We start from the raw sequence: 72089 nt of genomic DNA on the forward strand, positions 1-72089 counted from the left end.
TTCATTTGTGTAATGGGTAGATTAAATTTAACAATGATGAAAGAAGTAAAAAATTTTAAGTACATTGCATTGAAAAAATTGAATGAACTAAGTAAGTCTAATTACACTTATTGGTGCCATTTTGTTTTCTACCACCAAATGGGTGAAAATAGGACACCTTGAATATACACAATATAAATGTATGGGAGAAAGGGAAATATGCATTATATTAACAAGCTTATGCACATCTTAAAGGTTCCAATCTCTACTCTTAAAATTGCTTCTCAAAGCAAAATTTAGAATCTATGGGAATTGTTTTTCTCAATTACTCTGTAGATATTTAAGTAAGTTTCCACTGTGTTAAATGCTAAGGAGCAACTGGAATATTAAATTGAAACATACAGCTGTTGCTCTTTAAAAATTTTTTTAACCTGAAAATGGTTGCTTCATAAAATTTAGCCATATTACCTAGTCGAAGTTTTCTGGTGACATGTTATTATGGCAATATCATCAAAAGGGAAGAAGGTTATTGCTACCAGTAAAGGCAGCTTTGCGTGAAGCATTCTTTGTAATGTGTTACTTCCATTTTAGCATATACCTGTGTCTCACTACCCCTCGGTTTTCAAGTGGGTCTTTATTTTTCTTCCGGGATCGTTTTTGTGTGTCTCTGCAATGGTTGATTATGTTGCATAAATATTCTATGTGTAAATTACTTTTTGCAGTGGAGAAGAATTCTAGGACTGCTTATCTTTAGAACCATGTGCCAGAGGAATGGTATGACACAGATACACAGAATGCTGCATTCGAAGCTCAGGAGAGGAATTAGGTTCTTAACAACAGAATGAACCAGCACACCCCTATCAGATATCGTCATGTCTATGATTGAATCATGACAGTGAATATGTGTAATTCATAATAACACAAAAACATGTAGTCTTTGACCTATAGTCATTCACGATTTGTAGATATGCTGGACCTACCATGGACAACACATAAAATAATTGCCTTAATTCCTAGATGAAATTAGAATGATGTTCTTACTTTTACAGCACCATTGTCCTTACTGAAAGCTTTCCTTATTCTTACTGTAACTGAAAATTCATACGTCAGATGGAATTCATCATTGAGGATGAATACCTATCATAAGATCACATTAGCAAATGAGGAATTATCCCTTTAAAAATTAGAAAATGAAAGTTTAATGACATGGGAAGTGTTTTACACAAAGAATACTGCAAAGCTGAAATTAGAAAGAAATATCTTTGGTTTCCCAAGAAGATTTTTGTTTAATCTAATAAGGACTAGAAAATAAACAGGAAACAGATATTCAGAGGGATATCTAAGATTTTCTAAATGTCTACATATTATTATTGCTATTTGTTGCAGGACTGGCTGTGTTTTGGATGTAGGCATGTAGTGCTATAGACTTTTCTCTTAGGATTGCCTTCTTTGGTTCTCTTATGAATCTTGGAATGTTATGTTTCATTTTCTTTAAAGTTCAGGATTTCAAACATTTTCTTATTGATTTTCACCTTGACTCAATAATCATTCAGTCGTTTTCCATAGTTTTGCATACTTTCTGCCGTTTCTATTTTTGTTGGTATCAGCTTTTGTGGCCAGATAGAATAAAGATATGGTTTCAATTATTAATATTGGCGAATACTTTCTTTGTGTCCTTGTATATAGTCAATTTTGGGCAAAGCTATATTCTCTGGTATTTTGTTGGAATGTCCTCGAAATGTCTATTAGATTCACTTAATGTAAGATGTCCTCTAACTAAAGACAGTGCCTAAGAAAAGACAAGCCATTTCTGGCAGCAGTGGTTTGAGAACAATTGTCCAGTCACTTCTATTGCCACATTATTTCCCTTTGCTTCCTGGTTCTTAGATACTTGATCAGACCACCTTATATACATGAAGATATGGAGCTGCCTTCAACTAGGTCTGCTTGCAGTAATGTTTCCCTATTACTGTGAGCCAAAATGGTATATTTTAATTGTGTCTTATAAGACATTTAAGTACAATGAGAAAAGTAGAGCATAAGAACAGTGAAGCGCACACTCAACACACCTCCCTTAGGTATAGTCATGGCTTTTAAATTTTATTTCATCAAGCTAATTCATATTCTCTCTGTATTTTCATTTCTCCAATATCATTCATTATCTTTTACTGAATAATCCCTAAATCCTATCACACACCTTTGCTACTCTATAAAGTCCTTAATTATTCATATTAAATAAACACTCTTAACTGTACATTAATAGAATACAAGAATAATAGCAGCTGCTGAATTCCATGGGTCATAAACAAAGTTCCTAGAATTCAAGTGAGGTTATAAATATTTGTAATTGGAGTTAACAAATTATTCAGAAATTCACTAGCTTAAAGTCACAAAATTTATTTTAACATTTATTTTACAATGGCTTCTCTGTGCTAAAAGTTCAGTTCAACTTTAATGGGTCTCCATATACCTGTGATTGAAGTACTGAAAAGAGTGGAATTTTCAAGAAAATGTCACCATGGAAAGCCATGTTTTCAACTTCAGAAAAGTCATTGTTGGTGCATGTGGTGGTAAGTTTCAATGGGTGACTTGAGATGTAGAGTCACCAGAGAGAGAGGTCCCTTGGAACACCTGTTGGAGATTGTTGCTTAGGTTACTTGAAATAGGAAGACTAACCCACTTTCACCAGTTCCACCTCATAGACTAGGGTGGAGGACTGCAAACTTTAAATAGTAAGGTGGTCACAGACATCCATTGCTCTCTGCTTCATAATCAATGCAATTCAACCATCTGCCTGAAGAGCCTGTTGTTGTGACTGCCCTGTACTTGGAACAGTGAGATAAAATACAACTGTCCTCTCTAGGTGGCTTTCCCATGGTATTTTATTAAGTGAGAAAAGGAACTCAGCAATAGGAAAAGAGATGGAGACACTGTCTCACTGACATGTGGGCTGTTAGGAGCAGCATGGTTTGGCTTTTGCCTAGAGACGGCCTAAACTTATCTTTTCATATCAGCTTCTTCTGTATCACAACGTTTTTCTTGAAGGCCATTAAGAGGCAGTGCTGCCTGTCTAGGAAAAATTGTGCAGTGACATTTTTTTCTGTGTTATTATAATTGGACTGACAATCTCTGATGCATTCAGTTAGAAGAGAATCAATGTATGAAGCCTGAAAGGGACACAAAAACAAAGTTAAGGCAACTCAGAATATTATAGAACCTGTTTCCTATATTCATGTTCCAAACTCTCTACTTAGAGATTTATTAAGTATATTTTTATACTCCATTTAGTGAAATTAAATAAGAATGGCTCATATTTATTTATTTATTTATTTATTATTTATTTTGTTTATTTTCTATTGCTTATTTTATTTATTTACATTTCAAATGCTATCCCCCTTCCCAGGTTCCCCTCCACAATTCCCTCCCCCTGCCTCTATGAGGGTGCTCCACTATCCACCCACCCACTCCTTCCTCAATGGCCTAGCCTTCCCCTACCCTGGCTCATGAAGCCTCTGCAGGACCAAGGAGCTCTCCTCCCAGTGATGCTAGATAAGGGAATCATTTTTTTACAAATTTAATTTCATTGTTCAAAGAAAGAGTGTAGTCAAAGGAACCTGAACTTAGAAAATTGAAAATCCACTGCCAGAAATTGATAATAAACTATAGAGTTAATTCTATGATTAAAGCTGTAGAAACAATGAGGTACTGAGTATAACTATGTTCCATGTGCTAGCGAAGGTCTAGGTCAGGACCGGTACAGATTTAAGTGAGGTCAACTGACACCTTATGTAATGAACTATGTGTGTTGCTTCCAGTACAGAGAAAGACCTAAAATGCTGTATATCATACCTTTACTGAGTTTTCCAAAATAATCTCAAATTCACCAGCAATGTAAGTCCATATCTGTATTCCTACAGACAAGTAGACAGTGAAAAGAATACTACTTAGAAAGATTGCATGCAATGCAAGCGCGCTGATGCTCCCATGCAAAGGATTGTAATGATTCCATGAGTGAAGCAATGCTGAGCCTGAGCTTCTTAATTCCCACACTGCATAGAAAATTAGCAAAATTCTTAATAGTCAACTCCATCATTTGCTAAGTAGATGAAATCAAATTGTCAATAATATTGACTATTTAAGTGAGGACATTTAACATGTAAGAATGAGGAGTTTATTCATTCACTCTAGGTTACAACCTATTCTTAAGTTTAAGAGCAGGCCAATTCACCTAATCTGGGAAGAGGAACAATTATCCTTGTGCTTATTAAGCTTACATAATAACTTCCAATTTTCAGATGCCTTGTTTTAGCTTACATTGAACTATATTATGCATTTTAACAGGGAGAGAGAATATTCAATGGGATTCCATTTTGGCAGGCTAATTTGTAAGTGCCAAAGGCTCAATTTAATATTTAATTTATTAATCATTAAGTCAGAGAGACCTGGCCCACTATGAAGTATATTTAGCACACTGAGTGTGTAACTCAGGGAAATTGGGGTAATGTGTTGGCTGACATGAGGGATGCTGGCTTTCCCTGTGTTTTATATTGACTACCTCCCTAGAGAAAGGACTATGCTTTAATCTAGTCAGATCCCCAGGTTAGCCATTGCCCTGATACTTACGAGATGAGAGTTTATCAGTGTTGTAATTCAACAGATCCTGGAGCTGACTCAGTATCTTTACCACAGATATTTGAGAGCAAATAATAATTTGGGGGCTGTATAAATGTTTTAATTTTAATACTTTTAATATATATTATCAATATATTCTCTATTAATATACAATTGTATATTAATCTATAATTATACATTATATATTAAATATTTAATCTATCTGCTATATATATAGACAATACATATGTATTACACAATAATTTTATAAATATAATTAAATATATTATACATTAACTAATATGTTAATATATATTTAATATTATATATGGTAAATACATATGTTGGTAAATAAAATATGCTAACATGAGGGTGGGTATATGTGTGTGTTTCCGGGTGTTTGCTTGTTTGTCTGTGTGTGTATGTACGGGTTGGTGTTATTCTAGTTTTCTTTTGAAGACATTTTTTTTTTTACATCATTAGACTTTACAAATTCCTAGTACAGAAAATCTCACAATTGCTTTATTTGTGCTTGCTCATCTCTCCTGGCAGTACATGTGTGTTTTAATTTACTTAGGATAGTTGTGAATTTGCACAGTCACCTTATCAGATGAGTGCTGTTCCCTGTAATTCTGGGGCTTAGGGTCAATCCTCAGTAGAAGTAGCAGAGCCTCTGATGCTGAAATATTCTGAACCTGTGGCTCTAAGGGTGGCAGATGATGAACATTTTCTGCTATAGTTCAAACAGGTGTGAGTACGTAGATGTGTAGTTGTTAGTTTTGGCTTTGATGTTTACATTTTATTTATTTTTTACTTTATCCACTTTACATCCCATTCACTGCCCCCTCCCAGTCAACCCCTCCCACAATCCTTCTTCGACAGCCTCCCTGTGATGATTTGTATATTCTTGGGCCAGAGAGTGGCACCATTTGGAGGTGTGGCCTTGTTGGAGTAGGTGTGTCACTGTGGGTGACGGCATAACATCCTCACCCTAGTTGCCTGGAAGTCAGTCTTCCACTAGCAGCCTTTGGATGACAATGTAGAACTCTCAGCTCTGCCTGCGCCATGCCAGCCTGGATCCTGCCATGCTTCCACCTTGATGATAATGGACTGAACCTCTAGACTTGTAAGCCATCCTCAATTAAATGTGTTTTTTTTTTTTTTAATAAGACTTGTTTGGTCATGGTGTCTGTTCACAGCAGTAAAACCCTAACTAAGACACTCCCCTTCTCCTCTGAGTAGGTGAGTGCCTTTCTGGATATGCACCCCACCCTGGCACTTCAAGTCTCTGGGAGGCTAGACACTCTGCAACTGAAGCATGGCAAGTCAGTCTAGCTAGAACATATCCCTCATTGTAGGTAACAGTTTTTGGGATAGTCCCAGCTCCAGTTGTTCAGGCCCCCCATGAAGACCAAGATGTAGATCTGTTACATATAAGCTGGGATGCCTAGTCCAGCCAGTGTAATTTCTTTGGTTGGTAGTTCAGTTTCTGAGATCCCTAAGAGTCTAAGTTAGTTGACTCTGATGGTTTTCCTGTGGAGTTCCTATCCCATTGGGGGGATACAATCCTTCCTCCTATTCTTCCATAAGAGTTCCCAAGCTGCATCCACTGTTTGGCTGAGTTAGTTGGTATGACAGGCCTCTCAGAAGACAGCCATGCTAGACTCCTGTCTGCAGGCATAATAGAGGATTATTACTAGTGTAAGGGATTGGTGCTTGCTATGGGGATGGGTTTCAATTTGGGCTGGTAATTGGTTGGTCATTCCCTCAGTCTCTGCTCCATCCCCATTCCCTGAATGTCTTGTAGACAGGGTCAAAGTTATATGGATCATTGGTGTCCCTATTGCTCCAATAGGGTTCCTCTCTGGCCACAGGAGACAACTTTCCCAGTCTCCATATCCCCAATGTGTGAGTCATAGCTAAAGGTATCCCCCCATTGATTCTCGGGTGCCTCCACTCTCCCACTCTCCACTCTCCCTTCCTGGAGACCCTACCCCATTGGTTGCAGATTTCCATTCATTCCCATAGCCATCTAGCCATCGCAACTGCCCCCCCACCTGACCCTGAATTCCTCCAATCCTCTATTGATCCTATCTTCCTCCTAGTTCTTTCATTTCCCTTCCATGACCATTCCATCCCCTCTTCCACGTGAGGCTCAAGCATCCTTGCTTGTGTCCCCCTTTTTGTCCGTGTTAGGTTTTAATTTGCACAGTCACCTTGCCAGATAGGTGCTATTCCCTGTAATTCTGGGGCTTAAGGTCAATCCTCATTAAAAGTAAAAGTGACATATATTGGAGGGCACAGGAGAGAAATACAGAGGATCAGGAATAGAGTCATGTAGCAGAGGGGAATGGGAAACTGGGTGTAGCCACTAGAAAATCTCCTCTGTTCTCGTTCTCACTGCCACTCATCATGTGGTCTCTGATCTATTGGGGTTTGCAGAAATATTATGTCTTTTTCAACATTTGAAGTACTGGAGAGGAATTCATTTAGTTACATTGTCAAAACTTGTTCAAAGTGCTGTTTTCCGTTTTATTTTGTATATCAATTATATTAATAATTAAAAAAAAAACTTTGAGAGAAAAACTGTGCATGATATTTATTATTGAATGGGGTGATCAGTTCCTGGAATGTTGTGAAGGGACGTCTCTATATTATATGTTAGACATAGATAAAAGATACAGATTTTCACATTTATGAAAACTTAAAAAAGAGTATGTATTGATAATAATTATATTTTACTTTGAATCATAATAGTCCAGAAAGTGCTATTTTTAAAACTGAGGGAGCAATAGACACACCCTCTGACCCATCTTGTGAGTGCACATCTGTGTCAGTGTCTAAGGGCTGAATCCAGCATTGTTTTTCCTCTCATGAAGAGTAAACTGCTCTCCACATAAAAACAGACAAAAGAAATATCTACCTAGAATTCCATCTTTTCATATGACATTTTCACATTCTTTAAGAGTGATTAATTAGAATATAAACTTAGTTATTTACTTTATTCAGAATTTTAATAAGCTTATTACAATATGCCAAGTACAGTTTCTATACAGTAGAAACAGTAGCAACATCACAAAGACTTTCCTCAGATGCTGCTTATATTCTAAATAGCAAGGAGTATTTATGTAAACAAGTAAATCTGTAGTAGTTATAATTTTATAGTTTTTAACACATAGTTTTACAATTTATAAACATTTATAAATTTTTATTAAATGTTGTTATATTACAGACCAGCAAGAAAAAAAAAAGAGGGAGGAGGTGGCATCTCTTACATTGATATGAACGTGGGGAGTTTGACTATGTAATTACAGAAGGTAATGTTAATGTAAATATTGATGCACACAGTACACAGGACAACTCAGCAGAATTATGCATTAGCAGTAGTAGGCAGTTTTTAGCGATATTATTTGGGTATTTTTGGAAGAGCTCTTATAAAAGATTATCTTCCTTGCTAGTTGCTCCATTTCAGCTACAGGTAACCTGACTGTGATAAACAGCTGTCTCCGTGGAAGAAAGTTCCTTCCAGCCATGAGAAAAGGATTACTCATGAATTTAAAATCATTCAGACACACAAATCTTCCATCTTATGGCCATAGGTTGTTATGGGTCTCAATTAAGGTTTCTCCTATAATAACAAATCAAAGAAACATAGGCATGCCAGTTTAGAGTGCACATGACTCATTGCCTTTAAGTAGTACATTTACATTTCCTTGAGAGGCATGGCATATTCATCATCATAAATTTATATACACTTATATAACATTAAGTTTTTTATAGGGACTTTATTGACTTTAACATTTATGAAACAGTAGGCATTTCAACTCCATGTATTCAATTGTATTGATTTTCCTCAATCAGTACCATTGCTACAACAGCATTCCATTAAAAAATTATAGGCTGAGCAGTTGTCTACTGGCAGTTCCTATTGATCAAGCATAGATCTGAATACATTGTGAATTAAAATACCTTAAGCTTCAGGTTTCTTTATATTTGTTCCATTTTTAAATGCACCTAGGTTTCATTCTATCACTAAGAATCACTCAGCATTTGTAGAAAAAAGTCAAAATATTTTTCTGTATATAAATTCAAAACTTTTGAATAGAGAAAATTATTATTAGAAAGGATAACGCCAATAAGGAGAAACATCTCATGTTAAGTGTGTTACAATTTTTGAAACAAGCCAGAAAACGTACATCAGATTTTAGGTAGCTATATCATTCTATTCTTCTACCAGTCTCTGTCTACTTGACCATGTAATACCTGTATTACATGAAAACATTTCACTATAAAAGGGCATGAATAACAATTTCACGTGAGAAGACACATATGTGACTAATGCTAAACATCAGTGATGGGAAGAGATTGTTGAATGTCAGCATTCTTCTCAAGACTTCTTCTTTGAGCTCCACAGGGATTGGAACTATTAGGAAGTGTGGTCTTGTTGAAGTAGGTGTGGCCTGGTTGGAGGATGAATATGTGATTCAGTCTTTTCCTGCTGCCCATGGATCAAGGTGTGGAACTATTAGCTCATTCATAAGTAGCATGTCAGTCTACCATACTTCCTGCCAAGACGATAATGGCCTAACCCTTTATCATATGAGCCAATCCCAGTTCAAAGTTTTATTTTATAAGTAATAGGAATCCTAACTGAGATATGACCTATCTGAGGCAATTTGACATTAGTTTGCAGATCCATAGGAATAGATATAATACACCAATGAAAGTAACAAAAGAAAATTCAAATAATTGCGTATAAATAAAATATTTAAATGATTATGTTGTTAAAGTAGTAAACTACTGTTGTAGCTATATTAAGCCAAGTTATTCTCAATCTTATTTCACAAGGTTGCTCAGATGTAAAAGTATATAATTTAATGGGAAATTAAATAAGTTATTTTGAGAATGAGATAAAAGTCTATATGAGAAAAGACATGTTCAAATGAAGGGTTAGGAGGCAGGCAAATGGAGATGTCTTATTCACTTAACCATTTAAGATGCCATATTTCCAGGCTATTTGTATTCTTTGAGACAAAGACTTAATGATCTCCACACCTCCCCAGGAAGAAGGCATTCATGAGATTTTTAGTCACCCACAAATAAAGCACTTTGGCAGGAACCAGTTAGCTTCCTTGTATTAGTCTAGACTATCCTCACCCCAAACCCATGATATCACAATCTAATTTCTGAGAGGTAAAGAGACCCAACCTCTATATAAACATTCAGGAAGTCCAGAGCATTTATTTGCTCAGATCTGGAAGCATACATTTCGATTTCCTGTTACTTTGTCTTCCATCTCCTTTTTTCTGCTGTTCATGTCTCTCCCTCACTTCCTCTCCACTCTTTTTGTGTGTATACCTTCACATTGAATATAATCTGGCTGGGTGCTGAGACATTATTTTCTTATACTTTTATTTTTGAAATAGGCAGATAAAAACAATTTGTTCCAACAAACAAAGTTTTCATCACCTTGACTGTCTCACAAAACCCAAATCAAATCACTGAAGAGAACACTATCTTGATACTAAAACAAAGAGAAACAATGTGTCTTCTAAAGTGTTTACTGGAATATGTTATCTTTAACTGCAAATCTACAATAACTGTAACTGATTCATTTAAAGCTATTTGTTATGGAGCTCATTGATACAAGAGTTATATGTAAGTAATGAATCATGTTAAATATGCTCAATATACGATTTCATACTCACTACAGACATAATTTGAATGAATAAATACACACAGTGCATGCTGTTTAGATAAAATGTCTGAAAGTTTAGGAATTATTCTCTTAAAATGAACAAACATTGGTCTTTTTTCTTTGAAAAGAATTCCTACAATACCAAAAATGATTAAATTATTTGTTTGGGGGATTCCACTGAAAACATTGCAAGAGATGAACCTTTATCATCTTAAGGCACCCTGGAATTTCATCTGAAACAAGACAAAACAAAACAATAAGAAACCTTCCACTGGCCAACATGAAGACAATTTCAGGACAAGGAAGATCTAAGAGTATTAAAATGTGCAGCGGAGTTGAATTGCTGTGTTGTATAGAGTATGCTACCCATCTAAATAGAAGACAGGAGTATCAAGAAATTCTGCCCAAGGATATTAGCAAATAAGATATGAGGTAAAGTGACAAGTTGATGCCATTGACAAACATAAAGTGAGCAGGAAAACCTATGGAGAACAGGAAACACAATGAAATGAATATCAATAAAAGAAGGAAACAGTCACTTAGATGTATAATCATAATACTTTTTAGATGTCACCACTGTTCAGAAATTTTGCTTAAGAAGTGGGTAATAAGGAAAGCTTTAAATAATGTCCCTAAGACACTCAACCTAACATTTACCAGATATTTGAATGCCTCTCACTCAGTAAGCCCCAAATAGCTGTCATGAGAATGTTTTTCATAAAGGAGGAAGCAACATGTGCTTATAACTATAGTGAGTCCTTAAAGAATTAAAGTGATTATAGCTACATTCGGAGAAAAGTGTGTTTTCCTCTTACAGCCTCAAACATATTAACTGAGAGTAATGTACCTCAAAACATTTTTTTCAAATACTTCTTGATTAATTCACAAAAATACAGAAAAAGGTGTATAGAATTTAAAACTAAAATTATCTTAATTAGTTACTTTTAAAGTTTAATAACAAGTCTCATTATGCTTGTATAAGAATAATAGATTAGCACTTTTAATTAGGCAACTTATATCTATATATACATATGCACATACACATAAATTCATATATATATGTGAATTATTTTCATCTTTAATAGGAATAATTTAAGAAAAGATATTTACAATTGAGCTGTCTATAAATCATTTATACTGTTTTATTAATATCTTTTAAAATATATTTTTATTATTTATTTATTTACAGTCCAGATTTTATTCCCCTTCCAGTCTACCCTCTGACTGTTTCATATCCCTTATCTCCTTCCCACACCCCTGTCTCCAGGAGGATGTCCCTCCAACCCCCACATCACCAGACCTCTAAATTCCCTAGGGTCTCCAGTCTCTTGAGTGTTAGGTGCATCTTCTCTGACTGAATCCAGAAGAATCCTGAATCCTGGTAGCCCTCTGCTGTATATGTGTTGGGGGTTTCATATCAGCTGGTGTATGCTGCCTGGTTGGTGGTTCTGTGTTTGAGAGCTCTTAAGAATTCAGGTTAATTGAGACTGCTGGTCCTCCTACAGGGTTGTTCCTCAGCTTCTTCCAGCTAATTTTTAAAATTATCTTTAATCTTTCTTTGTCCAGTTGTTATCCCCTTCCCTGTTTACCTTCCCACAGTCTCTCATCACATTCTTCCTCCTCCCCTGTCTCCAAGAGGATCTCTCCACCCCACTGTCCCATACCACCAGACTTCCCCACACCATGAGGCCTCAAGTCTCTGTAGGGTTAGGTGCCTCTTCTCTCACTGAGGCCAGGCCAGGCAGTCTATGCAGTATATATATCAGGGGCCACATACTAGCTCCTATATGATGCCTGGTTGGTGGCTCAGTGACTCAGAGATCTCAGGGGTCCAGGTTAGTTGATACTGCTGGTTTTCCTATAGGGTTGACTTCCCCCACAACTTCTTTCAGCCTTTCCCTAGTTAAACTTATGATGTCCTTGACTTCAGACCATTGGTTGTGTGTAAATATCTGCTTCTGTCTCAGTCAGCTGCTTGTTGGGCCTCTCAGAGGACAGCCATACTAGGATCCTGTCTGTAAACACATCATAGCATCAGTAATAGTTTTAGGCCTTGGAGCCTCCCCTTGAGATGGATCCTAAGTTGGGACAGTCACTGAACCTCCTTTCACTCAGAGTCTTCTCCATATTTGTTACTGCAGTGCTTTTAGACAGAAACAATTCTGGATTAGAATTTTGATTATAGGTGGCAACACCATCCCTCCACTTGATGCCCTGTCTTCTACTGGAAGTGAAATCTACAATTTCCCTCTTCCCACATGTTGGGCATTTTATTCAGGTCCCTACCATTGAGTTCTGAGAGTCTCTCACCTCCCAGGTCTCTGGTTCATTCTAGAGGATCCACCTACCACCTCTCTCCTACCTCCTGAAGTTGCCTGTTTCCAATTTTTTCTGCTGGCCCTCAGGGCTTCAAACCTATGGCCCACTACCACCAGTACCTAATCATGTTCTTCCTTTCCCCTCCCTCTCACCTCTTCCACCCATGTTCCTCCCTCCCTCTGCCCTGTGTGACTGCTTTTCTTTTCCTTCCCAAGTGTGATTGAGACATCCTCACTTTGGTCCTTCAGCTTGTTAACCTTCTTGAGTTCTATGGCTGGTTTCCTGGGTATTCTGTCGTGTTTTACTTTGTTTTTTTGTTTTTGTTTTTGTTTTTGCTTATATACACTTATTAATGACTACATACCATGCATGTAATTTTGGGTCCGAGTTACCTCACTCAGAATAATATTTTCTAGTTCGATCCATTTGCCTGCAAAACTTAGGATGTCCTCATTCTTAATAGCTGAATAATATTCCATTGTGTAAGTGAAACACATTTTCTGTATCGATTCTTCCTTTGTGGGACATCTGAGTTGTTTCCAGCTTCTGCATATCAAAAATAAAGCTACTATGAACATAGTGGAACACGTGCCTCTATGGCATGGTGGGGCAAGCTATACACAAGAGTGGTATAGCTGGGTCTTCAGGTAGATCTACTTCCAATTTTCTGAGGAACCTCCAGATTGTTTTCCAGAGTGGTTGTACCAGTTTGCAATCCTACCAGCAATGGAGGAGTGTTCCTCTTTCTCCACATCCTCACCAACATGAGCTGTCACTTGAGTTTTTGATCTTAGCCATGCTGATTGGTATAAGGTGGAATTTCAGGGTCATTTTGAAGTGCATTTACCTAATGACTAAGGACTTTGAACATTTCTTTAAGTGCTTTTCAGCCATTTGAGATTACTCTGTAGTGAATTCTGTTTAGTTCTATACCTCATTTTTCTGATTGGGTTGTTTGTTTTTTTTTGGGTTAGCTTCTTGAGTTGTTTATGTCTATTGGATATTAGCCCTCTAATGGATGTGGGGTTAGTGAAGACTTTTTTCCAATCTGTAGGTTGCTGATTTTGGCTTATTAACTATGTCCTTTGCCTTAGAGAAGTTTTTCAGTTTCATGAGTTCCCATTTACTATTTCTTGATCTTAGAGCCTGAGCCATTGGCATTCTGTTCATGAAAATTTCTCCCTTGCCAGTGAGTTTGAAGCTCTTTATCACTTTCCCTTCTATTAAACTCAGTGTATCTGGTTTTATGTTGAAGTATTTGATACACTCGGACTTGAGCTTTGAGCAAGGTGACAAATATGGAATATTTTCATTTTTTCTATCAATTGACAGCCAGTTAGACCAGCACCATTTATTGAAGATGCTTTCTTTTGTATATTTTTTTTATATTTCTTTTGTATATTTTTGTATATTTTGTATATTTTTGGCTTCTTTGTCAAAGATCAGGTGCTATCAGGTGTCTTCAATTCTATTCCACTGATCAACTGTTCTGTATCTGTACTAATACCATGCAGTTTTTAATTACTATTGCTGTATAGTATAGTATAGTACAGTACATACAGTACAGCACAGTACAGTACAGTACAGTATAGTATAATATAGTATAGTATAAATGGTGATTTCTCTAGAAGTGTTTTTGTTGTTAAGAATTGTTTTCACTTTCCTTGGTTTCTTGTTTTTCCATATGAAATTGAGAATTGCATTTTCCATTTGAAGAATTATGTTGGAATTTTAGTGGTGATTGTGTTGAATCTGTAGAGTGTTTTTGGTAGGATGGCCATTTTTTACTATGTTAACCCTTCCATTCCATGAGCATGGGAGTTCTGAGGTCTTTGTCAATTTCTTTCTTAAGAAATTTGAAGTTCTTGTCACACAGATCTTTCACTTTTTTGGTTAGAGTTACCCCAAGATATTTTATACTATTTGTGTGATGAATGTGAAGGGTGTTATTTCCCTATTTTGTTTCTTAGCCTGTTTATCATTTGTATAAAGGAAGGCCACTGATTTGTTTGAGTTAATTCTATACCCAGGCACTTTGCTGAAGTTGTTTATCAGGTATAAAAGTTCTCTGGTAGAATTTTTGGGGCTGCTTATGTATTCTATCATCTGAAAATAGAAATATCTAGACCTCTTTGCAAATTTTTATCTAATTGATCTCCTTTTGTTGTGTTACTGCTGTATCTAGCACTTCAAGTACTATATTGAATAGATAAGGGGAGAGCAGGCATCCTTGTCTTATCCCTGATTTTAGTGGAATTGCTTCAATTTTCTCTCCATTTAATTTGATATTGGCTGTTTGTTTGTTGCATATTGCTTTTATTATACTTAGATATGGGCCATATCTTAATAATAAATTTACATATATATGAGGAAAAAGTTAAATTCTACATGATTATCAATTTGGAGGATTCCCAGAACACACACACACAAAAGAAATACCTCAATATCTAGCTGTTCTACTCTTGGATATATATGTAAGCTATGAAAGATGGCATATATTACAGATATAATCACACTTATATCATGTTATTGTGGCACTATTTCCTGTAAATGTCACAGAATCAAAAAATATGGAAAATGTGCATAAATAATTTTCATTTGTCCATAGAGAATAGTATTGTTATTTGAGGGGAACAACTGGAGCTGCGTATCATCATGTTAAGTGAAATAAGTAACACTCACATCAACAAATATTGCATCTTCTTTTTTATATGAGAAATCTTTAAAGCGACTAGAGGAGATGCTAGGGATCAAAAAAATCGTCCAGCAAGGATAAGGATGAAGAGGGTGGAGCTCATGTTGGGAATAGAATTGATGAGTGTATCCTATATACTTGTATGAAAATATCATAATGAAACTTACTTTTTAGTACTAGCTAATGTGCAGCAAAACAAATTAAATTGTATATTGAAAAGAGTCAGGATAAAACCAAAATCAGTAAGCATATGTGTGCAGCCCAGGATGATTGGCTACAAGATTTTAATTGTTGGAAATGAGCTTTTTGTGACTGTCATCCAAAGCACTTCAGAAGACATAGGATTTGTTTTTTAAGATGTTTATCTGGGGCTGTATCTATTCAATTCCTGAAGCATAGATTTAAGTAGAAACTAGAATGTTCCCTGCTGGGTAGAGGAATGTAGAGTTACTTAAGGGCCAAGAGAACTAAGTGGGCTGCATAGGTTGTTTGTTGTTGAAGGTTATGACCTTATCTGTCTCTCTGACCCCTGAGTGTAGCACAGACCAGTTTAGACATTTCTCATCTTAACTCTTCTGCAGAGAGGTCAGTTCATGAGTTGCTTTGTCTGGTCTGTCAGTAATGTTTAGCGCTTTCTGCATAGCACAAAATACACACACATACACAGAAGTTACAGCAGTCAGGTCCCATGGAGAGCAATCTATGCAAGTGATTTCAGAGAGGCATGCTGGTGTCAGGTTTCAGGGCTAGCTTTCAGAGAGAGTAGGAATGAAGGTCCAAGAAACTGAGGTCCAACATAAAGCACAAGTTTCAATCTAACATTTCATCTCCAACCCTACAGAGAGCCCTGTGGAACAGAAAGTACATTCTCAGTGTAAACATGTTCTAATGCTCTTACTCCTGTGTACTCCCCTAGCAACCTTCCCAGGACCTTCCCCTAAGACATGAACATATTTCTCAGCCAGTTACGCCTTAATTTTATTTTGTAGAGTTGCTAATGTTTTCTCTTCAGTAGTAGTACAAAGAGGAGAGAGGATATGGGTTGATCTTGTTTTGCCTCTATTCTCATCAATAGAGAGATTTTAATATGAAAATCCTTTTTTATTTTAAATTGACGTTGACAAATAGATTTATATGATACTCATTGAAGAGAAATACTGCTCCAGGAGAATATTGCTTCTACTCTAAAATACTAGTTCTTCTATAAGACAGTAGGATGATCTGTAGGCACAGTCTTGTCGAATTGGTTTTACCAACAACAAACTGTTATTTTAATGTACTGCACATGTTATTTTACATTAACTTTAATTTATTTTTGATAATATAATTGCAATTCACCCTTCATTTTTCTCCCTTCAAATTCTCCCACACACTCTCCCTGATTACTTTCAAATTCATTTATTTTTAATAATTGTTTTGCATTTCTCTATATATGGATATATGAAAACAGTGTAAACATCGTAGCAAAACTCACTATTTCTTAATAGCAAACCTATAACAAAATAAATTCAAATATACATTGATAAAACAGAATTATGTGTGTGTGTGTCTGTGTGTGTGTGTGTGTGTGTGTGTTTGTTTGTGTGTGTGTTCCTAAATATAATCCATTCTGTGCAATGTTACCTGTGCGTACATTTTCAGGGATGACTATTTTGCACTTGAAAACCAATTCTTGTGATCTTCCCTGGGAAGGAATATTTCTCTCCTTTTCTGCTCTCCGTTATCTTGGGTTACCTATAGTGCTTTGAGTAGAATTAACACCTCACGGACTTTGCTTCTTCCACTTTTGCATGTGCATTAGAATACATATATAATTGTGAGAACCCATTTACTACATTATTGTGAATAGTATTGATACTATTTTATACTTACATATTAACCTTCATAAAATTATTTATTAAAATATGTAATGCATGCATACATATTAATAAAAATTAGCATGTGAAACCCCTCTTTTATAAAATTACATAAGGACTATTATATTGGAGTTATACTATTTTGGGGTCAATCTTATGTTATTTTCCATGTCTCATTACCAATGGCTCACAAGTACAACTTATATTTCATAATAACTTCTGATAGTGCTCTGAAACTGAAAAGAGACATATTTCTTTTTCTGATGTGCTTTTGAGGAAACTACAATATATTATTTCTTCTTGAGAATAGGTGAGACTGAAAATAGCATTTGAATAAAACTTAAGTACTTCCATCAACATAAGTTAATAATAACAATAGTGTATATATATATATACATATATATATACATATATTATACATAGAAATATATTATATATAAATATATACTGTTTATATATAATATATAATAAATATATTTTAAGTATATGTATAATTAAAATAGTACCAACAAACACATTAACATTTTTCAGGAGATTTAGTTCTATTACATAATTTTTTTTTAGAGATTTAGGTTCTATAGAAAAACACCTTCACATAATCATTGGGTCAGTGCCAAACTAGTGTCTCAAACTTGCTTGTAACTTCTCTGTTTTACCACTTACTTTATAATTATTCTCTTTGCTCTGTCTTCTATAAGGATACATTTTATCTTTTAAAATGAACAAGCTAATGAAAACCAATCTAAATATGACCACCAGTGACTTGAATTGAGAATGCTGGAGCTATTACATAATCCATTTTTCCAGTTACAGTGTCTTCTTTCAGTTCTTTAAGAATTGCCATTTATAGGATGGCTAAGGTGAATCACTGGGTGAAGCTACTTGTTCCAAAGTTAACTTGAGCTCAATCTCAGAACCCCTTAAGACTTTATAAACACTAACAATAGAATGTCCCTGAAATTACTGTGGGCTTACATACTGTAGTTCTCACATAGATACCATTATTTAAGGAAAATAAGATAAAAATAGGCTATTCTCTTGAGCCTTCTCATAAAACCAGAGCACAGAAAATGAGAAATGAGACTACAATTTGACCAAGATTGTAACTAGGCATTCCTATCAGTACTTTTCCCAAATGCTCCTTTTTTTTAAACCAAAATCAGTGGCTGAATCAAACAAGCCCAAAAGTACAAGCATTATAAAGTATATCAGCTATTCATATTTTATACAACAGTTTGATTGATTCCTATCTTTCGAGTCATTTTTGAGTTTCACAGAGAATTTTTAATTATTTCCAAAAAAATACTTCATTCACTTATTAGAAAGGACATTTGTAATTGAAGCAGGAAGTGTTCTGTTGCTATGTTACATCTTTATCTATCAGAGTCAATGCAAGAAAAGATGGAAAAGTAAATCATGTCAACGGAAAAAGTTATGGTTACTATGTCTGGTCCTCTATTTTGTGTAGGAAAGAGTAGTGGTATATGTAGGTAGGGGGATTTGTTATTGAATTGGTGAGAGACAAGAGCAACTCAGATAGGTAGACTTTTTTGTGAAGTTATTTGATGGAATAAATTTGGAGTTGAATCTATGTAAATACATGTAAGACATTAGAATGAGGGACTGAGGAGATGCCTCAATGGATCAGAATATTTACTCCTTGTACAGAGGAACCAACTTTAAGTTTTCTGTACCCCTACCAGGTAGGTGCCCATACCTCCAGATCCAGGGGATCTGACACCTTCTATTCTACTATGTAAGTATCATAACACAATTGGCATAATCCACACACAGTCATACACATATAAACATAATATAAAAATAGCCATGTGCAAATCTAAAGACAGGAGGATCATATGATCACAGCCAGTGAGTATCTCTAGGTAGGCTAGGTGAAATGCCTAGTGGATTTCAGCTGATATGATTTCTATCATCAGTATACATTTGAATGAGTCCACAAAAAATAGCATATATAAAAACAGAAATATCGGTTATAAAATGGAAAAGAATTTTCCCCCTCACTATAGGTTTAGTTTTCTAGTTGCAGAGATCAACCTGCAACAGAAATTAATTAATTAATTAATTCTATATTAGTGGAACAGTATAATCTTTTAACAAGACCAGTTAAACATTTGGCTGTAAGTTATCAAGCTGTTCTCCAAAACATTCCCTGAGATGCAGTTTGATGAAAACTGATCATTTAAGACTGAGTTGGTTTTTCCTGTGGATTATACCTCAGCATTATCCCCCATTTTTTTCTTTTTCTTTTTTATTTGATATTTTTTTATTTACCTTTCAAATGCTATCCTTTTTTCTAGTTTCCCCTCCGAAAACCCCCATCCCTGCTCACCAATCCACCCACTCCCCATTCCTGGCCCTGGCATTCCCCTATACTAGCGTATAGAACCTTCACAGGACCAAGGGCCTCTCCTCCCATTGATGACCGATTAGGCCATCCTCTGCTACATATGCAGCTAGAGCCATGAGTCCCACCGTGTTTTCTTAGATTGGTGGTTTAGTCCCACGGAGCTCTGGAGGTACTGGAAGTCATGCATGGCTACAGGAGGTGGACACTTTCGTCTCCATATTCTCCTGCTGTTAGGAATCTCAGCTAGGGTGACTTCTATAGGTACCCTATACAAGATACTTTCATCATCTATAGCCTCCTCTGTCCCAGGTCTCTTCCCAGTGATGGCATCCACCAATTTCTGTTCTCACTTCTAGTGCTCTCCTGTCCTTCCGCCCTATAAATGATCCCCATCCTCTTGCTCATTCTCACCCACTCTTTCACATGGTTCCCTCACTCCATCCAACTCTGATGACTACTTAGTTTCCCCTTCTGGGTGAGATTCGTGCATTCTCCCTTGAGCTCTCCTTATTATTCTTTGGGTCTGTGGATTGTAGCATGGTTATCCTGTACTTTATGGTTAACATCCACTTATAAAAGAGTATGTACCATGCCTGTCTTTCTGGGTCTGGGTTACCTCACTTAGGATTATTCTCTCTAGTTTCGTCCATTTGGCTGCATTGTTCAGTATGTCTGTTTTTAATAGCTGAACAGTATTCCATTGCCTAAATGTATCACATTTTCTTTATCCATTCTTCATTTGAGGAACATCTAGGTTGTTTCTAGTTTCTTGTTGTTACAAATAAAGCTGCTATGAACAAAGTTGAGAAAGTGTCTCTGTGATATAGTGGGACATCTTTTGGGTATATGCCCAGGAATGGTACAAACTTGGTTCTGGGGTAAAACTATTCCCAATTTTCTGAGAAATTGCACATTGATTTCCAAAGTGGTTATATAAGTTTTCATATCTACTAGTAATGGAGGTGTGTTTCCATTGCTCCACATCCTCACCAACATGTGCTGTCACTTGAATTTTTTATCTTAGTCATTCTGATCTGTGTAAGATGGAATCTCAGTCATTCTGATTTGCGTTTCTCTAAGGATTTGGATGTACTAAGGATTCCGAACATTTCTTTAAGTACTTATGGACCATTAGAAATTCCTCTTTTGAGAATTCTCTGTTTAGTTCTGTACCCCAATTTTATAGTTGGGGTATTTTGTTTCATTGGTGTCTAATTTCTTGAATTCTTTACATATTTTAGACATAAGTCCACTGTCAGATGTAGGGTTGGGGAAAATACTTTCCCATTTTATAGGCTAACATTTTATTTTATTGATGGTGTCCTTGGCCTTGCAAAAGCTTTTCAGTTTCAAGAGCTCTCATTTATTAATTGTTGAGTTTAGGCTTGAACTACTGTTGTTCTGTTCATGAATTTGCTTCCTGTGCCAATGTGTTCAAGTAAGTTCTTGATTTTTGTTCTTCTATTAGAAATAATGTGTCTGGTTTTAGGTTGAGGTCGCTGATCTACTTGGACTTGAGTTTTATCCAGGGTGATAGACTTTGGTCTATTTGCATTCTTCTAAATGCAGATATCCAGTAAAACCAGAACCATTTGTTGAAGGTACTTTCATTTATCCATTGTGTGGTTCTGCCTTCTCTGACAAATATAAAGTGCCCATAGTTGTTTGGAATTATTGGTGGGTCTTTGATTCTATTGCATTGATCAATTTGTCTGTCTTTTTGCCAGTAGCATGCAGCTTTATTACTTTTGCTCTATAGTATATCAGGTATGGTGATACCTCTAGTATTTCCATTATTGTATAGCACTGTTTTACTTATCTTGGAATTTTTTGTTTTTCCATATGAAGTCAAAAGTTGTTCTTTCAAGGTCTGTAAGAATCTATAGAATGATTTTTACTATGTTAACATTACAAGTAGATGGGCATGGGATATAGTTCCATCATCTGATATCTTCTTCCATTTCATTCTTCAGAGACTTGAAGTTCTTGTCATAAAGGTCTTATATTTGCTTGGTTATCATTACACCAAAATATTTTATATTATATGTGGTTATTGAAAAGGGTGCTGTTTTCATGATTTATTTCTTATTCCATTTATCTTTTATATAAAGGAAGGCTATTGATTTCTTTGAGTTAATTTTGTAACCAACCACTTTGCTGAAGATATTTGTCATTTGTAAGAGTTCTCTGGTAAAAAATATTGGGGTCAGTCATATATACAGTCATATCATATGTACACATCAATATTTTTGCATTCTTCATTTTGTATTTGTATCTCCTTGATTTAATTTATTCATTTTACTTCTACAGGTAAAGTTTCATGCACTATTTTGAATAGTAGGGTGAGATTGGGTTGCCTTGTATAGTCCCTGATTTTAGTTGAATATTTTTAAGTTTTTCTTCATTTAATTTGATGTTGGTCATTGGCTTGCTTTTATTGTATTTAGGTATTCACATTATATCTGTGATCTCTCCAAGACTTGTAACATGCAGGGGTGTTAGATTTTTATCAAAGGCTTTTTTAACAACTAATGAGATGATCATGTGGCTTCTTTCTTTCAGTTTCTTTATCTGGTGGATTATGTTGATGGATTTTCATATATTAAATCATCTCTGCATCACTGGAAGGAAGCATACTTGATCATAGTGAATGATGTTTTTGATGTGTTCTTAGGTTCTGTTTATTCCATTGTTGTTATAAGTCCAGATTTAATTCTTGGTGATCTGCTGAGATATAAGGAATTATTTCAATTTTCTTGTTTCTGTTGAAGCTTCCTTTGTTACTGACTATAAGGTCAGTTTTGCAGAATGTCCCTTTAGGTGCTGGGAAGAAAGTGTATTCTACTGTGTTTCAGTGGGTAGATATCTGTGAGGTTTATTTGATTCTCATAGTCAGTTAGTTTTCCTATTTGTCTATTTACGTTATGCCTGGATGACCCATCCATTGGTGAGAGTAGGGAGATGAATACCCCATTGCTGTGTAGGGTTAGATGTGTGACATAAGCTTTAGCAATATTTCTTTTACAAATGTGGGTGCCCTTATGTTTGGGGCATAGATGTTCAGAACTGAGATGTCATCTTGGAAGATTTTTGCTTTTGGTGAGTATGAAGTGTCCATCAGCACCTTTTTTTTTATTAATTTGATTATTTTATTAGATATTAGGATAGCAACTCCAGCTTGCTTCTTAGGTCCATTTGCATGGAAATCTTGTCCACCAGCACTTTATGCCAGCACTTTATGCTGAGGTAATGAGTGGTGAATATTTTAGCATCTCTTCTGTTAGTCTGTTTTTTTTTATTGTTGTTGTTTTTGTGTTTTGTTTTGTTTTTCTCTTGTTTTGTGAATTGAGTCCAATCAGGTTGAGAGATATTGATGACTAGCGATTGTTAATTCCTGTTATTTTGTTGTTATTGTTGTTTGTAGTGGTGGTGGGATGTGTGTGTGTGTGTGTGTGTGTGTGTGTGTGTGTGTGTGTGTGTGTTTCACTTCTTTTGTATTTGCTGGTGTTTAATTATTTACTTACTGTGTTTTCTTGGGTATAGTTAACCTCCTTGGGTTAGAGTTTTTTTCTCCTAATATTTTCTGTAGGTCAGGATTTATTGATAGATACGGTTTAAATTTAGTTTTTTCTTGGAAGATGTTGTTTTCTCCATCTGTGTTGATTGAGAGCTTCACTGGGTATAATAATTTAGTTTGGCATCTCTGGCTTCTTAGTGACTACAAGACATCTCTCAAGGCCCTTCTAGCTTTTAGAGTTTCTGTTGAGAATCAGGTGCAATTCTGATTGGTCTGCCTTTATAGGTTACTTGGCATTTTTCCTTGCAGCTATTAATATTCTTTCTTATTTCTCTGTAGGAAGATTTTCTTTTCTCATTCAATTTAATTAGTGTTCTATAAATTCTTTTAAATTTATAGGTATCTCTTTCTTTAGGTTAGGAAAATGTCTTCTTTGATTTTGTTGAAAATATTTTCTGGGCCTTGGAGCTGAGACTCTTCTCCTTCTTCTAGTCCTATTAATCTTCAGGTTAGGTCTTTTTCTGGTATCCCAGATATCTTGGATGCTTTGTGTGACAGGTTTGCTTTTTTGATTATTTGGTTTTGTTTGTTTGTTTGTTTGTTTTGATTTAACATTTTCTTTGACCTTTAAAAAAATGTATGAACTTCTTGTATTGTATCTTCCATGCCTGAGATTTTCTATTCCATATTGAGTATTTTGTTCTGTTGGTGATGCTTATGCCTATTGTTCCTTTACTCTTCCCTAGGTTTTCCGTATCCAGGACTTCCTCGGTTTATGTAAGTGTATGTGTGTGTGTGTGTGTGTGTGTGTGTGTGTGTGTGTGTGTGTGTTTGTATGTATGTATGCTTAATTGCTTCTATTTCCATTTTCTGATCATGAACAGTTTTATTCATTTCCTTTATTTGTTTAGCTGTATTTGCTAATATTTCTTTAAGGAATTTCTTCAATTAATTTTCATATGCCTCTACCTGTTTCATTGTATTTTCCTGAGTTACTGTATGGATTTATTCATTTTATCTTTAAAATCCTATATTTTCTTAATATGATTGGATTTAAGGTCATTTTTTGATACTTTGGTTTTATTGGGATATCCAGGGCTTGTTATAGTAGGATAGTTGTGTTCTAAAGTTGCCATATTAAATTTTGTAAAGAAACCTTTAGCTATCTGTTTGTCCCTAGATGCTCCTGGTGTAGCAGGTATAGGGAAGGCAGACCTAATCTAGATGTTCCTTGTGCAGCAGGTCTCTACCTGGGCAGTCTTAAGCTAAACAATGGAACTCGGGGGGTGGGGGTGGGGCAGTGCATGTGTCAGAACAACTGTGTGTGCCCCAGGGATACAGCTGGGATTAGGGGTACCATAAAGGGTCTAACCTGAATAATTCTGGTGTAGCAGACCTGGTGACTATGGGAGAAGTGGTGGCCAGATAATGAAGCTCAGGGAAACAGCATAAAGTTCAAGACAGCTTGGCTTGCCTCCGAGGACTTGGAAAGCAGGTGAATGGGAAATATTTAATTTCCTTAACAGTAATATTTCTATCCTAGGTAGTTTAAACTAAAGAAGTAATTGTGCAAAGTTTGAATGAAATAAATACACAAATTATTATAGCATGGATTTAATGATAAAATATTTCATTCATTCTATAATGGTTTCAATAAATCCTGACATACTTCTATACAATGCCAGTGATCAGTACTGTGCAATATCATGTATAAGAACAGAAATATGACTAAGGTGTGGAATAAGTCAATCAAAGATCTTAAATGCATGAAAATCAGCAGAAATGAGTTCTGTGTGTATGGTATGTTATTTATCTTATTTATAAATTAGTGTTTTAATAATATAAACATGCAAATAACTTAGCACCTAATTAATTTCAGGTAAATTTGGTCTTCCTTTATTATTATATTTTTTTTCCATTTTTTATTAGGTATTTAGCTCATTTACATTTCCAATGCTATACCAAAAGTCCCCCTTACCCACCCACCCCCACTCCCCTACCCACCCACTCCCCCGCTTTGGCCCTGGCGTTCCCCTGTACCGGGGCACACAAAGTCTGCGTGTCCAATGGGCCTCTCTTTCCAGTGATGGCCGACTAGGCCATCTTTTGATACATATGCAGCTAGAGTCAAGAGCTCAGGGGTACTGGTTAGTTCATAATGTTGTTCCACCTATAGGGTTGAAGATCCCTTTAGCTCCTTGGGTACTTTCTCTAGCTCCTCCATTGGGAGCCCTGTGATCCATCCATTAGCTGACTGTGAGCATCCACTTCTGTGTTTGCTAGGCCCCGGCATAGTCTCACAAGAGATAGCTACATCTGGGTCCTTTCAGTAAAATCTTGCTAGTGTATGCAATGGTGTCAGCATTTGGAAGCTGATTATGGGGTGGATCCCTGGATATGGCAGTCTCTACATGGTCCATCCTTTCATCTCAGCTCCATACTTTGTTTCTGTAACTCCTTCCATGGGTGTTTTGTTCCCACTTCTAAGGAGGGGCATAGTGTCCACACTTCAGTCTTCATTTTTCTTGAGTTTCATGTGTTTAGGAAATTGTATCTTATATCGTGGGTATCCTAGGTTTTGGGCTAGTATCCACTTATCAGTGAGTACATATTGTGTGAGTTCCTTTGTGATTGTGTTACCTCACTCAGGATGATGCCCTCCAGGTCCATCCATTTGGCTAGGAATTTCATAAATTCATTCTTTTTAATAGCTGAGTAGTACTCCATTGTGTAGATGTACCACATTTTCTGTATCCATTCCTCTGTTGAGGGGCATCTGGGTTCTTTCCAGTTTCTGGCTATTATAAATAAGGCTGCTATGAACATAGTGGAGCATGTGTCCTTCTTACCAGTTGGGGCTTCTTCTGGATATATGCCCAGGAGAGGTATTGCTGGATCCTCCGGTAGTACTATGTCCAATTTTCTGAGGAACCGCCAGACTGATTTCCAGAGTGGTTGTACAAGCCTGCAATCCCACCAACAATGGAGGAGTGTTCCTCTTTCTCCACATCCTCGCCAGCATCTGCTGTCACCTGAATTTTTGATCTTAGCCATTCTGACTGGTGTGAGGTGGAATCTCAGGGTTGTTTTGATTTGCATTTCCCTGATGATTAAGGATGTTGAACATTTTTTCAGGTGCTTCTCTGCCATTCGGTATTCCTCAGGTGAGAATTCTTTGTTCAGTTCTGAGCCCCATTTTTTAAGGGGGTTATTTGATTTTCTGAGGTCCACCTTCTTGAGTTCTTTATATATGTTGGATATTAGTCCCCTATCTGATTTAGGATAGGTAAAGATCCTTTCCCAGTCTGTTGGTGGTCTTTTTGTCTTATAGACAGTGTCTTTTGCCTTGCAGAAACTTTGGAGTTTCATTAGGTCCCATTTGTCAATTCTCGATCTTACAGCACAAGCCATTGCTGTTCTGTTCAGGAATTTTTCCCCTGTGCCCATATCTTCAAGGCTTTTCCCCACTTTCTCCTCTATAAGTTTCAGTGTCTCTGGTTTTATGTGAAGATCCTTGATCCACTTAGATTTGACCTTAGTACAAGGAGATAAGTATGGATCGATTCGCATTCTTCTACATGATAACAACCAGTTGTGCCAGCACCAATTGTTGAAAATGCTGTCTTTCTTCCACTGGATGGTTTTGGCTCCCTTGTCGAAGATCAAGTGACCATAGGTGTGTGGGTATTGTTACATAGTAAAGGACTATGATACACAGTATGCTCAGCTGGGTGTAGCACTCATAATAGAAGTACTAATTAAGTAGTAGCTGGGAATTACAGAATGTACCAAAATCAGGGGTACATATCCATAATCCCAGAAGCCATATCAATTTGTGCCTCTTCTGAAATACCTAGCAAGGTTCTGAACTACAAAGTAAGACACATTGTTAGAGAGACGCATGTGGAAGAAAGAGTGAAGAAATGAAGAAATGATAGAAGGAAGGAAGGAAATTCAAAAAATTTCACATTTCTGCAGTTTCTAAGTTTAATTTAAACAAGAAATGGACAGAAACAACCAATGGTAGGATTGTCAAAATGGATTCATTCTACATTAACTTAATGTCAAAATGGAAGGAAGGAATGAAAAAAATGAAGGAAGGGTATTTGTATTTAGCTTTCCTACTCTAGCTTCTCACATCACTAGTGAGCAATAATACATAAATTTGCCACCACTTTAGATCTGAATGCCTTCATCAACAAGAGTGGTGTGATTAAATGTCCTTTGAGGATCTCTATTGGATCTTCTTGGAAAATGTAAGATTTGCACTAATGGATATGAATTGGATGTCAGGAATCACTTGATGATTTATTTGTGTACAAACCTGGGGATGTAGACATAATGTTTCCTTCTTTATTGATGAAGAAAATATAAGAGTAAAACATAAAATAGACAAATAATTTGCTGAGAGTAATTTAGATCAGCCAAGAAAAACCAGTGTTTGTTCCAACTTGCAAAATTTAGAGTTTGAGATTTTTAAGCACTGTGACAAAGCACGCTTGCTGACATGAAGTAAGGACCCTATAAGCAGCTGATATAGCATTGTTACAGTGCACTTCCATGTGTTTCTGTGTACATTCTTCATGAGCACTGGCCTAGGATGACTCTAATCATTGTCACCTCAAATTAATGGAGATAGTCACTTTTTAATGAAAATATTCATCTTCTTTCTAATTTGTATAAGTAGACACTCTTCCGAAGTAACAGTAAAATTAATTTCCTAATTTTAGGAACATTTCTTTAATTGAACCCTAAAAACATTTTAAATAAAGATCAGTTAAGATAACACACCTAGTAATAAAGAGCCAATTACCGTGAACAATTTAGGAATATTGGCTAAGTTGTTTTAAAGTAGAAAGCAAGATATTTCCCCAACATAGTTCACCAGAGGCATTTAAGTTATGTTGGAATAAAAATTATCTGATTTGGAGTCACTAAAGTTGTTTAACTGATCAGTTCTTTCATTAAATTAGGTGTGTAGATCATAGCCTGGCTCCCCATTGGCCATACTTCCTCAAAGATTTCACTACAGCTATAAAACATGGGCATGTTCTCATAGTCCTACAATGTGCACAGAGCAGTGTAGTTTCACAGAGAAATAAAATGCTATTATTTATTTGGGAGCACATAAAGTATTTGACGAAATCTTATTTTTTTTCCAGAAGTTTGGTAAAACGTTGATTCTGCTACTTAGGTTCAGAAATGTACAGACCTAGGCTTCAGGGTCAGACTCCCCTGTATCTTCTATGTCACCTGCTACTTCTGGAGGCTTATAGGTTTCTGGACACATACATTGGTTGGCTTCCAATGCCCTGGCCCAACCTTGGTCTTAGGCTCTACTTTGGAACAAGCAATGCTTTCACTTGGTCAGCCACATCCTTATCTCTGAGCACCTCCACAGTGACACTTGACTGGTGAGGTTTATGCCTTGCCTTTCCACGTGATTCTCAGCAGTGCTGACTATTCATCATTTTGTCCTTAGCCAGAGGCTATGTTGCAACCTTGCTTCCCAAATCTATTTCATGAGCCAAAAGAGCTGTAGGAGCAGCACACATGGCAGCTCTGAGGCCCTTCCTGGTCTTCTGCTCCTATAGGATCTCCTGTACAGTTGAGTCCATGGCTGACTCAGAAAAGGTCTGTGCACTCAGATTTTTTGTAAGAACCACCACATGAATGGTCTGTGAGTGTGTGTGTGTGTATTTATTTATTTGCATCTTTACAACTGACATCCATACAAATCATTACACCACAGTTATACTGCACAGGGTCTTTCCTAGTCAACCCTGCAACAATGACTTTACTCCTACCTCTCTACATGACATCCACAGAATCACTGTCTCCATCTCCTCTGCTCCTTTGTCCAGGATGACTGGAACTCTTTGGAAAGCCATTTTATTTCTAAAAGATTGACCCAGTCACACTGAGAATCTTATTGTTTTTTTGTTCCAAGTCAAACTCATTAAATCATTGTTTTCTAATCACATTTTAAAAGAATGCAAAACACCTGTGTTGCTCTTGTGAAAAGAAGCATTAAACACATAAATAAGGAAAACAGTCTCTAATAAAAAATAGAAAATTCATTTGTATAATATAACATTGCCCAGCAAATGTAACACACCTAATGGATATTGGTTTGGGGTGACTGTAAGAACAAGCCTTTCCAGGACACACTGACTGCTCCTTTCCTAGTAGGTATGTTTTTAACAGTTTAAAATTGGACTCTATTGGATGTTCAAAGAAAGCTCATGCTGTCAAATTTAATAACTGAGTTTTGCTATCACATAGAAACAGAAACTACATAAATTGGAGAACATATATTTAATGTTTGAGGACAGACCATTCCTACAAATCTATTTATTGGGGACTTAGAATGACACAGGGATATTGTAGCTCTTATAGATAACACATTATATTCTGACTTTCTTGAATTAGACTCTTTTATGTATTGAACTGGTTTGTGTAGCCAAATTCTAGCCGATCTAGGGAGTAAAATACAACAAAGTTGTCAAAGAACTAAATCTGTGAAAAATGACAGATTTGGTGCTGAATTATTAAGACAATAGTTATGACATTGTAGCTTATGTGGTTAGAAATTATATAGTATTAACACTATTTTCTTATGACATCCTGCAGAAATCACAACTCAAATGAGAGAAATCAGGCATTCCCAAGGCCCCGTGTTATGGAAAGCAGCTATTAAGGAGAGAGAGAGAGAGAGAGCAGATATGTTTCTGTTTGGCCCTGGAAGAAAATTTTCTTGTCTGCCAATTAGAACAAGAGAGCCATAACTTTTGAGTATCTGAGTTCTAGCTGGAATCAGTGCAGCGATCTGATAGATTTGACCAATGATGTGGATGGTTCCATGTTTTGAATCTGCAAGTGTCTATTCATCCTTTGAAGGAAAACAAAGCACGTTAGAATAATAAACTTCAAAGCAACGCAAAAGCTAATGGCATGAAGATGTCATTTGTTCCCTGGAGAGGGAGACAAAATTCTCCACATAAAGAGAAGTATATTTAAGGCAGCATGCACCTAAACTGACAGAAAAGCAATAGAAATGAAATGACACCTTTTGTCATGGGTCAATACCTTGGTTGGTTGGTTGGTTGGTTGGAAGGGAGACTTTAATATATTGAAATGAGTTAGTTTTCTTTAAAAGGATAATTATCAACTTATTCACTTCCCTACTTTATTTAGGTGGAACTAAAAATGTTTCCAACAGAAGTGCCACTTTATGTTATGACTACCTATTTATTAATTTGACAAATACAAGCTGTGTCCTTTAATAAAAATGCCAAGGTACACATTAGGCCTTGGGAATCGAAAGCTGCTTCTGACAAGATTGTTCTTCTTAGGAAAGTTCATAGTCCAGTGGGAGAAATAGATGTCTGAACAGAGAATTTCAATAAAGGGAAACAGTGAACATTTTCCTAAGAGAAAAATGGTAACAACCAGGGTTCATTTTTTTTAAGATGCTGCAAGTAAATTCCATATCCCCCAAGCAAACAAACAAAATGCAAAACAACTCAAGATCTCCACTAAAGAAAGCATTATACAGTCTGTTTAAACACAATTTCTCTCCTACATGCTTTTCTTACATTACAGATTTTTTATATCAGATATATATATTGCCATTTTATATTTTGTTGGAAGTATCTCATGACTATTTGATTTGTTATTAGTCTTTGCTTTGACTGTCTGGATTCCATCAATGCTCCTTTACTCAATTGAAACACTTCAGTTCAGTTTAGTTCAATTCAGTTCAGTGATGACACTATGCAGTAATCGTTTAAGAGTTCCACTTTAAGACAGACCCTGGCTAAGAAACCAGTCATAAATCCCAGGTAGTCATAGGTGCTGCCTACTGGCCAGCTAGTTCTAAGCCAGGTTTCACATCATTGCCTGCTTGAATTGTTTAAAATTGTGTATATAACTCATAGGATTCAGGGAAACATTTTGCTTTTGTTGCTATTTAAATATTTTGTTATCATCATTACTTAGAATATTTTTAAAAAACTATATAAATGTATCGACAACAGATGGACAGGCCAAAAGTAGAAAGGAATTGGGCAAGCTGTGTAGAAAACATGCAGTTCCCATGACCTTCTCTCCATGCTTTCTCTGCCCCACATCTTTCTAAGGCTTTCACGTATTCTAGGTCTCAGAAATAGCTCATCTAAATGACAATAGGTATGCTGATCACTCACAATATATTGTGGTTTCTGTGACATGAACTGGGGACAAGTATATAATTTGTACAACATAAGGATGGTGACTGCTTTAGTTCACTTAAGTGAACTTAAGTATTGAGCAGTTTACAAACATATATATATATATATATGTTTGTACACACACACATAGAAGTATCAAACAGTGGTCCACATAAATGCCATTATTAATTCATTTTAGAAAAGTGATTCCTATAATGAAGAGAAGATGCTTTTACTCCAGGCAATCTGACTTAATTCTCAGAACCACTTCACTGGAACATCTTTGAATAAGATCAAATATTCCACTGTGTGGAAAACCTCCAAACTGGAACATTAACTAATTAGAGAGAACTTTCTCTGTGCCAGGACTTGTGGCAAGATGAACTTTAGAAAGAACAGTTAGAATACACCATACTAACAGAACAATGAGGCAGAAGAAATGTTTAAAGAAAGAGCAGTAACTGATAATTAATACTGCCAGTTCCATTTTCATCTGCTCATTATTTAGTGTCCAAAACCAAGAGTTGACAGATGATGAGAAGGGGATGAGTATCTTAGCATATAAGAAAAGTTATGTTTACTGCAAATCTTTTGAGAGCGAGAAGGCATAGGGGCTTTGATAGAGAGGCAAATGAGGTGCAGTGAGACAGAGGGAGAGGCATCACATGCCTAGTAAGTGGTTTCCTTGTCAACCAAGATGTCTCTTTGATACTGTTGATATTTTCGCTTGAGCAGTATAGTTGGCTTTGATCTTCTGTGTCCTGAAGCCAATGTACCATTTCTTTTTTTCAGCACCACAATTTACATGCCCATGATAAATGGAAAGAAAGATTAAAATGTCAACACACATCTGGTGTTTCTAAAGGTTACCAAATGATCTGGATTCTATAGTCTAAAGAAAGATTATTAAGCTCATATCCAAAGTATTTAGAGTTGAGAATGCCAGAAAAAGGTAACAGAAAAGTAACTACCCCAATTGCGAAGTCTCAAGGATTAGTCAATCAGCTGCTGAGCTTCAGAGAGGAAGGGAGCAGAGAAATGTTACTGGTAGGTTTTAGGTTAAAAATTATGTGAATATTTTGATATAATGTGAAGTATGAGAGCCAGTAGGAAGAAAATATTAAAGGGATTAAAGCAGTGAATATTTTTGGGACACAGAGTTCATACATATATGTATAGATGTAGACCTGAGCTGTTCTGAACCTTGGTCAGAGGAGCATCTTTATAGTGATTAGTGGTCAATGGAGAGATGCATAACATATGTAGGTACTGAGAATAAGATAACATTAAACAACATACCAAGGCTCAAAAATGATCACAGAAAATAAGGGAGAAAGAATGTAACATTGGGGAATGAGAAGGAAGTTGTGAAACATTATTCTGGCTATGACATGACAGTTGTGCTAATGAGAAATATCAGCTGTAGTTTTCTGCACAAAACCAAGTCAACAAAAATTTCCTTCATCAGGAGGATAGATGTTTGCCAGGTCCCACCCCTTACTGATAAGCTATTCTCAGGACATGGCTTCTTGGCAAGAGATGTTGCCACTGGCAAGTTTTCCATGCTACCAAGGAGAGTCTCAGACTCATAGGCAACACTCCTTATACCTATTGGGTCATCAGAAAATAAAAAAGACAGGATGTTGGCAAGGATGCATATTAGGTAGATATGAGAAAATTAAGATCAGAAAATGGGAGTAGAATTATATAATTTATAAAAGTTTCAAGAATAACAAAAAATGAATGTAGAAAAACAGTGCATAGTAAAAGTGAAACTAAGAAAAAATTTTAAATGCCCCTATCTTAACTGTTAGCTACATGTTTTCAGCAGGCTTATAAAAAAAAAAGAATTTTGGAAGGTAGTCACATATTATTTTCCTCCCACTGGTTATGGTGTGGATAATGTCTCTGTTGTGCTTGTATGTTGGAATTACTAATTAGGTTACTAATCAGGGCCTGGAGGACCACTTTGGCAAAAACACAGACTCTTCACTTAGACTTCTTTGTGTGTCTAGTGACCTTTCTAATACTATATCCCCCCACGCTGGTCTACACCCAGACCCTGTTGCAAATGTATCTAATGAAATATCAGAATATTTGATACATGTGCAAAAAACGGTTTATTTTCAAACCTCTTCCTAATACTTTAGATAAATTGTTTTTTCACCCATGAATGTGTCCACACCTTAGCACCGGGAAGTCAGAGTTGAGCAGCACTCTCCTCACCACAGGCTATTTTCAATTAAGCAACCATTTACAAAATTTGCCATCTCAGGGATTGGCATAATTGGCTTGATTTAATATAACCATGATTTAAGTAACCCCATTTAGTTAAGAATACTAAGTTATACAATGATGCTTAGAAACCTAGATGGCAGAGCTGGTATGTTACATAGTTACAGGTATCCTGGTATACACAGGGGAGGCAGCAGAAGAGAGTGTGTTTTTGAGGCTACAAAAGAAAAAGAAAACCAACCAACCAACCAACCAACCAAACAAACAAACAAACAAAGAAAACTTAGAAAATTTAAAACAAATTTTCTTCTTGAAAATGAATGCAAATTCACAATGATATGAACTCATTTAGTGTGTTCATATGGTAAACACAGAGACACAAAATCATAATAAGAAAACACACTTCAGAATTTACCTACTGAGTATAAATTAGAGAAAACACACATAAATAAACACAAAAGCATTAAAGTAAAGAAATTGTTAATTTCTTTGGCTTACACATGCCTTGGATTTATCCTTGGAGAGAGTCTGTTATGGGAAGAGCTGATGTTAATGGTGGATTGACTTTCTGTAACGTAGATAATTCAAAGTAGGTCTATGAACAGAAAGCTCATTAAAATTGGAAATGGGGAGGTGTCCGCCTGGCTTGGGAGGCGGCCTCAGCCTCAGCAGCAGCGGGTGCCATCTTGGTTCCGGGACTCAGCAGAACTTAGGAAATTAGTCTGAACAGGTTAGAGGGTGCGCCAGAGAACCGGACAGCTTCTGGGACATGCGGAAGCACAGAGCCGCTGAGGCAGCAGCCTGGGCGGGCCGCAGACAACTGGCCACCATCCGGACCAGAGGACAGGTGTCCGCCTGGCTTGGGAGGCAGCCTCAGCCTCAGCAGCAGCGGTCGCCATCTTGGTTCCGGGACTCAGCAGAACTTAGGAAATTAGTCTGAACAGGTTAGAGGGTGCTCCAGAGAACCGGACAGCTTCTGGGACGGGCAGAAGCACAGAGCCGCTGAGGCAGCACTCTTGGCGGGCCGCAGACAGCCGGCCACCGTCCGGACCAGAGGACAGGTGTCCGCCTGGCTCGGGAGAAGGCCTCAGCCTCAGCAGCAGCGGTAGCCATCTTGGTTCCAGGACTCCCTGGAACTTAGGATTTTAGTCTGCACAGGTGAGAGTCTGTGCTTCTGGGAACTGCCAAAGCAACACAGCTTCTGAGAGAGGCCCTGTTTTGGGCCTTCTTCTTCGACCAGGAGGAGGTCCAAAAACAAGATATCTGCGCACCTTCCCTGTAAGAGAGCTTGCCAGCAGAGAGTGCTCTGAGCACTGAAACTCAGAGGAGAGAATCTGTCTCCCAGGTCTGCTGAGAGACGGTAACAGAATCACCAGAAGAACAATCTCTAAACAGAGTCAACTATAACTACTAACTCCAGAGATTACCAGATGGCGAAAGGTAAACGTAGGAATCCTACTAACAGGAACCAAGACCACTCACCATCATCAGAACCCAGCACTCCCACTTCGCCCAGTCCAGGGCACCCCAACACACCCGAAAACCTAGACCTAGATTTAAAAGCATATCTCATGATGATGGTAGAGGACATCAAGAAGGACTTTAATAAATCACTTAAAGAAATACAGGAGAACACTGCTAAAGAGTTACAAGTCCTTAAAGAAAAACAGGAAAACACAATCAAACAGGTAGAAGTCCTTACAGAAAAAGAGGAAAAAACATACAAACAGGTGATGGAAATGAACAAAACCATACTAGACCTAAAAAGGGAAGTAGAAACAATAAAGAAAACTCAAAGTGAGGCAACACTGGAGATAGAAACCCTAGGAAAGAAATTTGGAACCATAGATTTGAGCATCAGCAACAGAATACAAGAGATGGAAGAGAGAATCTCAGGTGCAAAAGATTCCATAGAGAACATCGGCACAACAATCAAAGAAAATGGAAAATGCAAAAAGATCCTAACTCAAAATATCCAGGAAATCCAGGACACAATGAGAAGACCAAACCTACAGATAATAGGAGTGGATGAGAATGAAGATTTTCAACTCAAAGGACCAGCAAACATCTTCAACAAAATTATTGAAGAAAACTTCCCAAATATAAAGAAAGAGATACCTATGAACATATAAGAAGCCTACAGAACTCCAAATAGACTGGACCAGAAAAGAAATTCCTCCCGACACATAATAATCAGAACAACAAATGCACTTAATAAAGATAGAATACTAAAAGCGGTAAGGGGAAAAGGTCAAGTAACATACAAAGGCAAGCCTATCAGAATTACACCAGATTTTTCACCAGAGACTATGAAAGCCAGAAGAGCCTGGACAGATGTTATACAGACACTAAGAGAACACAAATTCCAGCCCAGGCTACTATACCCAGCCAAACTCTCAATTACCATAGATGGAGAAAACAAAGTATTCCACGACAAAACCAAATTCACACATTATCTCTCCACGAATCCAGCCCTTCAAAGGTTAATAACAGAAAAAAACCAATACAAGAATGGGAACAATGCCCTAGAAAAAACAAGAAGGTAATCCCTCAACAAACCTAAAAGAAGACAGCCACAAGAACAGAATGCCAACTTTAACAACAAAAATAACAGGAAGCAACAATTACTTTTCCTTAATATCTCTTAACATCAATGGTCTCAACTCCCCAATAAAAAGACATAGACTAACAAACTGGCTACACAAACAAGACCCAACATTTTGCTGTTTACAGGAGACACATCTCAGAGAAAAAGATAGACACTACCTCAGAATAAAAGGCTGGAAAACAATTTTCCAAGCAAATGGTATGAAGAAACAAGCTGGAGTAGCCATCCTAATATCTGATAAGATTGACTTCCAACCCAAAGTCATCAAAAAAGACAAGGAGGGGCACTTTGTTCTCATCAAAGGTAAAATCCTCCAAGAGGAACTCTCAATTCTGAATATCTGTGCGCCAAATACAAGGGCAGCCACATTCATTAAAGAAACTTTAGTAAAGCTCAAAGCACACATTGCACCTCACACAATAATAGTGGGAGAATTCAACACACCACTTTCACCAATGGACAGATCATGGAAACAGAAACTAAACAGGGACACACTGAAACTAACAGAAGTGATGAAACAAATGGATCTGACAGATATCTACAGAACATTTTATCCTAAAACAAAAGGATATACCTTCTTCTCAGCACCTCATGGTACCTTCTCCAAAATTGACCACATAATAGGTCACAAAACAGGCCTCAACAGATTCAAAAATATTGAAATTGTCCCATGTATCCTATCAGATCACCATGCACTAAGGCTGATCTTCAATAACAAAAAAAAAATAACAGAAAGCCAACACTCACGTGGAAACTGAACAACACTCTTCTCAATGATACCTTGGTCAAGGAAGGAATAAAGAAAGAAATTAAAGACTTTTTAGAGTTTAATGAAAATGAAGCCACAACGTACCCAAACCTTTGGGACACAATGAAAGCATTTCTAAGAGGGAAACTCATAGCTATGAGTGCCTCCATGAAGAAACGGGAGAGAGCACATACTAGCAGCTTGACAACACATCTAAAAGCTCTAGAAAAAAAGGAAGCAAATTCACCCAAGAGGAGTAGACGGCAGGAAATAATCAAACTCAGGGGTGAAATCAACCAAGTGGAAACAAGAAGAACTATTCAAAGAATTAACCAAACGAGGAGTTGGTTCTTTGAGAAAATCAACAAGATAGATAAACCCTTAGCTAGACTCACTAGAGGGCACAGAGACAAAATCCTAATTAACAAAATCAGAACTGAAAAGGGAGACATAACAACAGATCCTGAAGAAATCCAAAACACCATCAGATCCTTCTACAAAAGGCTATACTCAACAAAACTGGAAAACCTGGACGAAATGGACAAATTTCTGGACAGATACCAGGTACCAAAGTTGAATCAGGATCAAGTTGACCTTCTAAACAGTCCCATATCCCCTAAAGAAATAGAAGCAGTTATAAATAGTCTCCCAGCCAAAAAAAGCCCAGGACCAGACGGGTTTACTGCAGAGTTCTATCAGACCTTCAAAGAAGATCTAATTCCAGTTCTGCACAAACTTTTTCACAAGATAGAAGTATAAAGTACTCTACCCAACTCATTTTATGAAGCCACTATTACTCTGATACCTAAACCACAGAAAGATCCAACAAAGATAGAGAACTTCAGACCAATTTCTCTTATGAATATCGATGCAAAAATCCTCAATAAAATTCTCGCTAACCGAATCCAAGAACACATTAAAGCAATCATCCATCCTGACCAAGTAGGTTTTATTCCAGGGATGCAGGGATGGTTTAATATACGAAAATCCATCAATGTAATCCACTATATAAACAAACTCAAAGACAAAAACCACATGATCATCTCGTTGGATGCAGAAAAATCATTTGACAAGATCCAACACCTATTCATGATAAAAGTTCTGGAAAGATCAGGAATTAAAGGCCCATACCTAAACATGATAAAAGCAATCTACAGCAAACCAGTAGCCAACATCAAAGTAAATGGAGAGAAGCTGGAAGCAATCCCACTAAAATCAGGGACTAGACAAGGCTGCCCACTTTCTCCCTACCTTTTCAACATAGTACTTGAAGTATTAGCCAGAGCAATTCGACAACAAAAGGAGATCAAGGGGATACAAATTGGAAAGGAGGAAGTCAAAATATCACTTTTTGCAGATGATATGATAGTATATATAAGTGACCCTAAAAATTCCACCAGAGAACTCCTAAACCTGATAAACAGCTTCGGTGAAGTAGCTGGATATAAAATTAACTCAAACAAGTCAATGGCCTTTCTCTACACAAAGAATAAACAGGCTGAGAAAGAAAATAGGGAAACAACACCCTTCTCAATAGTCACAAATAATATAAAATATCTCGGCGTGACTCTAACTAAGGAAGTGAAAGATCTGTATGATAAAAACTTCAAGTCTCTGAAGAAAGAAATTAAAGACGATCTCAGAAGATGGAAAGATCTCCCATGCTCATGGATTGGCAGGATCAATATTGTAAAAATGGCTATCTTGCCAAAAGCAATCTACAGATTGAATGCAATCCCCATCAAAATTCCAACTCAATTCTTCAACGAATTAGAAGGAGCAATTTGCAAATTCATCTGGAATAACAAAAAACCTAGGATAGCAAAAACTCTTCTCAAGGATAAAAGAACCTCTGGTGGAATCACCAAGCCTGCCCTAAAGCTTTACTACAGAGCAATCGTGGTAAAAACTGCATGGTACTGGTATAGAGACAGACAAGTAGACCAATGGAATAGAATTGAAGACCCAGAAATGAACCCACACACCTATGGTCACTTGATCTTCGACAAGGGAGCTAAAACCATACAGTGGAAGAAAGACAGCATTTTCAATAAATGGTGCTGGCACAACTGGTTGTTATCATGTAGAAGAATGCGAATCGATCCATACTTATCTCCTTGTACTAAGGTCAAATCTAAATGGATCAAAGAACTTCACATAAAACCAGAGACACTGAAACTTATAGAGGAGAAAGTGGGGAAAAGCCTTGAAGATATGGGCACAGGGGAAAAATTCCTGAACAGAACAGCAATGGCTTGTGCTGTAAGATCGAGAATTGACAAATGGGACCTAATGAAACTCCAAAGTTTCTGCAAGGCAAAAGACACCGTCAATAAGACAAAGAGACCACCAACAGATTGGGAAAGGATCTTTACCTATCCTAAATCAGATAGGGGACTAATATCCAACATATATAAAGAACTCAAGAAGGTGGACTTCAGAAAATCAAACAACCCCATTAAAAAATGGGGCTCAGAACTGAACAAAGAATTCTCACCTGAGGAATACCGAATGGCAAAGAAGCACCTGAAAAAATGTTCAACATCCTTAATCATCAGGGAAATGCAAATCAAAACAACCCTGAGATTCCACCTCACACCAGTCAGAATGTCTAAGATCAAAAATTCAGGTGACAGCAGATGCTGGCGAGGATGTGGAGAAAGAGGAACACTCCTCCATTGTTGGTGGGATTGCAGGCTTGTACAACCACTCTGGAAATCCGTCTGGCGGTTCCTCAGAAAATTGGACATAGTACTACCGGAGGATCCAGCAATTCCTCTCCTGGGCATATATCCAGAAGATACACCAACTGGTAAGAAGGACACATGCTCCACTATGTTCATAGCAGCCTTATTTATAATAGCCAGAAGCTGGAAAGAACCCAGATGCCCCTCAACAGAGGAATGGATACAGAAAATGTGGTACATCTACACAATGGAGTACTACTCAGCTATTAAAAAGAATGAATTTATGAAATTCCTAGCCAAATGGATGGACCTGGAGGGCATCATCCTGAGTGAGGTAACACATTCACAAAGGAACTCACACAATATGTACTCACTGATAAGTGGATATTAGCCCAAAACCTAGGATACCCAAGATATAAGATACAATTTCCTAAACACATGAAACTCAAGAAAAATGAAGACTGAAGTGTGGACACTATGCCCCTCCTTAGAAGTGGGAACAAAACACCCTTAGAAGGAGTTACAGAGACAAAGTTTGGAGCTGAGATGAAAGGATGGACCATGTAGAGACTGCCTTATCCAGGGATCTACCCCATAATCAGCATCCAAACGCTGACACCATTGCATACACTAGCAAGATTTTATCGAAAGGACCCATATGTAGCTGTCTCTTGTGAGACTATGCCGGGGCCTAGCAAACACAGAAGTGGATGCCCACAGTCCGCTAATGGATGGATCACAGGGCTCCCAATGGAGGAGCTAGAGAAAGTACCCAAGGAGCTTAAGGGATCTGCAACCCTATAGGTGGATCAACATTATGAACTAACCAGTACCCCGGAGCTCTTGACTCTAGCTGCATATGTATCAAAAGATGGCCTAGTCGGCCATCACTGGAAAGAGAGGCCCATTGGACACACAAACTTTATATGCCCCAGAACAGGGGAACGCCAGGGCCAAAAAGGGGGAGTGGGCGGGTAGGGGAGTGGGGGTGGGTGGGTATGGGGGACTTTTGGTATAGCATTGGAAATGTAAATGAGCTAAATACCTAATAAAAAAATGGAAAGAAAAAAAAATTGGAAATGGGGAAAAAGTGTTTTATTCTAGACAAACATCTTTTAGATTCCCACAAGCACATTTATTACCCTTCTTTAAATGGTGCAAGTGTGTACTTATCATATGAAATTTTACTTCTTCGGGTTATTTTATCGTTGACCTTCAAAATTAAATTGTCTTCAATTTTCTTTCAAAATCTTGGCTAAGATTTTCCACCTGTTTTAATGTCACTTTTTAGAGCACTACAAAAAACACTTGTGCCATTTAATTGGGATCACAAAAAAAATAAACATTATATGAACCTGTTTTTTAGGAAAAGTTTTCACATTGTAAGAAATAAACTATCACTGAGAAGATCAAATATTTGATTTCTAAAGTGTACTAAAAGAATCAAATAGGTCAATTCATTTGAAAATAGTTTCAAGTTATGAACACTCTAATGAGTTATCTGGATTCCCAGTATTGACTTTGCTTGTGGGCTGCCATGTGGATGCTTGGACCTGAATTTGCAAGCTCTGCAATAGCAGAAAGTGTTCTTAACAACTGAGCAATTCCTCCATTATATTCTTTATAATAACTTTTCATCTCTATTTTTCAATAATTGAGTATGATGGTTTGAATAAAATGGCCCCTATATGCTCATAGGATATAGCACTATTAGGAGTTGTAGCCTTTTTGGAAGAAGTGTGTCACAGGGATGGGGTTTGAGGTTCAAGCCAAGTTGAGTGTTATTCTCTCTCTTTCTGCTGCCTATGGATCTAGATATACAACTCTCAGTTTCTTTACCAGCACCATGTCTGCCTACAAGCTGGCATGCTTCCTACCATGAAGACAATAACTAAACCTCTGAACTGTGATCCAGCCCTAAGGCAGTGTTCCCCTTTGTAAGCATTGACATGGTTCCTGTGTCTCTCCACAGCAACAGAAACTCGAACTAAGACCCTGAGCTTTATTTAGTTTCATCCACTCTTCTTTCTGTATCAAAAATGTCATTCATTTTGATAATCTTATTTTTCAAATCCACTCTTTACTTTGTAACTTTATTATTCACTCTGAGTCATTATTTTACTTACTGCTGATGTGTAATCCATAATTTTTAATGCTAACTTTATATAACATTTATTAAAAGTAATATAAAGTTGAGCTGTATTTTCCAATTTATTCAAATACTATTTCCTTTAAGTGGATAAATTTAGTGTATTCATATTCAATGTTATTTATAGAAACACCATAGCATTTATTCAACTTATTTTATAACTTTCTGAGCTATTTTTAATGAAAAATATATACTTTTCCCATAAAATTATTCCAACCATAGTTTCACCTCCATTTACTCCTCCCAGTACTTCCTCATTTTCCCTCCTTCACTCCAGTCCCATTTCCTTCCTGTCCATCATTATCAAGGCACAGGCTTGTAAGTGATAACAATATAACAGGACAAAATAAAATATAGTAAGGTAAAACAAAAAATCAAACATAGCGGGATAAAATCCAATACAATAAGGTATATATATATATATATATGTGTGTGTGTGTGTGTGTGTGTGTGTGTGTGTGTGTGTGTGTGTGTATAACATTAAACCAGGCAAATTAATGGAAGGAAAATAACCAAAAGAGAAGACACAAGAATGAGAGACCAACTTGTCTACAAACTTAGAAGTCCGAAAAACATGAACCTGACAGCACCAAGGCAATGGTGCAGACCGCTGTTGACTCTGTGCTTGCTTCTTCAATCTTTGAGAGTTCATATGAGCTCTGCTTAGCAGACTCAGAGGGCTTTGTGCTCCTGCTGTCCTTGCTTTCACTGGCTCTCTTACTTTTCCCATCTCCTCTTCCATAGGGATCCCTGAGTTATGAGTGGAGGGATAAAAGGCAAGCAGGAGAAAGAGAAGAGGAGATACTAATGAGAAGACTTGGGTAGTACTGTATTCTTCCCATACTTTGAATTTTTGGTATTATATTTCATAACTTCATGTTTTCTATTGCTAACATACTAATCTTTTCTTCTTGTTGCAACTGTTTTGGATTTTAGTCTTCATACTATAAGTGTAGATCATGTATGTTTCATATTTATGATACTAGTACATTTTGAATTGGGATCAGTGTTTTACCAGTGAATTTACACCTTCCCTTTTTTTTATTATTTTTTTCTGTCAGTTTGTAAAACTTCTGATAGTACTCTTAAAAGCCAGAACTGACAAATATATATTTTTCCAAGTTTTGTTTTTCTGGAGTATCTTTATCCCCTCTTCATTTCTAGAGCATAGCTTTGCTGGGCATATTGTTTTCATTTAAAGTAATTTCCCCCATATATTCTGAGACAATCTCATATCACTTCTTTCTGTAATATTTCTGCTGACATTTATGCTGCTATTTAAATTGAGGTATCCCTATATGTAATTTGTTTCTATTTCTTTCATCTTAATAATCTTTTCTATACCATTCACTTGGGTCACCTGAAATGTGTAACGCCCTGACAGAGATGTGAGTTAACTTTGACTACTGACTTTTGACTTTACTATACTATATCTTTCTCTATGTTTAGGAATTTTCATGTTATCATTTCTTTAACAGGCTTTCTAGTTCTTCATTGTTGTATCACTTATTTACCCTGGTCCAGATATTTGTTCCTCAAATATTATCCAAATTGCCTGTAACCTTAACTTTCTTCACTTTATCAATTTTATTTTTCAAATAATTTGTTTTTTTCTCTATATGGCAGTATCCCTATACTGAGTACAGAATGGGACCCTTTTTGTAGTATACATAAGGTCATAATTTTCATACAGCTATTGATATATTATTGGCATTTAATGCCATATTGCCTTTGCAAAGTCCATTATTTATTATATTTTTCTAATGTGGAAGTTTTATGAAAAATGCTTATCTCATCTCATAAACATTTCCTCTCTTTTAAAACTTTGTGGCTTGTTACAGTCAGCTGCTATGTTCTGATTGTGACCATACTTAAAGACAGTTTTGCCTTGGTTTGGTCCATGTACACTTCTATTTGTTAAACTGAAAGAAATGTGATTGTACCTAGAATGTACAGTTTGTCTGACAAACCTCCATCTGGGGCTGGGATAAACCAACATGCCTCAGGGTTAAACCAGAAAGTCTCATTCACACTTACCAGAATGTAGTCACACACTGCAAGATACTGCCTGGTTTTATGCAGAGTCACAGTGGATGGAATAGCCCCAGGGTGCCATGTGCCATCTGGAGCTATGCTTAAAAGAAAATTGTGCTATATTCTGGTCACAATATATACTGTGTAATGATCAATACTTATGCTGTTATGAACTGTTCACTGTTGAAAGGAATTCATGGCTAAAGACCATTGCCCTGAGTCACAGGCTCTATTGGCTGGAACAGAAGTCAGATAGACTGGATCTTCATGTCTAAATCAGCTACTCTATTCACAGGAGGTCCTAGTGTTCTTAGCAGTTGTGAAGGTAGTTACTTATATAAATGAAGATTATCGTTTGTCTGTGAGAAGAGGTCATGAGAGGATCTTACTCAGGTGGCATCTTATTCTAGTTCTCAAAATATCTATAAACTAATATGTTCATAAAAACCATGGGTCAAAACAAATGGGAGGATTTGAAGAAACACAAATTCTTGTATTCTGCTAGTAGGAATGTGAGATGTGTGAAGTATTAAAGAGTAAGTTTTGTCACTTTCTTTAAAAAATTAAATCTACTCTGTGATATTGTCCTCCCACTCCTACATATTTATTCAATAATCTTAAAGCATTTTGTCTATAAAATGACATTTTCTTTTCTAGTAGCCAAAATCTGAATAAAATTCATGTCCATTAAAAGATAAATTGATAAGCATCATTTGATATATCCACATTATGTAATGCTTCCAAGAATGAAATAAATGGGCTCTGAATGCATGTAGCAACACAAATGAAATCCAAAACCAAGTACAAAAGCAGATTAAAATACTCTACGTTCCATTTATTCAAGTGCTTAGAAAATTAAAATCAATCTCTATTGCAATAACAAAGACTAAATGCTGTCTAAGAATGAACTAAGCAGTAACAGTTGGAGACATTTTATGAAGAGGCACAGGCTAAATTTCTGGTTGTGATGGATGGATGTAGTTACTGTTTTGACCACAGTTATATTTTCATGGCTGCCACATGTTATGAAGTTACATCTTAAATATCAATGTTATTTCATAAGACAGTTCAGGTATTAAAATACATACATTTTTCTCAAAGAATAGTTAGCAGGGAAAATTATAAGAACTAATATCAGAGTGGTAGATAATAATCAAATATTATGGCATACTTTCATCAAACTAAGTAGATTTTTCATTTTCTTTCAATAAGTGAAAGAAAACTATGGGCAGTTTCTGAACAAGGCAGTTACTTGTCTCCTGTGTATCTAGAATGCCACATTGCCACTGTGTATTGAATATAGATGGGGAGGAGAATGGGGGTGGTTCAGGATCAGGTGGGACAGACAGGAGGGGTAGCCAGATGGCCATGGGAATGAATGGAAACTAGGGAGGGGAAGTTTAGGGATATCCCCAGGAAGACATGGAGACCTGGGATAAGGGAGGTACCCAAGAATCAATGGGGATATCCTTAGCTGTGAGTTACCGCAGTTGGGGATATAGAATCTGAAGAGGCCACCTCCTATCCACCCATAAACCTTTTGACCCCAGATCTATCCTGTCTACAAGAAATGCAGGGAAGGTAGATGGAGCAGAGACTGAGGTAATGTCCAACCATAACAATACAACTTGAGACCCATCTCATAGGCAAGCACTGATCTGTGATACTGTTAATAATACCCTGTTATCCCTGCAGAGAGGAGACTTGCATAGCTGTCCTCTGAAAGGCTCCAGCTAACAGCTGACTGAAACACTCACAGCCAAACGGAGGATGAAGCTTGGGAACTCTTATGGAAGGACTGTGTTCCCAAAGGGGAAAGGGACTCCACAGGAAGAACAACAGAATCAACTAACCTGGAACCTCATGGCTCTCTGAGACTGACCCACCAAGCAAAGAACATACACAGTTGAACGTAGGCCTTGCCACACTTCTGTAGCATATGTGCAGCTTGGTCTTCATGTCAGTCCCAAACAACTGGAGCCAAGACTATCCCAGAAGTTGTTGCCTGAATGTTGGCTATTTTCTTCTAGCTGGGCTGCCTTGTCTGTTTTCAGTGGGAAAGCAAGTGCCTAGCTTTGCAGAGACATGATATTCCAGGGTGGGGAGATATCCTGTGAATCCTCTACCTGCTCAGAGGAAAAGGGAAGAATAGGGGAAGGATTGTAGAAGGGCATGATGGGGAGGTGGGCTGTGAGCATGATGTAAAATAAAATAATACTGATAATAATAATAATAAATGTTTTTAAAAGAACAAAAGGAAAAGCATAAGTTCATTTTGGAGATGATTTTCTTCTACATATGAGGGGTAAGGATGACTGGAGCACGTGGATAGAGATGAATAGTGGTCAAAACGGGAAGGACACTTAAAGAAAGACTTTAGAATGCTCTTCATGCATAAGAATGCAGCCAAGTTAGAGTGGTACTTCATTTTATTTGTAAAAATCAGTGTTGGGTAGTGTGTAATAAATATGTAGACTGAAAAAGGAACAAGTAAAATAATCTGAAGATAGAATGTGGATGAATTTTCCTTTCCCCTTTCCCTTCCCCTTCCCCTTTCCCCCTCTCCCTCTTACTCCTCCTTCTGCTTCTCCTCCTTCCTCTTCCTCTTCCTTCCCCTCATCCTCCTCCTCCTCTCCCCCTCCTCCTTCTTATTTGTCTTCCTCTTCCACTATCTCTTCCTATTTGTTGTCTTCTTCATCTTCCTCTTCATTCTCATATCTTCCTTTTTGTTGTCTTCATTATCTTCATCTTTTTCATCTCCTTAGTCTTGCTCCTTTTTCTCTTCCTCTTCCTTGACCTCTTCCTCCTCAAATAATTTTTATTTGTTTTTATTTAATCTTCTCTCAACCAGACATCCTAAACTTCTAGCTGGCTAGTTTGGGCTCTCTCCTTATCTCACAGTTCCTCAACCCACCTACTGTCTATCCCAGATCAACTGCTCCTCTATCTCCCTTCAAAAAAGAGCAGGATAATGTGAATGAGTTTCATCCACAATGACTATAAAATAATGGAGTAATTTTAGTCTAAGGTAATTTAATATAGTAGATCTCAACTAGAAAAGTTAAATATAAATACATTTACACATAAAAGGATTAAAATTCAGTGAATTTGTGAATTAATCTAAAGAGAATTTTTGAGTTAAAGAAAACCATGCATTTTATTCTTTTTTATTAGATTTTTTATTTACATTTCAAATGTAATCCCCTTTCCTAGTTTCCCCTCCGAAAACCCCCTCCCCTCCCACTTCCTCACTCCCCTGATCCCCAACCCATCCACTCCCATTCCTTGTCCTGGCATTCCCCTATACTGGCTCATCGAACATTCACAGGTCCTACCTAGGGCCTCTTCTCCCATTGATAACCGACTAGGCCATCCTCTGCTACATATACAGCTAGAGTCACAAGTTCCACCATGAGTTTTCTTTGATTGGTGGTTTAGTTCCAAGGAGCTCTGTGGGTACTGGTTAGTTCATATTGATGTTATTCCTATGAGGCTTCAAATCCCTTCAGCTCTCTGGGTACTTTCTCTAGCTCCTTCATTAGGGACCTTATGCTTCATTCAATGGATTGTGAGCATCCACTTCTGTATTTGCCAGGCACTGGCAGAGCCTCTCAGGAGACAGCTATATCAGGCTCCTGTCAGTAAGCTCTTGTTGGTATCTGCCATAGAGTTTAAGTTTGGTGGTTGTTTATGGGATGGATCCCCAAGTGGGGCAGTCTCTGGATGGTCGTTCTCTCAGTTTCTGCTCCAAACATTGTCTCTGTAACTCCTTCCATGGGTATTTTGTCCCCCCTTCTAAGGATACTGAGCTTCTGGGCTAATATCTACTTATCAGTGAGTGCACATCATGTGTCTTCTTTTGTGATTGGGTTATCTCACTTAGGATGATATCCTCCAGATCCATCCATTTGTCTAAGAATTTCATAAATTCATTGTTTTTAATAGCTGAGTAGTACTCCATTGTGTAAATGTACCATCCATTCCTCTGTTGAGGGACATATGGGTTCTTTGTAGCTTCTGGCTATTATAAATAAGGCTGCTAAGAACATAGTGGAGCATGTGTCCCTTTTACCAGTTGGAATATCTTCTGGGTATATGCCCAGGAGTGATATTGCTGGATCTTCCGGTAGTACTATGTCCAATTTTCTGAGGAACTGCCAAACTGATTTCCAAAGTGCTTGTATCATCTTGTAGTCCCACCAGCAATGGAGGAGTGTTCCTCTTTCTCCATATCCTCACCAGCATCTGCTGTCAGAGTTTTTGATCTTAGCCATTTTGACTGGTATGAGGTGGAATCTCAGGGTTGTTTTGATTTGCATTTCCCTGATGATTAAGAATGTTGAACATTTTTTCAGGTGCTTCTCAGCCACTCTGTATTCCTCAGTTGAAAATTCTCTCTTTAGCTCTGTACCCAATTTTTTAATAGAGTTGTTTGGTTTTCTGGAGTCCAACTCCTTTATATATATATATATATATATATATATATACATATATATATATATATACATTATTGGATTTAGGATTGGTAAAGATCTTTTCCCAATTAGTTGTTTTTGGTCTTATTAACAGTGTCATTTGCTTTACCAAAGCTTTGTAATATTATGAGATCCCATTTGTCGATTCTTGATCTTACAGCACAAGCCATTGGTGTTCTGTTCAGGAATCTCTCCCCCATGCCCATATCTTTGAGATTCTTCTCCACTTTCTCCTCTATAAGTTTCAGTGTCTCTGGTTTTATGTAGAGTTCTTTGATCCACTTATACTTAGCTTTGTACAAGGAGATAAGAATAGATCAATTTGCATTCTTCTACATGCTAACCACCAGTTGAGCCAGCACCCTTTTGCTGAAGATGCTGTCTTCTTTCCACTGGATGGTTTTAGCTCCTTTGTCAAAGATCAAGTGACCATGGGTGTGTGGTTTCATTTCTGAGTCTTCAGTTCTGTTCCATTGATCTACCTGTCTTTCACTGTACTGGTACCATAAAGATAAAACTATGTATTAAGAGCTTCATATCTTAATGTTTAGAGGTGAAAAGGGATATGAGGATTCCAAGATCTTCTTAGTTCTCCTGATGTTCCTTAAAGATTTCTTCCCATATCCCTCTAAAACCTTTTTTTTCCCTTCCTGATATACATATTAACATTTCAGGAGAAGTCCTTGGGTTTTTATTTTTCCAGACTCATTAACCTTGTTATATAGATTCAGGTGTTAACTCCATCATGAAAAATCATAGAATTAAATCATTGAAGGATGGGAAATGAATCTTTATGTGAACACTGAATATTATTATTATAAGAACTTACAATTATCTATACAGTTTGTGTATGTATGTGTGTGTTGAGCATGCATATGTATGTGTTTGTGTTTACATTTGAATGACAAAGCACATACAAAGTGACAGAATACAACAATTTTCAGGTGTCAGTTCTATCTCTCCAGAGTGTGGATCCTGCAGATCAAATTCATATCATCATGACCAAAGTGAGTGCCATTTCATCAGCCACACACTGGGTATTCTTGTCTCAAACTGAGCATATGTAAAATGATGCCAAGCATTTCTTGTACTAGGCACACTATCTAATTTTCTAGAGTCTCAGTTTCCTGTCTATTTAAAACAGGGCTTAAAAACCTGTTGCTAAAAGTTAAATCTACAAAGCAAATGTAGCTAATATGTATATAAAATTACATACATTTAATTATTTTTTTCCTATAAAATTTCTCTTATTTATTTTGTTTAAGTCAGGTCAAGCTCAGTTTGTTATTCAAACAGCCCAACAATCACAGTAAATAAACATAGGAAAAATAATTTTTTCTCTGATTAGCTGAATGTGTGGTGATTATCAATAATATTTTGGGGCTCAATCACTCCACCAAATACTCTGGTGATTGCATTTTTTCCTGGTGCCTATTTTCATTGACATCAAGGGGAAAGGAGAAAATTCCAAAGATGTAAATGTTCCTAAGTTTCTTTGCAGTGAAATGAACATGCTTTCCCTCTACCTACAGCTCATTTTTTTTAAAAAGGAAGTGTATGAACTAAGAAGAAAGAAACATGGGAAATATAGGTGCTCAGTTAGCTATCTGATGAGCATCCAGCATCTCTGTTTACCCCAAATACCACTACACACTTAGAACACCAGATGTATATTTAATTTATTGACACATTTATTTTCTTTCCTGTTTCCCTAGCTGATATTTCAAAGAAGCATTTCTGAGGCAGTTTTCCTCCTTTATGCAATCATCATTGATCCAGTGGCTATGGAATCTAACATTTGTTATGCTGAATACATGCTGTTTTCTCCCACACCAACATATCTTCCATTTTAAGAATGGCAATTGGCATCCTATAACACAGTTTTATCTCTAACTATATGTGGTTATGTAGACCCTAAATAGTAAAGAGGTTGGCACACTGAAGACAACTTGATCCTCACTCAGAAATCACTCACAGTCATTGATTTTAATATAACTCTGCTTCTGGTTTATCAGAGATCTCTATGCTTCTACTGGAATTTTATGCACTATTAGTATAGGTCCCAGAATTCAATTATCTTTTCCTCTTGTCTCCTACATTTGGAATAACCTCTCAGTAGACATTGACTAGAATGAGTCTGAAAATACACAGTGATCTTGTGATGATGAACACTCTGCCTGGATGTGAGGCTCACAGTCTCCACTCACAACTTCTCAGTCAGACTAATTTAAGCAAGCCTTAAAATATGAAAACACTATCTCTCCTGACTTCATCTCTACTTAGTTTTATGGACTCTGCATCCTATATCTTTTATATGTGGGATCAAATTTTAGTTATATACTACTAAAGTTCAAGCCCAGTTACCTCTTTTTTCATATTGTACTCATATTATTTTCTTCTTAAATTTCAAAGTTAGGATAAGTTATATACCTAACATTCTGAATTGAACTAAAAGTTTGCAGAGAATTCTATAGAATCAATGCAAGACAGAACATTTTAAGGTACTGATTAGTTAATTATAACCAACATTTACAATTAGAATTTTACATAATGAATCATTTCCTAGGCATTTTAGTACATTTAATATAAAATTTTATTGTAAATAAATACAAGAATTAAAGATTTGATAGGAAAGTGTGATTGGGTCTCTATAAGTCTCTAAACTTTATTCTACTGATACCCTTCTCATCCCTTCGCAGACAGTATCTCTATGTCCAGATGATAATGACAGAAGCAAGTTGCTGCTGTGCTAATGATGTTTCATTTTAAGCTAGAAATGGTTAAGATATCTCCTAAACGTTGTTGTGATCTGTAAAGAAAAATGGGGGAAGTTCTGATACACAAAAAGTCTTAAGCAATACCTGTGCTTATTACATGTCTTGGATGCAGAGCTGGGTGTAAGTGCAGATGGTCCTTGATGCAGGAGGAGTACCAAATGAGGACACACATGGCCTGAGGGGAGGTAGAAAAGAAGGCAAAAGGATGCAAAGGAAGGGAGGTAGCAAAATGGTTTGGAGATGAGACTGTGGTTATCATGGTCTCTGAGTGACAGGTGATAAGGAGATGTACACGTGTTAAGGTCTTTGGAGAGGCTCTCAGTCAATTGTGTAAAATACTATGCTTTGTATATTAACTGCCTTCTTTTCTATGTATGCAGTACTTGCATAAAAATTCATAGCAAAATGTGATTGTGCTAATAAGGAAGAAATTGGAAATGGATACATGTCAACTGCCATGTGTTTCCTAAGGTTTCTCTGACTACTCTCATTTAGAATTTCAATCTAAACTAAAGGTGCAACACTTAACACCTTAAATCGTGATGCATCCTTAACAAATAGGTAAGCCCTTGTTTTGAGGCATATCAGCTATGAAAAGCATTTTTTTTTCTTTTTAGAAAAGGAAATTCTGTTTTTGAAAGTTACAAGAACAATTATGAAGTGGAATCTAGTAAGAACTTTTCAGTTCAATGGGGTACACCCTGAAAATGACTTGTGGAAATTTATCTCTTCCCTTAGACACTGAATTTGAACATGTCTATTATGTGTATGCATACACTTCTGGTGTGTTATGCCCCATTCACTATAAAGCAAACAAGTGGAACAACCTGACCTCAGATTTTAACATTTAGAATGTCCTTCAAAGTTTTTAACTGTTTATAAAAATATTTCTCTCTTTTTAAATTTTATTAGATATTTTATTTATTTACATTTCCAGTGTTATCCCCTTTCCTGATCTCCCTCCACAAATACCCTCCCCTCATCTGCTCCCCTCCCTCTGCCCACCAACCTACTCATTCCTGCTTCCTGGCCTTGACATTCCCCTACACTGGAGCATAGAATCTTCACAGGACCAAGGGCCCCTCCTCCCGTTGATGACTGATGACGATTAGGCCATCCTCTGCTGTGTATGTAGCTGGAGCCTTGAGTGCCACCATGTGTACTCTTTGGTTGTTGGTTTAGTCCCTGGAAGCTCTGGGGGTACTGGTTAGTTAATATTATTGTTCCTCCTATGGAGCTGTAAACCCCTTTAATTCCTTGGGTCCTTACTCTAGCTCCTTCATAGGGGACCCTGTGCTCAGTCCAAAGAATGGCTATAAGCATTTCCTTCTGTATTTGTCAGGCACTGGCAGAGACTCTCAGGGGACAGCTATATCAAGAATTGATTTTTAATAGGTATACTTTAATTTAGAACTAGGATTTTGTTGTAGCAAATGACAATGTTTACTGATACACTATCATTAAGAGAATGAAATATAATTTTTACCTGTGCCAAATATGCTGAGTCAGTATTGATTAGTGACTATGGAACTGAAATAATGGACTGAACAAGATATAGTGTTTATCAAACTACACATAGGAATCATTGATATATTTTTTCATTGCCCGTGAATTGCAGAGGCCTATTGTTTTAGATCCACTACAAACATGTTTCTACAGGGTAAGACAATAGCGACTTTGTTTTACTTGTGATTGAGACTACTCCCTGGTCATTTGGGCTTTTTCTACTGGAGGATAAGCAGGATGAAAACAGATCAGGTTTTAGTATCTGAAAGGAATGCTCCTCCTTATCATAGGCAAGTTGGTTGTTGTAACATGGTAGAGCTAAGAAGTACCACATGCTGTAACATTAGTCAATATGACACTAAAGTAATGACTTACATCTGAGAAAAATGAAGTATTAGGTCCCTTGAAAATAGTTTCAGATGATCCTCACAGGTAAAGAATCCCTAACTACAGATAGCCATAGGGAGAAAAGAAATAAAGAATTAATAGCGGAGAAAACAAGTTGTAGGGCTATTTAGATTTATAAGCTCAAAAATAGAGATAGGGCTGGAGGAAAGTAATTTATGTATTTGTCTTCTGTTTCCATATATTGACTAAATTTATGCTGCTTCTTTGTCCCTTTGTTGAGCTATTTTAGAAAGGACATATTAATTTTCTAATATTTATTCTTAGCTAAATTTAAGAGTTGTGCCAGGGCATTTAGATTGAACTAGAAGGGAAAAGAACAATGTCTACCATGTACTGTCATTAAAACTTGTGTACCATCTCCTTTGTATGAAGGAGATTCTTATTTTTAGAAAGACACATAGTGTTATTAACTACTGTTGCAAACTCTAAGAATGAAAATAGCTTGATAAATACCAAAATTGTTGAACTATAATAGAAACAGATTTTTGAATACACAGTACCCATTCTAACTTCCTTCTATGACACAATAGCTGTAAATTTTCTTTTCTCCTATCTGAACACAGATTTTCAAATATAATCTACTTCACATCCAGCATACTTCAGAAAACTGCACCTACAGCTAGATTTGGTGGGGAAGGGGCAGAGCTCAAGCATCGATTTAGCGCATGACTACTGCAGGAGTCAGAGTGTGACTCAGTAGCATCACAGTGCTCTATATAGCTTCTTTGCCAATCAAAAAAGAAACAGCAGCATTTCTGGCAGCTCAGTTCTGAAGGGTATTTTGGTAATAGTTCCGGAAATATCGAGCCAGAGACAGCTGTTTCTTCAGCTCCTCTTGAGTTGTCGCAAGTATTTAATGATCTCCAGTAAGTTCCTCTGCTAAAAAGAAGCAAATGAATTCTATTCTCTGCCACTGAAGCCTGAATCATATATTAACTGAGTGCTTAATACTAATTGCAATAATCTCAACTCTGAATAAAAGAGCACAGAATTGATGATGTTTTTAATTACAATACATTTTTAAATACCATGCTTTAACCTTATATTGAACTTTAAAAATTGCTGACTTTGTATTTTCTGTGACTAACAGAAAACCTTCTGTGAATAAAATAATGACATTCATGGGATAAGAGTGAGTAATTTTCGAATGCTGCCTCTGTGCCAAATAGGAAACCAGACACATCAGTAGAATGAGATAGAAATAATTATCTTTGTTATATTGATAAGTCATTTGAAGGCCAAAGAGCTTAAATTATGTGCAAAAGCCATAGAGCAGGAAAGTTAGACATGTTACACTACAGGTTTATTTAAATTTTCAATCCATGCTATTCTCTTTGCAATCTATACATGCAATCATTTAAAATTATAGAGTAGAAATTATGAATGATAAAACCAATGTTTCTGAGATTTCAGCATCCAATTCTTGTCTTTACCCCCAGTTTAAAATTCATTTGCAAAAAAAAATAAACAAACAAAATTAAAGTTTACATATTAACCAGCCAGATATTTAAATAATATTGTATTCTTTTTGTTTGTTTTGTTTTGTTTTGTTTTTGGTTCTGCTTTGAATGCTTCTCTGGAGGGCACATTGATTGATTTGACAATCACTTGATTCTTTTTTTTCAATTTTTTATTCGATATTTTCTTCATTTACATTTCAAATGCTCTCCTGAAAGTCCCCTATACCCTCCCCCTGCCATGCTCCCCTACCCACCCATTCCCACTTCTCGGCCCTGGTATTCCCCTGTACAGGGGCATATAAAGTTTCGAAAACCAAGGGGCCTCTCTTCCCAATGATGGCCGACTAGGTCATCTTCTGCTACATATGCAGCTAGAGACACAAGCTCTCTGGGTACTGGTTAGTTCATATTGTTGTTCCACCTATAGGTTTGCAGACCCTTTCAGCTCCTTGGGTACTTTCTCTAGCTCCTCCATTGGGGGCCCTGTGATTCATCCAATACATGACTGTGAGCATCCACTTCTGTGTTTGCCAGGCACTGGCATAGCCTCACACAAGACAGCTATATCAGGGTCCCTTCAGCAAAATCTTGCTGGCATATGCAATAGTGTCTGTGTTTGGTGGCTGATTATGGGATGGATCCCCTGGTGGGGTAGTCTCTGAATGGTCTATCCTTTCGTCTTAGCTCCAAACTTTGTCTAATATTGTATTCTTAATAAATTTTGTATAATGTACTTTGAACATATTCATCCATTTCCCTAACTGCTTTCATAGTCACTCTCTCCAACCTCCTCTTCTTTCCTCCAAACCTTGAGACTCATTCTTGTCCTCTTTTTTCATGCTTCTTCTCTACCTTCTCCCATACCCCACCATCTCCAGTTTCTGTGTGCCAGTCTAGTTGTGGAAGTAGGACCTGCCCTACTGTGTGGTTGAAGTACTAGGGGTAACTTCCTTAAAAAGACTAACAACAACAACAAACTCTGACACTCTCTTCTCCAGCAGTTCTCAATTACCAATAACTTTCACTTAGCTTGGATTTTGTGCCTATCTTCCCCCGTCTTTGCTGGGATTTTGTCTTGCTGGGGAACCTGTACGTGTTACCCATGATGTCACAATCTCTTGAGTTTAAGTGGTCAACTGAATTGATGTGTTTGGAAAACACAGTCCCCATTACTTCTGACTCCTATAACCTTTCTGATACTCTTGAATGAACATTCCTAGGAAGTGGGAGAGGGCTATGACATAGGCTCTATCTTTGGTTTGATTGCCCCACAGACTAGTATTTTGTTCCTGCTGACCAGTTGAAGGTCTCTTTATAAATTACTGTCTACTACAAAGGAAGACTTCTCTGATGGGGGTGGGGGGAGAAAAAGAGATGACAATAAGACATTAAAAGTCATTTTAATGTTAATGCCCATCTCCAATTAGCAGAATATTAATATTGTGTTGTCCCCTTAGATACTATAAGCTTGCCATCTAGCCTCAAGTTCTTGACCCCTTTATGAACAGTGCTATGTATAGTCTATATCACAAATCTGGTTTTAGTTCTAGCTAGAAACTGGTTGACTACACCTATAGCATTCTTACTACCTTTCAGTAGCAGTACCTTTCATTGTGTTAGAAGGTGTATGTAGGCTACTACAGTTTAAAAATCAGTCAACAAACATACCCAGCTGTGAATACTGCAAATTCTACCAATAAGTGATTATCACAGTAAAATATTTGATTTTTCTTTCTAGTATGTTTTCAAAGTTTATGTGAATAAAGTTAAAATAGCCAGACACATATAGTTGAAAAATGGGTAAAATTTCTTTTTATTGGATATTTTATTTATTTACATTTCAAATATTTTCCTCCCCTACCAGTTTCCTCTACCCTAACCCAAAATCCCTCCCCCCATCCTCTGCATCTATGAGGTTCTCCTCCACCTGCCTACCCACTCCCACCTCAATGTCCTAGCATTCCCCTATGCTGGGTTATTGAGCTTCCTCAGGATGAAGGAACTCCCCTCGCATTGATGCCAGATAATACCATCCTCTGCTACATATCCAGCTGGAGTCTTGGGTCACTCCATATGTACTCTATTGGTTAGTGGTTTGGTATCTGGGTATGGTTGTTTGATATTATTGCTTTTCCTATGAGGTTGCAAACCCCATCAGTTCCTTCAGTCCTTGCCCTAACTTCTCCATTAGGGTCCCTGACTCAGTTTGATGTTAGATTGTATGCGTCCTCATCTGTATTGATCTGGCTCTGTAAGAGCCTTTCTGGGGACAGCTATATGAGGCATCTGGCAGCAAGCTCTTCTTGGCATCAAGAATAGTGTCTGGGTTTGGTGTCTGCAGATGGGATGAATCCCTAGGATGGCCTTTCCTTCAGAATCTGCTCCACTCTTTGTCCCTGCATTTCCTTTTTTACAGGAGGAATTCTGGATTATTTTTCTGAGGTGGATGGGGGGCCCTATCTCTCAATGAGGAGGGGGGTCATTCCTAACCTCTGGATATGGTATATTTGGTCTATCTTGCTTTTGTTGGTATTTCTGCTAATGTTCTCTCTGTTGGGTCCTGGGAACATCTTGGGTCCCTGGTATCTGAAACTTTCTAATGTTCCCCCTCCTCCACTACTACATACTGACCCTCTGTACTTCTCCCCATCTCCTTCCGTATATGAACCGGCTCACCTTTTATCTTTCCCCCTCTGCTCTCCCTCCCATATCCCTCTCTTCCTTGACCTCCCAAGATTATTATGTCCCTCCTTCTGAGTAAGACTGTAGCAGTGTCCTTTGCCTTACAGAAGCTTTTTAATTTTATGAGGTCCCATTTGTCAATCGTTGATCTTAGAGCGTAAACCATTGTTGTTTTGTTCAGGAAAATTTCCCCCTATGCCAATGTGTTAGAGGTTCTTTCCCACTTTCTCTTCTATTAGATTCAGGGTATTTACATACTAAACTATCAGAGACTTATTTTCTTATGTGCCTCCATGATTAGAAAAAATAAGTAAGAAACCTTCTACTCAAAGGACCTTCATGCCAGGCAGTGGTGGCACTTGCCTTTAATCCCAGCAGTTGGGAGGCAGAGGCAGGTGTATTTCTGAGTTTGAGGCCAACCAGGTCTACAGAGTGAGTTCTAGGGCTGCCAGGGCTACACAGAGAAGCCCTGTCTCAAAAAACCAAAACCAAACCAAACCAAACCAGCCAACCAACCAACCAACCAACCAACAACAACAAAAACAGAAATAAATAAAATGTTGTTTTGTTTGTTTGGTTTTTTTGTTTGTTTGTATGTTTTTTTAAAAAAGAAAGGATCATCATTAGCAAGGGCTGAGTTTTAACAGAATACTTACTTGCTGTAGAATGCACAACCCTTAGATATAGCGATGGACTTCTCCTCTAAACATATTATTGTTGTGCCTGTTCTTCATCTGCCTGCTTCTGAAATGTTCCTAAGGCATTCAAACATTCTACTCATTCCCTTTCCTTCAAACTCATAACCAACATCCTGCTACAGAAGCTAGCATGATTCCCCAACACCATTTTTATATTTCAGAGCAATGCACCTATTATATATCCCTGGATTCTTCAAACTTAGAAGAGATATCTGATAGAGTCTGTCTTTGGCTCCTGAGTGCTGGGAGTAAAGGCATGCATGATCACACGTAGGTCCCAAATTTTATTCTTAAATTAACTGCCATCATTCATTATTTCTCTGACAACAAATTTTATATCCTTTATTATGCTTCAATTTTTAAATTAATGCATATACTTCTATTGTCAATTTACTTATGAGTGGTCATTTTACTAAATCACTTTCTTAGGATGTTTATAATTATTAACAGATAAATTTAATAACATTAAACTCTAAGGCATTATGAGAAACATTCAAAGTATTTTCCTTGAAGTCCCGGGCTTCATCGCCATCTAACACTTTGCAGCAATTTGAGTACTTGAGGTTTAATAAATGAGTACCACTTACAATCAGCAAAGCTTTCTAATTATAGCATGAAACTTCACTCTCTGGTGATTAGAGGCAGGCAGTATTCCTTTAACAAGAAAAGGAAAAGATTGAAACGGTATGCTGGTGCATTGGATGCTCTTCTTAGCACAACTAAGATGTGGATGAAGAATTCAAAGACAGTTACAGAGTAGACATATAATTGTCAGAAATCTAAGTCAGTTTCTAATAGTGTGGAAACAACTCTTCCATGTGAGATACTTACATAGACATTTATCATAGGGTCTATAGGAAAGCCATATATATATATATATATATATATATATATATATATATATATATATATATATACACACACACGTGTATATGTATATGATAGAGGTCTCAGTCTATATAAGTGCCTCTATAATATATATATATATAGTCTTTGGGTCTAATATGAGTGAGTCTATCATATGTGTAGATATTTGACTTAGTGGCTATAAAAAAGCCTCTATCACATGTGTAGATATTTGTCTTAGGGTGTAAAGGAATGCTGCTATCATATGTCTAGATATTTGTTTCAGGGTCTGTAGGAAAGGCTCAATCCAATGTCTAGATATTTGTCTTTGGGTCTATAGTAGTACCTATACCTAATATCTATATATTTGTTTAAGGATTTATAAAAGTGCCTCTATCAAATGTCACCACAGCTGATTTTTTCAGAAGGAACCTTGCAAAATTTCCAGTTATCAATGGAATTATGAATATACTAATCATATTTCACACTCGTGTTTTCACCAACAAGTATTGAACTTCTCTCATCAGAAGCTTATGTCTACCTCACACTTCATGTTCTCTCTTATGCTGTTTTATATTTATCTCCTTACTAAGTATTTTCTCAACAAGCTACTATATGGAGATTAATATTGTTTTATTGGTTATTATTTCCTAATTTTCTTCCTGATATATTTCTATCAGGCAACATATTATAATTGAAATATATTATATTTGAAATAGTACATGCTGTAGCCACAAACTCTGAGAGATAGTCTTTAATTTAAAGGTCTCCAGGTCAGTTCCAACTGTTCCTCCAATATCTGTGTCTGAAGTGTGAGGTATTTTCAGCAGTTAGGTTTTACTTTCAAGTTCTGGGAGACAACCAATGGTAATGGTAATAATATATACTATTTCTAGAGTCCAGATTTTTAATACTTCTTTCTCATTTAGTGGCCCTATATTTTGTACGTTGTATAACCCTTAGGAATTTGGGACTTGTTTTAGAAAAAGGTCAACATAATTATGTTTTCATGGTCATATCTATGCTTATTTCTCTTAATAAGCTCTCTTTCTGTTCTGTTATAATTAGAACAGCTTTCATCATTGATTTTACCGCCATGAGGAGTCACTCTAATTCCTTTCTATCATAGACCGAAAAAATGAGCAAAATAAATCTTTTGTCTTTAAGTTGCCATATACTTTGTTATTAATACCAGAGACATACTGTAGGAATTAAGTTTTTGAATTATTGCACTATAATATGTGCTATTAAATAACAAACCTGGTGTAATTCTGATAGGCTTGCCTTTATATGTTACTTGACCTTTTTCCCTTACTGCTTTTAGTATTCTATCTTTATTTAGTGCATTTGTTGTTCTGATTATTATGTGTCGGGAGGAATTTCTTTTCTGGTCCAGTCTATTTGGAGTTCTGTAGGCTTCTTGTATGTTCATAGGCATCTCTTTCTTTAGATTTGGGAAGTTTTCTTCAATAATTTTGTTGAAGATGTTTGCTGGTCCTTTGAGTTGAAAATCTTCATTCTCATCCACTCCTATTATCCGTAGGTTTGGTCTTCTCATTGTGTCCTGGATTTCCTGGATATTTTGAGTTAGGATCTTTTTGCATTTTCCATTTTCTTTGATTGTTGTGCCGATGTTCTCTATAGAATCTTCTGCACCTGAGATTCTCTCTTCCATCTCTTGTATTCTGTTGCTGATGCTCAAATCTATGGTTCCAGATTTCTTTCCTAGGGTTTCTATCTCCAGTGTTGCCTCACTTTGAGTTTTCTTTATTGTGTCTACTTCCCTTTTTAGGTCTAGTATGGTTTTGTTCATTTCCATCACCTGTTTGTATGTTTTTTCCTCTTTTTCTGTAAGGACTTCTACCTGTTTGATTGTGTTTTCCTGTTTTTCTTTAAGGACTTGTAACTCAGGTATTTGTGCACATTTCAGTAAGGAAGTAACTAATATGTGTCAGTTTCCAGATTACAATCAATCTGAGGTGCCTTACAGCTAAGAAATAACATCAGCTCTTCTCAAATAGACTTCAACTAAACATTGCCTTCTTTTGCACAATTTTTTGTATTTATCAATTTTTACAGTTTAGTTTTTAGATGATGCCCTATTTTAAACTCATATTTTTTTCTCATTTCCTACCTTTCACTTCACTTCTTTGGCAGTTTGTACTCGTGTATAATTAAATTTCAAATTTGTAAAATTTTGTTTTCTTTTCCATTTCTATTCTGCACTGTGGCTCAAGTCTCAGAATATTTTCTACTATAGCTATTGTATATGAATGGTTTCATGAAATATGGATTTGTGAATTGCTTTTTGCCTATTGAAATCTTATATCCTTTCAAACAGTGCATAAGTTTACTGAATTTAAGTATGTCTTATTTATTTCTAAATCCCTTCTGAACCTATTTTATTGTCTTGGATATAAATGATCCCTAAACATATGTATTTTTGCTAGTGCATGCAAGGATTTTTTTTAAAAGCTCCAGTGTGGGCCATTAAGTGATGATAACTCCACTCGAAATCCCTAGAGATCATTCTTTACTCATAACTCAACACAAATAAACTAGTGTTTAGAATAATGTATCTGATGAACCAAAAACCATTAAATACTGTGTTCAGGCAAAGCAATAGAAAATATAGGAAATGTATCATTCTGAAATTTCTCAACAAGCTGTGATTTGATATTAAAGGTAAATACTTTACCTGAACCCATTTATATACTTGTAAGGTTATAAAATTTGTTGTACTAGACTAAAATTTATCAAGTAAGCTCCTGACAAGTTTGAATAGGTTGCAGTATCTCACTATTATTTAGCTTGCTTCACTTTTGACCCCAATAATCAATTTGTCTCACTATGGATTATGAAGGTCTAGTCTTGGTAACACATGGAATCTACTGGAACAACAATGTTGCCTTGTTTACCAAACAAGACCATTAATTCTATCAATAGTTCATTTTGAGTCCAATTAAAGTGTACAACTAAAATATCGAAACAACACATATTTTTACGTTTTAATTTATTGTCAAAATATATCACTTTTTAATGATATGAATTATTAAGGGGATTAGTATTTTAATAAAAAACCCCAACCCTATTAGTAGGTGAATAATTATATTTTAGAAGAGTATGCAATACTGCCATTATGATCTTTAAGTGAGAAGATAGTTTTATCTACTTTTTTATTGAGATAAAGTTTAAACAAGATATAATTAATATGGGGAAATGTATTCAGGTTGCATGGGAACCAAATTAGTGTACAGTTTCAGAAGATGGCTCTCAATTTAAAATTTGTTTCTATTATATTTTAGGTTAACATATAGAGAAATAAATTTTATTAAGGCACCTTCATATATATGGGTTATTCTAATTTTCTGTTTTCCATATTTTTGTTATAATTATAATTTTTCTCATATAATTCCTTGTTATAAATTTTTGTTCATGCACAGAGACAAATGCACACTCATATGCACACTCACATGAGAGACGTCAGAGAGATAGAGGCAGAGTGACAAGTACATGTATATATTCAAGGTTAAATCTATATTCTCTATGTGATAATAAATACATAGTGGGCTCCAAGTAGCCTACTATCCTAGGGGGATTTTCATTTTCCTACCACCTCTCCTCCACTTCCATCTCCATCAGTCTCCTGAACCATACAGGTAAGCTTCTCGTGCCACATACATCTCTGAGCCCGCAAGAGTAAGCCAAGCAGCCTGAGCAGCTAGCTCCATTCTTCTACCAATTCTCTGTCCACCTTCATTAGACCTGTGATTCCTGAACCATACAGAACTGCTGGTTCTGTACCATACAGCCCAAGGATATGTGTCAGAAGCCTGTCATACCAGTATCATCAAAGTTCACCCCTTCCCAATACGTACAACAAGAATATCCAGGGACCAAAACCATCCAAGTGACTAAAGGCTCTCAAGAGAACACAATCAACAAGAGACAGGCCAAAATGACACCTACACAGTATAGCTACCCCAGTTGTAGCAAGTCCTGGATATCCTAACACAACAGAAACACACACACACACACACACACACACACACACACACACACACTAAGCAATGATCCTGAGTCCAATTTTATAAAGATGATAGAGGCCTTTAAAGAGGAAATGAATAACTCCCTTAAAGACATGGGAGAATACAATTAAACAGGTAAAGGAAATAAATACACACACACACACACATACAAATACATACAGAGTAAGAGAGAGAGAGCAAAAGAGACAATAAATATAATGAAAATATATATTTATATAAAATTATGAGAATGACTTAAACAGTGACAAATTATAAAATATATTCTGTACATACTTACATTATTTAAAACAATTACCTGTTATTAATGACATTTTCTCTAATTTAAGAATTCAGCAATTTGAAACAGCTTCATATGTGAATAATGAGGTCTTATAATTATTACTAACTAAATAACTTTTATAATTATACATTTACAACTGAATTAATAAACATAACCCACATATTGAGTTATTCCTGTTACTAATAGAGATCATGTATTCTTCAGTATATTGTCTTCAATAGCTATTAGATCAGTGGTCCACTTCATTGGCAATTCATTGAAAACTGGAATAGCCCAACAGTGAGATAATGAAATGTCTACCCAATACTCTAAGTACTAGTTTTAAGTAAATTCAATATGCATTATATTCAGACAAATTTTGCCATTAAAAGTTCTGAGTAGTTATGGTCATTAATACTGCATTCATTGATACATTATATTAAATTACATTACATTGATACATTGCAACAATACAGTGTAGAAAAACAATGACATTGGTGTTTGGGATCTTATGAGTATATGCATTGTTGTTTTATTATAGACATTCTAGTATCTGTTTGTAGTATTTAACTATGTATTTCCCTAGCTTAATTTGTTTCTCACAGTTAAGCACAACCAATTCAATTTAAATAGTAATCCTTTAATCTTTATCAATAATATTGGTAAATTAAATGTTAGCTACACAATGTTATTTCAATATTTACAAGTTAATACATTTTTTTCAAAAAAAGAATTAAAAAAATATGTGTATTCCTGTGCCAATTTTGTGCAACCTACTTACAACTCTTATGAACGCTATATTTTTATTTGAATTGAGCAAATGATTTGGACAAGTGAACATGTGTGCTGAAGTCCAGGGTTAGAAATTAATTCACAATGGGCTGTAAAGGGTCAGGGTGTAGTGACATGGAACACAGTGGTCGACCACCTCTCTTTGAGCTGGGTCATTTGAAGCAATAAAGAACACAGAATTGCTTTTGTGCTTTTCTTCACCTAAGTGCAGTGAGCAAGCATAATTGGGGAATTCAAAATGATGCAGTTTACTAAGCCCCGTGGTGAAAATCGCTATGCTTTCAGTAGTGATGTTTGTTTTGCTTTGGTTGTTATTACTAATCTTTCCCCCACCACCAACACTTACTGTAAAGGGACTTTTTTTTTTTTTTTCTCAGCTGAACTACCAAGCTAAAATTCAGCTCTGGCTAATTCATTCTCTATTGGCGTTTTATCTTTTCAAAGATAAAACTCAGTCAGCCAATAGTTCATTCAGTCCCATGCCTACAGGGATGGTAGAAAGGTTCTTTTATCTCACCACGGAGGGAAGATTCACCTTCAGTCCTTATGTTAAGTGCATTGTCACTGAGTGTTCGTGGAATGTTTTTTTTTGGTCAAGGCTTTTAAACTCCAGGATACACTACCCAAACCAGGTCTCAGAACAACTAAATGGTAAGTAATGCCATTCAGAGTGCAGAGGGCTTTGAACTGAAGGTCAGTAGAAGACATCAGAGGACATACCAGAAATAAAGTTGTCCCAACCCCCTTCTACTGTCCAGCCTCCCTTTCACCTACTTTCCTCTTCTCTCAAAGGAATGAGAGAAAATAAAACCATTCTTCCCTTAAATGGGTCCTAGAAACAGGGAGCCTTCTTCTAGAAAGCAAGGCAGACATTCTGGGAAGATCACGCTCTCCTTTGTTCTTGGTGCTCCCTGGTCTAAAGTATTGTGCCTGATAATTGGGGGACTAGGAATAAGAAGCCTACAGTTCATGAAGAGTCTGGAATCATTGTGCTACCCTCCCAATATGTTACCATCCCATGATGTCTTTCTTTAGTCAGAGTTCTGGCTGCCATTTTGCATTGAACTAGAACACAAGTAAGACATTTTCTTTGGATTTTTATGTCCTTCTTTCTGGACGCTAACAATGTAATACTGCTTACAACCTAGGTCTGTTCTATGTTCCTCTGGTCATCCTGTCATTTGTGACTTATGTGGGGGATAGAAGGGTACATGTTTCTCCCCTATAACAGTACTCAGGAAATGCACAGAGCTTCCTTTGAAAGATGACTTTCCCCCATCACTAGAAGCATAAGTCAGTTGATGGTGTGGAATATATTCAGAAATAAAGAGTTCAGGACCCACTGTCTCAATTCATGCTATACCCTAAAGAAAATGTAGTGTGGAACAAGGCACTAAGGGGGAAGATTAAAAAAATTGATATCTTAATAATTTATCGACCATAATTAAATCTTAGGGAGAATGAAAACCTGACCTTAAAACAATATACATATCTGATGGGAAATATTTAGAAAACTAACTAAATCTGTCCTGCAAGTCTTTTCTTATTTCCTTCAGATAAGATCTGCCATGTGCTTAGGGCAGCTATTTTCTTTTACAAGACAGTAAAATTAAGACCATTTTTATAAGAATATGAGCAAAGCACATGAGGTGAGGCCTAGATCAAGAAATACGTATTATAACATACATAAGAAAACCACTTTGGAAGTAAGACCTCAAATATGAGACATTCCAGACAATCAGATTTTCCTGTTTCCAAGACCACACACTTGGTGCCAACACAGTTACTGGGTCAAGGAGTATTTACTTAAAATGATATAGCTGTTTCCAATATATAGATGTTTCTTAAGCACATATTCATTTTACAATGCCTGCCTAGATATTTAAATGTTCCTAATCCTAAATGACAAAAATGTATTGTTTGGATTTTTTTTTATGCAATGGAAAGATAATTTGGCAATTCCCCCAAGAAACACTTCTTATAGTGCTAAAGCTGGGGAGACCCATTTGAAGCTTTCATCATTTAGTGATGGCTTCTAATTTCATCACAAGCAGGAGGAAGCACACAAGGTATGTGTGGGTTCAGGTTTCTCTTCCTATTCTTATGAAGACACCAGTCCATAATGGAACCGAATGCCTTGGTTAGGGTCTTATCACTGTGAATAGATGGTATGACCATAGCAACATTTATAGAGGAAAGCATTAATTAGGGCTGACATTAGGGCTGACATACAGTTCAGAGGTTTAGTTCATTGTCACCATGGCAAGAAGCACAGCCTCGCTCACACAGACATGGTGCTAGAGAAGTAAATGAAATTTCTATATCTGGAGCCAAAAACAGGTAGGAAGGGAGAGTGACACTGTTCCAGGCTTGAGCATCTGAAACCTCGAAGCCCACCTCTTGTGAAACACTTCCTCCCAGAAGGCCATACCTATTCCATTAAGACTAAACCTCCAATAATGCCAGTCCCTATGAGCTCATCTGGGCCATTTTCATGAAAACGACCACATCAAGCTACTACCAGTGTTTTTATTTCATATCAAATCAAATGAACATGAACTTGGAGACTAATATTCCAACAGATAAGGTTTACAAGGACCAATTCATACTACAGCGATAGTTACAAAGAGAGAACCTTTACCTGGCTTGTCCTCAGTTCCAGGACGATTTGCTTGGCAATGGTGTACAGGACATTTCAATTATCATTTTGAGAATAGCAACTAAGTCAACTTAAGGCAGAATGCAACAATTTTATTATATGATTTAAGACTTTCCCCTATGTCAACATTTCAGCCTCTGTGAAAGGCCTTCTGGTACTTTAAGGCTGGACCATTCTTTCACAGTCAACAGACTGTAAAACCAAGGACCATATCTGGAGGACGCTACCGTTCATAAGAATAGGATGTAAGTTATAGCTCTCACTTTTAAAAACAATAATTTGGACTTCCTGTAGTGCAGACCCAAAGCTTATAAGATTGGTATCTAGCCAAAATAAAAACACGTAAATGCCACATAAAATAATAGACGATCCAAAAAGACCTGTTAATTGCCTGGAGAAGATACCCCTTAAGGAAATGGTCTGTCCTAGAGACTTTGTAAAGAGCTTTTTAAAACCTGCCTTTATTGTAAATTGGTCAATACTCTCTCTGGCCATTGCCTGCCCTCCTCCTTCGAATCTACTCAACTTCTCTGATATGATTTGCATGCTGTTTTCACTGTGCTATTTTGTTTCCTCAGAATTCTATTGATGTGGATCACAAGTTTAAGGGGGGAAGGGGAGGCCAGGGGGAGATTGCAGGAACCTAAGAAAGTGTAAATCCTAACTTATTACAAAACAAAAAATAGAGAAGGGGTAGCTTCATATTTACTCAATTATTTGCCTTCTACTTTCATGGAACAAATGAGAATTAGGATGATATAACAGACAAGTTTACCATCAGGGGCAGTTGTTTTTTCTCATAGGTATGCAAGGATTATTCTTTATAAATAATCAAATTCTGATTTGCCAAATTCTACCTTTTTATATGCATTTTATCTTACAGTTGGCTAGCATGATCTTGTAGGTTTTCCAGATAGAATATTTTTGAAAATTTCTTTTACTTAAAATAATATATACATGATGATGACAACAATGATGTTGTTGCTGATGTTGATGATGATGATGATAGGAAAGCGCATGCATATGGGATTAAATACTTGAAGCCTTAAGACAGCTGCCATTTACATTATCCTGAGCATAATAAAAATGCCTGGTATTTATTATTTGTATTCATATGCATTTCTATTAAGAACATTGTATGACATGAAACCAAACATCTTTGACTATATTAAAACTGTTTTTCTCATATAGATACTATAATGGGACATGCTTAATGTAAAAAATTAGATAATAACTCAAAAGCTTCTACTTCTAAGGGGGAAAAAAGACTTTTTCATACCAGCACTATATACTACATGTTAAAATCGCCATTTGCCACCAACATTTTTACACATTTTGTGATTTGACTTTTTGAAGTTGTAGGCTGATAACTTGAGAAAAGAGCATGCATTTCAATATCTATTTTCTGTTTTACAGTTGGATCCCAGAATTGCACATATCTGGAATGTCTGTGTTTAATGTGACATTTTCGTTGCCTTATTTTGTTCTCTACAGTCTGGGTTAGAATTACTTTATATTATAGGTGCCTGTGTGTGTGTGTGTGTGTGTGTGTGTGTGTGTGTGTGCCCACGCGCATGCACGCCCGTGTGATATGTAAGTATGCTTGTCAGTGTGCACATGTGGAGGGCAAAAGACAACTCTAGAGTTAACTGTCTTCACCACACATGATTTCTGAAGACTGAACTAAGGTCACTAGGATTGTTCTACACATGTCTTAACCTGCAGAGCCAGGTGAGGCTTGTATTCAGGAGAGGCTATTTTAACAGACAATACATCCAGTTTATCACCCCAATGGTTTGGCTTCCTGAACATGTAACACCTGTTTACATGCTAATTTTGATAGGGAAGGCCCAACCCTTGATGAAGAACTATAAGTACTTAATAGTTATGGAGAGAGTAGAAGAATTAGTCTTCTCCAGCAAAGGGCCCTCTGATAGGCTAGCCAATCAAAGTGGGCAGTCCGAAAATCATGCAGCTATGAGCACTCATCTGGTTGTATTTGTCTATTTACATGTGTGTAGGCATATTAACAATAATTGTGAGAGAAATCAACATTGATAATGCATGAAGGTAGATGGGGGCATACAGAAGGGGGACATTGGGAGGGGAAGCACGATAGGACAAGAGGGAGACTGAACATCAAAACACATTATCTGTATGTATGAAATGTCAAAAAGTAACACATTACTTTGTAAATGGATTGATGTTAATGAAATGAAATAATAGCTAATATTGCAAGGAGGAAGGAGCTGATTACGATCCAGGATAGGAGGTAAAAACATGAGTTTATTCTCGGGGGAGGAAAGGCCTTCTTTGCCCCAGAGAAACTCTAAGCTCAGGAAATAACTCAATAGCATCAAGAAGTCACAGGAACTGATTTAATTCCTTTACTCCTTCTCAATCCAAACCTATATGCACAGTAAGGGCTGATGAAAGACACTCTTAGAAAAGCAGAGGTGCTCTCAAAGAGGCCTGGAACAGCTGGGCAGCCTAAAAGAAGCAGAGGTTGCCAAAGTTGTCCGGAAGTAGCACAGAGGAATTTAACTACCTGAGGAAGACATTCTCCACCCTTTAGACTGACCCTAGGTTGTGCTGGACCCTCCAGGTTCCCAGCTTTTCTGAGGTATCAGCCACACGGGGGTGGGTCTTAGTGATGCAGTTGTCTTTGACTCATTTCTGCTATTGTATATGAACCCTTCACCCACATTCTTGTAAGTAATCTCAGTAAAATTCATTAGTTCATCAAATTTAAACTGTGGTGGTATCCTTGCTTCAGTCTTTCATTGGTTCCCTATATGGGGCAAGTAGACATTTGCTCATGCCACCCCAGGAATAAAAGCCACTCTGGATTTGAGGCTATGATCACCACTTTTTCCCCCTTATTCGGATATTAACAAGTAGAGGTAAGAATCTGCAATGTATATACACTCATACACATTTGTGCACACTCATATAATTTTCCATGTGATCACAAGTTTCTGTGAGGGAGCCAGTTATATTTCTAGTCAGTGAGCTCCATGTATAAATATTCTTATATCTTTATTCTTAGGTATAGAATCTGGCCATTACGACACTCCATGTCGAGACAATCACCTTGCACACTTTGACCATTTACACTTGTTGCTCATGTGCTATGAGTAGTAGGCTTATTTTTCACACTCATTCTTTATTACCCTGGGTATACCATGTTCTACTAAGCATCCTAAGGGCTCCCTGCAAGTAAAAAAAAAATTATAATTCAGATTATGTTATTTTTTTTTACAGAGTTTGTGAAGCCCTAGTATATTAAAGAGTTTTGAAATCTCATCTCTACATCCTTTCTCATTATCATGCTTGGCATAGTAACCAAAACTATCAGTGAATTTCTTAGTGATACTGGGGATGCTTTTACCAGCATAGTACTGTGACCTTGATAAGTACTGCACAGTCTGTGTACACTGTATAGCACAGTCATTGTGTGGGTCTTGCCTGTGAGGTGAAACAAGTAGGTCTTATATTGATTCCCCCACTGTCTGCTGTAGTATTCTCTGGTACAATATAGATCCCCCTTGCTTCATAATTTTAAACTGTCCTGGAATCTTGTATTTTGTGTTCTCAGTCTTTAAATCAATGCTGCCCTTAGCTCCTGACATCACTAGCCCATGGTTCATAATGCCAAGGCCGCTCAGAGCTCAGTTCCTTTCATAGGATGCACTCAGTTGGTTTATGCTGAAATCTTTCCCTAAATGTTGCTTTGCTGGTAGGGAAGAAGGAGAGCTCTGTCTGAGGAGGGGTGAGAGGATATAGCTTTATCTCAGAGAGATCTTCAGAGGCTTTATTTCAGATGGTTCTTCAGGAGTCGCTAAAGTGTTGGATATTTCAGAGAAATCTAGAAAATCCTCATAGCATATACTGTGTATCATTCTACTATGTGTAATGGTTTTGGTTTTCAAAGCAGTCCTTGATTTAGAATAGTAGATTTTTTTCTTCCTTGAAAAAATAAATTGTTGGCTCCTATCGCCTACCAGCTGGAGAATTTCCTAGATATAACCAGAGACACTTCAATTTTCACACTTAGTTTGCAATTGTTTGTCACTTGATGTAAGATTTAAAAAAAAAAAAGTCTGGTAGTCAACGTTGCTAAGCAATAGCTTTTGATCTCTTTATTTAAACTGCCTTCATAAACAGTTGATACTACAAGTTTACATGCTCACTTACTCCACAGAGAGTATAGTCTGCCTAACTCTCCACATGTAACTAGATTTAAAATTGGATTATCATGAAACGTCAGATATAACTTTTGTTGTAGTTACCATCAGCCATTCTATATTAATCAATAGTTAAACAATAAATGATCTGATTTCATCACCTGTTTTTAAAAGTACTCCTATAGTAGGAGTGTAAAAATGTACTCACTTCATTCTAAGCATATTGACAAGTTTGAGATTCTAAACATTCTGTATGAAGCAATATATGTGAAAAATAAAAAAAATTTGAAATTAGCACAGAAAGCAGTTGGACTCCAGTACAAGCCAAGGGCAGTCTTAGCCCAACTCATGGGTGGCCCGAGCAAGCACTGGCTGATTCCTTGTTAGTCTGGATTTTGTTTTTAGCCTTGGTTCATGGAGCCAGAGAAGATGGAACATGTGTGTGGCATGTGTTGGAATTGTCTAGAAAAGCAAAAACAGTAGGAAAAATTTTCATATAAAGAAAATTCATTATAAAGAAATAAACCAAGCAGTCACAGAGCCCAGTGAGTCCAAAATCTTCAGGGTGCATTTACAAACTGGAGACCCCAGAGAGGTGTGGTTATATTTTCAGGTAAAAGGGGTCTTTAGAAAATTCTGTTTTGTTTAAAGGAGGACAATCTTTTTACTTTATTCTGTTTTTCACATGAATGAAGGAAGCCTAACACCATACTGAAGAGGGTAACCTGCTTCACTCAAAATCCACAGATGTCATAGTTAGCCTAAAACAACACACTTAAAACCCACAGATGAAAATCTGACTACAAACCCGTGTCCTCTGTAACCTAGTCTGCTGAGACCTGCAGCTAGTATCTCTGCAAATGGCCTTGACTTGACTGCTCTCCACAGGGTATCAGATTGCAAAGAATGACTTGCCTTCCCAGAACCAGGACGAGTTTCAGTGGTGAAGTCTACAAGAGCAGTTTGTAATCGTTTCATTGTGTACTCAGTTTCATTGACAAAATGTTCATCTTTGATGATCTTAATTCCACCATCACCTGTTTGGATCATTATAGATTCTCTCTTGCTTCATAACTGTCCTAGAAACTTGCATTGCAAAAAGTAGTCCTATGTTTTAAAATGTAGAGATCTCAGCATTTCATTGAGGTTGACTATGTACTTTTTTAGTTTTATTCCTTTGTATTTTAAAGCTAGGAGCTGTGCAAGACCAGGAAGAATAGCTTTAAAACTCCTTGAATGAAGCCCACTGGTTAGCTCAGTCATTGTGGTTCATATATGGGCAGAGCCCCGAGAAATACATGTTGAGGAACTTCTTTCTGCTTGTGGCCCTCATGTTCATTCATCCCTCATAAAGATTGTGTGAAATTGAGTAAAACCTCTAAAGGCTTTCCAGCCCCTCACTTGGTAGTGTCACTGGCACTTATGATAATAGAGATTGATCTTTTCCAAATCTTGCTGCTGGAGCAGATTTAACCACCACCCTTAGAGAGGCTTTAGAGATGAATATTGTTAGTAAGGTTAGGTTAAAGTGTTTTTGCTAGTGGCTTCAATGTAGAATTCTTGGGGAACAATTTAAT

General features: G+C 36.8%; 1 pseudogene; it reads right to left on the reverse strand.

Moving 5' to 3' along the window:
- Gm19080 (predicted gene, 19080) lies at positions 28383-28934 on the reverse strand (annotated as a pseudogene).

The sequence above is a fragment of the Mus musculus genome, chromosome 3, assembly GCF_000001635.26.
Source record: "Mus musculus strain C57BL/6J chromosome 3, GRCm38.p6 C57BL/6J".
NCBI classification, from domain to species: Eukaryota; Metazoa; Chordata; class Mammalia; order Rodentia; family Muridae; genus Mus; species Mus musculus.